The sequence below is a fragment of the Aegilops tauschii genome, chromosome 7 (genome assembly GCF_002575655.3).
Source record: "Aegilops tauschii subsp. strangulata cultivar AL8/78 chromosome 7, Aet v6.0, whole genome shotgun sequence".
NCBI lineage: Eukaryota > Viridiplantae > Streptophyta > Magnoliopsida > Poales > Poaceae > Aegilops > Aegilops tauschii.
Window position 1 is genome coordinate 121,704,921 of NC_053041.3, and position 72,089 is coordinate 121,777,009.

Here is a 72,089-nt window from a genome sequence, read left to right on the forward strand (position 1 = left end):
GCTGTGTGATGGATAAAGCAGACATGCGCTTCAATTTGTATTTTTTTTCTTTTCTTTTAGTGTCTAGGCGCATGTGCATACCCTTCTTTTTCTTTGAGCAATGTTTGAGTCATCAAGAATTTGTAACCAACCCTCCAATGGGAATGTTTAGTTCTAAGAATGAACTTAGTCATTTGATCTATTTGCTTCCATGTAATAATTATGGATGTTGCTCTTTTAGCTCCTATGGGGCAAATGTGAAACAATATATTATATATGCTTGAAATGTTTAATTTCCTGCAAGCAAAATCTTTATTATGCAATTTGCTATCCACCATTGCTAAATATTGATCTTGCCCAGATTTTATGCATTAGGAAGATTTATTTGTTATCTCCTTCTGGATTGGCTTTTCCATGTAAGCTACAGCTTATGCAGAGGGTATATTGAAGGCTTATTTTCCTTTATGAAACTTGCATGGTTTTTCCATTGATGGTATCAAACAGTCTGCAGCTTTACACACCCACTGGAGAATGTAGTTCAGTCGTGCTTCCAATTCTTGTTTTGTTTGAGATGTTCCCATAACCCTTTTGTTTCTGTTCATTGATTCTGGTTAGACTGTTGAATTTGGATTTTCTGGATCAACAACGGCAGGATGAGAACCAGCCCTCCTAGGGACGGTTCAGCTCCTAGACCTGCGGTAAAATTAAAAAGAACCTGGTTCAATCTTGCCAAACTGGAACAATCTTGGATATGGTTATCCTTGTTTATGCCGCACAGCAGCAGGTGGTATGTAGTCCTTGTTGAAATCTCTAAAAAGACTTATAGGAGTGTTGGTATGTAGTCCATATTGAAATCTCTAAAAAGACTTATAAGAGTATTTAGGAACGCGGGGAGTAGAACTGGGATGCATGGATTTTAACATTAACAGGTCAAAGTACTCAAATTCATCGAGTCGGCAAAATCCAACATGTTCTTAAAACAGCAGAATGCCAGTCGAAACTACTGAAATCTCCCGCATGCATGTTCTGGATACAATCGTAATGATCTGCCCTCTCTCTCTCTTTCTTTTCTCCAGTGCAAATTATTTATCCTGAACTAGTCCCTGGTTTACATTTTATCATGACTGGATCAAGTTTGTAATTATTCTTGAAATTACAATGAAATTAATAACAAATTGTCAAATTCCTCAAAAATACGTGATTCGGTTTTGTTAGGGAGTTTTTTTTTCTTTTGTGAGATTACTTCCAATCTAGCGACGACTAAAAGCACTGAAGCGAGCCGAAGGCGCGCCGCCGTTATCGGTCCTCCCTTCCTGGAGCCGGGCAAAACTTGATGTAGTAGACAGTCAGGAAGTCGCCGTGATAAGGCCCTATAGGACCAGCGCACCAGAACAGCAACCATCGCCGTTGAAGAGAAGCTTAGATCGGAAGGATCCAACCTGTAGACACACGAACACACACGGACAAAAACCGGATCCATGTGGATCCACCAAAGACAAACGCCACCCGAATCCCGCGAGATCCACCAGAGACAAATCTCCACACACCCTCCGATGACGCTAGAAGCACCATCGGGACGGGGGCTAGGCGGGAAGAACCTTATTCCATTTTCAGAGAGCCGTCGCCGACTCATCTCTCTGAATAGGACACAAACCCTAAGAAAGCTCAAAAAAGCATCAAAAAGCGAAGCCCTCCAGCCGGCAAGGGCCAAGATCCATCACGCCTCCATGGTCCTAAGACCAGAGGAGACGGGGTAGACCGGCGCCGGCACCGATGGGAGACAGGAGGAACCCTAGCGCGGCCGCTAGGTACCAGCATTATGGTCAGTAGTCGTTTCCAGTTTTGTTAGGGAGTTAACTATACTAAAAGGAGGGCTATGGGAAATTTGTTTCAAATCAGATAGTTTGGAGTGCTAAACATTACTTACCTCCGACCTAGGTCTCCTCCACACTGCTGCCTTGGCCTCCCTCCTCTACCCATCTACCGGCCTTGTCGACAGTCATACGAGCGGAGACACGTCCCTTTCGTGTTTCTTAGGGCATGTTCGGTAGTCGGCCAGCTTTCGGATTCACTAAATTTGCGTTGGAGCTGGGTCGAATGGCTCTGCTCCAGGAAGCTAGCTTCTTGAATCTAAGGAGCTACGTACAAAAAGCTAGAGCAGGGTTTCGAGCCGTCCTAGAAATAGCGAAACCGGGAGGTAGCCTGGTTGAATGCCACTGCCAACTGATTCGAGGAGTCACGTACCGGTTCGCTACTTCTCTTTCCCCTCTGCTCATGTGTCCTACTGGGCCTTAAGGCCACCTTACCTGTTGAGCCGGCTGGGCACCAGCCAGCCCAGGCAGGTTGTCCCGTGCGCGTACCAGAAGCTGGAGCGAGCGAGCCAAACTTTTTTTCCATAGATCGAAAATCCCTAGAAGAAGCTGGTATCGGGAAATAGAAGCGAGATTTGCGGATCGACCCAAGCTAGAGGACTAATGAACAGGCCCTTAGTATTAGACAAGCCACAATGGATAGTAACATCTATATCTGTACCAACTAATAAAGCAAGGTGCGTTTCTCCGTTTTTTTCATCCGTTCACCAATATTAAATTTTTCTAAGAATTGTTTTATCCGATGTGGTACTAATATTTTGTTTGCTAGAACAAAAATAATTTTGCGGGAGACAGCTGGGCCGAAACTGGTCCTATGCTCATTTTTTCGAGCTGGGCCGCGGTGGTACTAATCCACTTTGTGGCTTGTCAACCACGTGGGCCAAACTGGGCCTGATCCACACTTCTTTTAAAGATTATTAATTCTATGCCCCCGGTTCCTTAGTTGTGCTCACCTTTCCCCATTCGTTAACTTTTTCCTCACTTTTCCCCATGTGTCGAGTTTTCTGCTTTCACATTTTCCTCTCAAAAAGTTGCTCAAAAAGGACCCAAATTTCGCAAATGGGGAAAAGTGAGCACAACTAAGGAACCGGGGGCATATAATTAATAATCCCTTTAAAGAACGTCAATTGAAGTAGTAGCAAAAATATGTCTTGTGAGGGTTCGAACTCATGACCAGACCATCCATTCCAAAGGCTCCAGCCAACTGAGCTACTGTACCTGTGTTGTGAAAAAGGGTTCGATAATGTTTAAATAGTCCCACCTCGCTTATTTTCATTCAATCACATCAATTTATATACGTTAGCGACTTTCACAGGAATCAAGGAGCAACATTGATAATCAACAAATGGGGGGTTGACAATAAACAAAAGGCATCATAGACTTTATGGATGGTCGGTCCTATTAAATTAAATGGAAGGAAGAAGAATACGAAGAAAGGTCACGTGATGAAGGGAGAGACTCTATATATATATGGTGGTCTGATTAAAGGAATTCATTGAGACATAATGAGGGTAATTAAGGAGGGAAGAGAAATAGGAAGGCCACGTTGATGGGGGAGACATGATCGGCTAATTAAGGAGGGGAGGAAGAGGACTAGGAAGGCAAAAAAAATAGGAAGACCACCTTGACACGGAAGGACATACCGTGATCAATAATGAAGGGGAAAAAACCTTTAAAAGCCGTTAATAAAAATATGTTTTTGTCTTCATGCAAAACTTGCTACAAGTAATGCTAACTTCGAGCACCACTATGTTCAAAATAAATAAATTCGAGCACCACTATTACCTGCCCTTAAACCACAAATATTGTGGCAAAAGCCCCAACTGTCCAAGGAGGAGAGAGCCACTCCTCCTTATATACTGGTTGGCTAATTAACCTTCAATAGGGAGAGCTAATTAAAAGGATTCTTGCGACATGCATATACATAATTAAAGGAGGCACACACATGATGCTCATTTAAACGGGATAATAAAATTCCTTGATCGGGCATACGTGATTTTGTTTTTGCATCTTGATCAGTTCTCTTCAATCAACAAAGCTACGTATACATTGAATTGGACTTTAACTGGCCAGCCCTCATTTCGGTGTTCACTCATTAGTAAAGCACGGCTGAAATGTCAAACAATGGATACATTAATTACACTTTTTACAAAGATGGTTTACTTGAAAGAACAACAATTCTTCATGTTAGTTATGTGGGTCATAAATAAAATCATCACTTATATTTTAGGCCATACATTTGTTTAAGAGAAATCATAATTATTGGATTACGACTGCTGGAGTGTGATAAATTTTTCTCCCGTTGCAACGCACGGGCCATTTTCCTAGTAGACTAATAACATGCGTATGTTACTAGTCTATGTTACTACCTCTATAATGGGGAGTAACATATGTGTGGTAACATGCAACACTTCAATTATTAGGTTATAGACACATCTTGCCTTGATATGTGTGATGTTACTCATACTACTCCCTCCTTTCCGGTTTATAGGGCTCAATTCATAAATCTCACCAACCAAGATAGATGGTGAGTGGTGGAATACATTTTATAGTTTGTACAAGCACCCAATTAATGCTCTTGTTTTTCTCAAAAAATTATGTTTACTAATGCATTAATTGCAATGCATGAATGCATAAAGTACATGCATTGGTCATTTTTCTCTTAATACTTGCATGCAATGATTTAATGCACCTTGGAATCTAAACTTGTGATGTGGAACAATCAAATTGAGCCTTATAAAATGGAAAAACTAAAATTTTCAGATAAGCCCTATAAACCGGAAAGGAGGGAGTACTAGTAACTACTACCTCTGTCCGGATTTAAAAGCCCCCCCCCCCGGCCAAAACACTAGGATCAAGGCAAAATTTACTTTCCATCGATAATCGCATGAACCAATGGAAGAGGGAGCACCGCGCAGCTAAGGCTGGTCATAGTGGGAATAACTGTTGGAAATATGCCCTAGAGGCAATAATAAATAGGTTATTATTATATTTCCTTGTTCATGATAATCGTTTATTATCCATGCTAGAATTGTATTGATAGGAAACTCAGATACATGTGTGGATACATAGACAACACCATGTCCCTAGTAAGCCTCTAGTTGACTAGCTCGTTGATCAATAGATGGTTACGGTTTCCTGACCATGGACATTGGATGTCGTTGATAACGGGATTACATCATTAGGAGAATGATGTGATGGACAAGACCCAATCCTAAGCCTAGCACAAGATCGTGTAGTTCGTTTGCTAAGAGCTTTTCTAATGTCAAGTATCATTTCCTTATACCATGAGATTGTGCAACTCCCGGATACCGTAGGAATGCTTTGGGTGTACCAAACGTCACAACGTAACTGGGTGGCTATAAAGGTGCACTACAGGTATCTCCGAAAGTGTCTGTTGGGTTGGCACGAATCGAGACTGGGATTTGTCACTCCGTGTAAACGGAGAGGTATCTCTGGGCCCACTCGGTAGGACATCATCATAATGTGCACAATGTGACCAAGGAGTTGATCACGGGATGATGTGTTACGGAACGAGTAAATAGACTTGCCGGTAACGAGATTGAACAAGGTATCGGGATACCGACGATCGAATCTCGGGCAAGTAACATACCGATAGACAAAGGGAATTGTATACGGGATTGATTGAATCCTCGATATCGTGGTTCATCCGATGAGATCATCGAGGAGCATGTGGGAGCCAACATGGGTATCCAGATCCCGCTGTTGGTTATTGACCGGAGAGTCATCTCGGTCATGTCTGCGTGTCTCCCGAACCCGTAGGGTCTACACACTTAAGGTTCGGTGACGCTAGGGTTGTAGAGATATTAGTATGCGGTAACCCGAAAGTTGTTCGGAGTCCCGGATGAGATCCCGGATGTCACGAGGAGTTCCGGAATGGTCCGGAGGTACAGATTTATATATGGGAAGTCTTATTTTGGTCGCCGGAAAAGTTTCGCACTTTATCGGTATTGTACCGGGAGTGCCGAAAGGGGTCCGGGGGTCCACCAAGGGGTCCACCAGCCCCGGGGGGGGCACATGGGCTGTGGGGGGTGCGCCTTGGCCTATATGGGCCAAGGGAACCAGCCCCAAGAGGCCCATGCGCCAAGAGATAAGATAAACGGAGAGTCCTAAAGAGGGAAGGCACCTCCGAGGTGCCTTGGGGAGGAAGGACTCCTCCCTGGCCGCACCCTTCCTTGGAGGAAGGGCCAAGGCTGCGCCCCCCCTCTCCCTTGGCCCTATATATAGTGGGGGGAGGGAGGGCAGCAGCAACCTAAGCCCTGGCGCCTCCCTCTCCCTCCCGTGACACATCTCCCTCCTCCCGCAGCGCTTGGCGAAGCCCTGTTGGAATCCCGCTACTTCCACCACCACGCCGTCGTGCTGCTGGATCTCCATCAACCTCTCCTCCCCCCTTGCTGGATCAAGGAGGAGGAGACGTCGCTGCTCCGTACGTGTGTTGAACGCGGAGGTGCCGTCCGTTCGGCGCTAGGATCATCTGTGATTTGGATCACGACGAGTACGACTCCATCAACCCCGTTCTCTTGAACGCTTCCGCTCGCGATCTACAAGGGTATGTAGATGCACTCCTTCCCTCTCGTTGCTAGTAAACTCCATAGATTGATCTTGGTGATGCGTAAAAAAATTTGAATTTCTGCTACGTTCCCCAACAGTGGCATCATGAGCTAGGTCTATGCGTAGTTTCTATGCACGAGTAGAACACAAAGTAGTTGTGGCCGTCGATGTTGCCAATTCTTCTTGCCGCTACTAGTCTTATCTAGTTTCGGCGGCATTGTGGGATGAAGCGGCCCGGACCGACCTTACACGTACGCTTACGTGAGACAGGTTCCACTGACTGACATGCACTAGTTGCATAAGGTGGCTAGCGGGTGTCTGTCTCTCCCACTTTAGTCGGAACAGATTCGATGAAAAGGGTCCTTATGAAGGGTAAATAGAAATTGGCATATCACGTTGTGTTTTTACGTAGGTAAGAAACGTTCTTGCTAGAAACCTATACAAGCCACGTAAAAACTTGCAACAACAATTAGAGGACGTCTAACTTGTTTTTGCAGCATGTGCTATGTGATGTGATATGGCCAGAAGATGTGATGAATGATATATGTGATGTATGAGATTGATCATACTCTTGTAATAGGAATCACGACTTGCATGTCGATGAGTGTGACAACCGGCAGGAGCCATAGGAGTTGTCTTTATTTTTTGTATGACCTGCGTGTCATTGAATAACGCCATGTAAATTACTTTACTTTATTGCTAAGCACGTTAGCCATAGAAGTAGAAGTAATCGTTGGTGTGACAACTTCATGAAGACACAATGATGGAGATCATGGTGTCATGCCGGTGACAAAGATGATCATGGTGCCTCGAAGATGAAGATCAAAGGAGCAAAATGATATTGGCCATATCATGTCACTATTTGATTGCATGTGATGTTTATCATGTTATGCATCTTATTTGCTTAGAACGACGGTAGCATAAATAAGATGATCCCTCACTAAAATTTCAAGAGAAGTGGTCCCCCTAACTGTGCACCGTTGCGAAGGTTCGTTGTTTCGAAGCACCACGTGATGATCGGGTGTGATAGATTCTAACGTTCGGATACAATGGGTGTTGACGAGCCTAGCATGTACAGACTTGGCCTCGGAACACATGCGAAACACTTAGGTTGACTTGACGAGCCTAGCATGTACAGACATGGCCTCGGAACACAAGAGACCGAAAGGTCGAACATGAGTCGTATAGCAGATACGATCAACATGGAGATGTTCACCGATGATGACTAGTCCGTCTCACGTGATGATCGGACACGGCCTAGTTTGACTCGGATCATGTATCACTTAGATGACTAGAGGGATGTCTATCTGAGTGGGAGTTCTTTAAATAATCAGATGAACTTCATTATCATGAACATAGTCAAAAGGTCTTTGCAAATTATGTCATACGCTTTAGTTCTACTGTTTAAGATATGTTCCTAGAGAAAATTTAGTTGAAAGTTGGTAGTAGCAATTATGCGGACTGGGTCCGTAAACTGAGGACTGTCCTCATTGCTGCACAGAAGGCTTATGTCCTTAATGCACCGCTCGGTGTGCTGAACCTCGAGCGTCGTCTGTAGATGTTGCGGAACATCTGACATACACGTTTTGATAACTACGTGATAGTTCAGTGCGTAATGCTAACGGTTTAGAATTGTGGCACCAAAGACGGTTTTTGAAACGTCGCAGAACATATGAGATGTTCCGAAGACTGAAATTGGGATTTCAAACTAGTGCCCGCGTCAAGAGGTATGAGACCTCTGACAAGTTTCTTAAGCCTGAAGACTAAGGGAGAAAATCTCAATCGTTGAGCATGTACTCAGATTGTCTGAGTACTACAATCGCTTGAATCGAGTGGGAGTTAATCTTCCAGATGAGATAGTGATGATTCTCCATAATCACTGCCACCAAGCTATTAGAGCTTCGTGATGAACTATAAATATCAGGGATAGTTATGATGATCCTTGAGCTATTCACGATGTTTGACACCGCGAGAGTAGAAATCAAGAAGGAGCATCAATTGTTGATGGTTTGTAAAACCACTAGTTTCTAGAAGGGCAAGGGCAAAAGGGATACTTCATGAAACAGCAAATCATTTGCTGCTCTAGTGAAGAAACCCACGGTTGAACCCAAACCCGAGACTAAGTGCTTCTGTAATGAGGGGAACGGTCACTGAAGCAGTACTACCCTAGATACTTGGTAGATGAGAAGGCAGGCAAGGTCGACAGAAGTATATTGGATATACGTTATATGAATGTGTACTTTACTAGTACTCCCAGCAGCACCAGGGTATTAGATACCGGTTCGGTTGCTAAGTGTTAGTAACTCGAAATAAAAGCTGCGGAATAAACGGAGACTAGCTAAAGGTGAGATGACGATATGTGTTGGAAGTGTTTCCAAGGTTGATGTGATCAAGCATCGCATGCTCCCTCTACCATCGAGATTTGGTGTTTGCGTTAAGCATGATTGGATTATGTTTATCGCAATACGGTTATTCATTTAAGGAGAATAATGGTTACTCTGTTTATTTGAATAATACCTTCAATGGTCTTGCACCTAAAATGAATCTCGATCGTAGTGATACACATGTTCATGCCAAAAGGTATAAGATAGTAATGATAGTACCACATACTTGTGGCACTGCCACTTGAGTCATATTGGTATAGAAACGCATGAAGAAGCTCCATGTAGATGGATCTTTGGACTCACTCGTTTTTGAAAAGAATGAGACATGCGAACCATGTCTATTGGTATATATGCATGAAGAAACTCCATGCAGATGGATCGTTTGGACTCACTTGATTTTGAATCACTTGAGACATGCAAATCATACCACATGGGCAAGATGACTGAAAGGCCTCGTTTTCAGTAAGATGGAACAAGAGAGCAACTTGTTGGATGTAATACATTTTGATGTGTGCAGTCCAATGAGTGTTGAGGCATGCAGTGGATATCGTTAAGTTCTTACTTCACAGATGATTTGAGTAGATGCTGAGTGTATTTGATGAAACACAAGTCTGGATTATTGAAAGGTTCAAGTAATTTCAGAGTGAAGTTGAAGATCGTCGTGACAAGAGGATAAAATGTCTGTGATATGATCATAGAGATGAGTATCTGAGTTACGAGTTTGGCACACAATTAAGACATTGTGGAAAGTGTTTCACAATTAATACCGCCTGGAACACCATAGTGTGATGGTGTGTCCGAACATCATAACTGCACCCTATTGGATATGGTGCATACCATGATGTCTCTTATCGAATTACCACTATCGTTTATGGGTTAGGCATTAGAGACAACCGCATTCACTTTAAAAAGGGGCACCACGCAATTCCGTTGAGACGACACCGTTTAGAGAAACCTAAGTTGTCGTTTCTTAAAAGTTTGGGGCTGCGATGCTTATGTGAAAAAGTTTCAGGCTGATAAGCTCGAACCCAAAGCGGATAAATGCGTCTTCATAGAATACCCAAAAACAGTTGGGTATACCTCCTATTTCAGATCTGGAAGCAAAAGTAATTGCTTCTAGAAACAGGTCCTTTCTCGAGGAAAATTTTCTCTCGAAAGAATTGAGTGGGAGGATGGTGGAGACTTGATAAGGTTATTGAACCGTCACTTCAACTAGTGTGTAGCAGGGCACAGGAAGTTGTTCCTGTGGCACCTGTACCAATTGAAGTGGAAGCTTATGATAGTGATCATGAAACTTCGGATCAAGTCACCACCAAACCTCGTAGGACGACGAGGATGCGTGCTACTTCAGAGTGGTACGTGATCCTGTCTGAGATATCATGTTGTTGGACAATACTGAACCTACGAGCTATGGAGAAGCGATGGTGGGCCCATATCCCGACAAATGGTTAGAAGCCATGAAATCCGAGATAAATAGATCTTTGAGAAGAAGACGGACGTGGACGGTAATGTTACCGTCTATGAAGCTCGACTTGTGGCAAAGAGTATTTCCACAAGTTCAAGGAGTTGACTACGATGAGATTTTCTCATCCATAGCGATGCTTAAGTCCGTCGGAATCATGTTAGCATTATCTGCATTTATGAAATCTGGCAGATGGATGCCAAAACAAGTTTCCTTACCAGTTTTCGTAAGGAAAGGTTGTATGTGATACAATCAGAAAGGTTTTGTCGATCCTAAGGATGCTAAAAGGTATGCTAGCTCCAGCGATCCTTCCATGGATTAGAGCAAGCATCTCGGAGTCAGAATATACGCTTTGATGGAGTGATCAAAGTTTTTGGGTTTATACAAAGTTTGTTAGAAACTTGTATTTACAATAAAGTGAGTGGGAGCGCTACAACATTTCTGATAAGTATATGTGAATGACATATTGTTGATCCGAAATGATGTAAAATTTCTGGAAAGCATAAAGGGTTGTTTGAAAGGAGTTTTTCAAAGGAAGACCTGGATAAAGCTACTTACATAATGGGCATCAAGATCTATGGAGATAGATCAAGACGCCCGATGATACTTTCAAAGAACACACACCTTGACATGATTTTTGAAAGAGTTCAAAATAGATCAGCAAAGAAGGAGTTCTTGGCTGTGTTACAAGGTGTGAGTATTGAGTAAGACTCAAGACCTGACCACAGCAGAAGAGAGAGAAAGGACGAAGGTCGTCCCCTATGCTTTAGACGTAGGCTCTACAGTATGCTATGTTGTGTACCGCACATGAAGTGTGCCTTGCCATGAGTTGGTCAAGGGGTACAATAGTGATCCGGGAATGGATCACATGACAGTGGTCGAACTTATCCTTAGTATCTAGTGGACTAAGGAATTTTCTCGATTATGGAGGTGAAAAGGAGTTTGTCGTAAAGGGCTACGTCGATGCGAACTTTGACACTAATCCGGATGACTCTGAGTAGTAAACCGGATTCGTATAGTAGAGCAAGTATTTGAAATGGCTCCAAATAGCGCGTGGTAGCATCCACAAGATGACATAGATATTCGTAAAGCACACACGAATCTGAAAGGTTCAGACCCGTTGACTAATAACCTCTCTCACAAGCATAACATGATCAAACCAGAACTCATTGAGTGTTAATCACATAGAGATGTGAACTAGATTGTTGACTCTAGTAAACTCTTTGGATGTTGGTCACATGGTGATGTGACCTATGAGTGTTAATCACATGGTGATGTGGACTAGATTATTGACTCTAGTGCAAGTGGGAGACTGTTGGAAATATGCCCTAGAGGCAATAATAAATAGGTTATAATTATATTTCCTTGTTCATGATAATCGTTTATTATCCATGCTAGAATTGTATTGATAGGAAACTCAGATACATGTGTGGATACATAGACAACACCATGTCCCTAGTAAGCCTCTAGTTGACTAGCTCGTTGATCAATAGATGGTTACGGTTTCCTGACCATGGACATTGGATGTTGTTGATAACGGGATCACATCATTAGGAGAATGATGTGATGGACAAGACCCAATCCTAAGCCTAGCACAAGATCGTGTAGTTCGTTTGCTAAGAGCTTTTCTAATGTCAAGTATCATTTCCTTAGACCATGAGATTGTGCAACTCCCGGATACCGTAGGAATGCTTTGGGTGTACCAAACGTCACAACGTAACTGGGTGGCTATAAAGGTGCACTACAGGTATCTCCGAAAGTGTCTAATGGGTTGGCACGAATCGAGACTGGGATTTGTCACTCCGTGTAAACGGAGAGGTATCTCTGGGCCCACTCGGTAGGACATCATCATAATGTGCACAATGTGACCAAGGAGTTGATCACGGGATGATGTGTTACGGAACGAGTAAAGAGACTTGCCGGTAACGAGATTGAACAAGGTATCGGGATACCGACGATCGAATCTCGGGCAAGTAACATACCGATAGACAAAGGGAATTGTATACGGGATTGATTGAATCCTCGATATCGTGGTTCATCCGATGAGATCATCGAGGAGCATGTGGGAGCCAACATGGGTATCCAGATCCCGCTGTTGGTTATTGACCGGAGAGTCGTCTCGGTCATGTCTGCGTGTCTCCCGAACCCGTAGGGTCTACACACTTAAGGTTTGGTGACGCTAGGGTTGTAGAGATATTAGTATGCGGTAACCCGAAAGTTGTTCGGAGTCCCGTATGAGATCCCGAACGTCACGAGGAGTTCCGGAATGGTCCGGAGGTAAAGATTTATATATGGGAAGTCTTATTTTGGTCGCCGGAAAAGTTTCGCACTTTATCGGTATTGTACCGGGAGTGCCGAAAGGGGTCCGGGGGTCCACGAAGGGGTCCACCAGCCCCGGGGGGGCCACATGGGCTGTGGGGGGTGCGCCTTGGCCTATATGGGCCAAGGGAACCAGCCCCAAGAGGCCCATGCGCCAAGAGATAAGATAAACGGAGAGTCCTAAAGGGGGAAGGCACCTCCGAGGTGCCTTGGGGAGGAAGGACTCCTCCCTGGCCGCACCCTTCCTTGGAGGAAGGGCCAAGGCTGCGCCCCCCTCTCCCTTGGCCCTATATATAGTGGGGGGAGGGAGGGCAGCAGCAACCTAAGCCCTGGCGCCTCCCTCTCCCTCCCGTGACACATCTCCCTCCTCCCGCAGCGCTTGGCGAAGCCCTGTTGGAATCCCGCTACTTCCACCACCACGCCGTCGTGCTGCTAGATCTCCATCAACCTCTCCTCCCCCCTTGCTGGATCAAGGAGGAGGAGACGTCGCTGCTCCGTACGTGTGTTGAACGCGGAGGTGCCGTCCGTTCGGCGCTAGGATCATCGGTGATTTGGATCACGACGAGTACGACTCCATCAACCCCGTTCTCTTGAACGCTTCCGCTCGCGATCTACAAGGGTATGTAGATGCACTCCTTCTCTCTCGTTTGCTAGTAAACTCCATAGATTGATCTTGGTGATGCGTAGAAAATTTTGAATTTCTGCTACGTTCCCCAACAGTAACATAGGTAGTAACATACATGCCACATAAGCAAAAAATATGATGTGTCAGGTAATTAATTAAGAGGGAGGCAAATAGAGTAACATATTATGTTACCATCACATAGCGGTTTTCAATGCAAAATGAGTCTACAAAGTAATAAATGAGGTGATACATGACACTACACATATGTTACTACCTACTATAGAGGTAGTAACATACATGCCACATAAGCAAAAAATATGATGTGTCAGGTAATTACATGCAAATATGATGCCACATGTAACATATGCATGTTACTAGTCTAAGTTACTCCCCACTATGACCAGCCTAAATCGCGCATGCACAGGCTGCAGCATTAACTAGGCGCTTGCATGCAGTCTAAAAACTCGCGCCTGCATGCAGCTCCGTCTCTCCCACATCTTGCATGCAGTCAGCTTTTACTGCTCGGCCAATCAACTTTGAGCTAATATCACCGGAAGTCATAGAACTTGCGCTCCACGTTCAGTTTAGTGCTAAAACTTTGAAAATACGGAATTATGGTCATTCAACTTGTTCCCGCGTGCAAATACGGTCACTTCATCCATCTCTAGACACATATTGTGCTTACGTGGCATGCCAACGTTGCTATGGCCCACTATTAGTGACTGGAACAGCACGGTGCTACGTGTGCTGTGTGCATGTTCTTTTTACAGATACACCCCGCTCTTATTTAATTGTAGAAGCTCCTCATCAGCACGTTAGGCCTGCTTGTGAGGAATAAATCTCTCCTTTTTGCGGATATATATAAATCTCTCCTTGACATGGGGTCCACTTGTCACCGCGTGGTGGTATGAGAGGTATGAGAGGAATGGAACTCACGAGCTCATGTACCGGCATACCCTCTGCCAACCAGTACGCTAAGTAGATTGTCACGTTAAATAAGAGAGACAAATTAATTTATAGTAAAGTCGGGCTTTTTTCTTGATTTTGTTTTTTGCCAGGTGCGACCGAAAAAACCAGTTTTCAAAAAATCTCGGATTTTGAAACCATAAAGTTATAAATCAAATTCGAATTAAAAAACCGGTCCAAGATATAAGCAGATTTTTTTATTCGGTTCCGAGAAATCCCGGTGGCACTGAACCTTGTGCCAAAATTTCAAATGTATTTTTTGAATTGAAACACCCAGAACTATATCAAATAAGATTCGTATGCACATAATCATACAACGCAGTGCATAGTTCGGTGCCACAGCTTTTGCTGTATTACCCATGGTCACTTGATTGATTCCAATGGTCTCCATCATTAATTTTAGCTGATATTTACTTGAACTCCCAAGCAGTGGCGGAGACAGGGGGTGCCAGCACGGGCCCTGGCCCCCCCTAACATCATGAATTTACTACTAAATTACTGGTGAACAGTGCTGGATTAGAGATATTTTACAACTATAAACATCTATTTTCCTTTGGATTGGCCCTCCCCAACCTATTTCAATGGCACTTGGCCCCCCTAATCCAAATTTTCTGCCTCCGCCACTGCTCCCAAGCCGGGGACACCCAGCAGATGCGGGTTACTAACCGCTGGAATCGTGCATAAGATTTGTTCTTTTCTAGGTTCAGTTATATATATTTTAATGCTAAAAAATTGAATTGAAAATTTGTTTGAATACATTTGTGCGACTTTTTTGAAATTTCCGAGATTATCTAGAAACCAGTTTTTCTAGCCGTACTGAGAAAAAAAATCCTATCAAGAAAAAGAAATGTTGGATACGATTAGTCGTCGTTGCCAACATACAAAATTATGTGTTTCTCCTTAGACACATGAGCAAGTATGAATTTCGAAATGGCAACAAAATTCGCTCATCCTTAAAAACAAATCAACAATTTTTTTTTTGAATTCGAATCATTTTATGGTTGTCCCGGCAAAAAATATATTATTTATTGGGTTGACCAATATAATACAATATTCATCTCATTACTAGAAAGGCAAGGACGCCTTGTGTGGGTGGTTAGCACCCGTGACAAGACTGAATTTGGTTGCTGGTTCGAGAGCTCACATCACGATTATTTTGAATCATTTCTGCAAAAATAACGTCACACGTAGCACCTCTTTTCACTAAGGATGACGTCACACTAGCGCCTCCAGCACCAATAGTCACTGCCAGTGGGGCCATGCACGCATGTCACCCCCCACAAGCGGCGGATACGCCCGCATATGCACTTTGTGACTGTATTTGCACCACAATACAAGTTGAGTCACCACAAATCCGTATTTTTAAAGTTTTGGCACTAAACTGAACATGCATAGCAAGTTTTATGACTCCCGGTGATATTACCTCATCAACTTTCGTAATGCCAATCGATTGTAGCGATAAAGCAAGACCATAAATACAATCGGCCTTAAAATTTCGGACGCGCAATCGAGGCTGACGGGTCTTGTAAACCCAGACGAAGGGAGTAGGTATGTTATCACTTTCCTCTTTTTTTCATTTATTGCTTGCCACATCATCTTTTTTATCTAGATATGTGTGATGTTACTGCCTATGTTACTCCCAGTAGGCCATTATTTCGACGAGGTTGTGCCGGGAATGGCGTGTTCGAATAAGGTCTCTTTGGCCCCTCACTACCCTGACGATGTCCCGTCCGATGCCAACAAAGAGCATGTGAGGGTAGGTGTTGTCAAATCTGTTGGCTCTCTTCGGAACTTGGTAGTTGGTGTGTCACTTGATGTGGCGACTTCGATCTTTTCTTTTCTTTTGTTATGTGGCATGATCTGGTTTATTCAACCCTTTGGACTGGTGGTGAACAATTGGAAACTTGCGCTCCGTGGGTAATGCCCCAACTGATATTCCTTCAACAGTTACCAGATCTCATTTCTAGCGGCGACTGGGTATTGCAGTCTTCAAATCCCGATATGCCGAGGGCGTTTGTAGGTGTCTCTTTCTCTTATTGTCGGTTCATGTAATTTTGAAGCTTTCACACAGCATACAATCGAAGGAAGAAGACGACTAGTATGGTTTTCAGTGTAATTTTGTTGTTGTTGATCCTTTTATATCTTCTTTTCTTTTCCATCTTACCGGTTGTTGATGCTTTCATTGATAACTATCAGATATAATATTCCCTTTAGGTCTCTTTTGTAGAAGAAAAGGTTAATGAAGTTGTTTCTGTGTCATGAGATAAAAAAATATTAGGACGCACCTCCTCCGTGTGCGCCCGCGGCACCGGATGCGGTGCGGGTCAAGGTGACAGCCGTGCGGAGGTTAATATCCGGCCACGGCAACGGCTGGCGGTAATGCCAATGCCAGCACGCTTGGTACATCGGGATGTATAGCCGGTCCGTGGCCGGCAACCACTGGCCGCACGCAGCTCCATCTCGGATGCTGACGGGGCAACGGCGACAGAGGCGGGATGCGGGACGAGCTGGCGCAGGCGTCGAGCTTGCCCTTGCCGAAGAAACTCATGGCTAGGGTTTTGCTGTCGCCGGTAAGGGAAGCGAGCGTGGCCAGATTAGGTGGACGTGTTTAATACGACCGCGAGTGGTGGTTGAGCGGCGAACAGGTGGGGCCGCGGCGGACACCGAGCAAACGTACGGCGCGTCCGTCTCATGTCTGAAAATGCGTCAGACGATAATGAACGGACTGAAAGCGTTGGGCAGGTGTTTGGACGTGAACGGACACACGCGGACAGTTTGAGTCGCTCGCTTGAGTTGCCCTAATCGGCTCCCTCAGTCTCGCGAGTGGTTGCGTGTGCCATTGATGATTGATTAATCAACATAGTTCAAGGCTTCAAGCAGACTGCTCACAAAAAAAAAAAAGCAGACTGCTCACCTGCACTGATCGGTTCGATTCGGACTATGGCTATTTTCCACCGTGTTGCAGACGAACTACTGGACCACGACTGATTATTCTGACGGACGAGTGACCACACGAGTCTATCGCCAGAACAAGGAGGACAGGCAGGATGAGCCACCGGCGATCTTCCCGGAGGACGTTCTCATCGAGATCCTGTCGCAGGTGCCCTACATCTCGCTGTGCCGCTTCAAGTGCGTGTCCAAACAATGGCTCGCCCTCTGCTCCGACTCCAGCATCCGCAAGAGGTCGCCGCAGGCCATGTCCGGCTTCTTCTACAAAGATCACAGTTGGCGCTTCCACAATTTGTCCAGGAAAGGCCCTCTGTTATGCCAGGATAATTAAGCTACAGTAATCCTTCATTAATGGTGCCATGTCATCACATTAGTGTTGCTAATCCTCGCTTGATCCAAATCATAATTCAATTCAAATTCAAATTAAAGTTCAAAGTTCAAAATTTTAAAACATGCAAACAAAAATGTTCAAAGTGTGGCAAATATTCCATAACCAATTATGGTGCTGACCCAACACTTTTATAAAGTATTTAAATGCCCTTTTGTGAATATAACAGGGATAAAAACAATTATTAAATGCTTTTTAAATTATAAAAATGCTAAACTGTTTTATTTTAAACCTCAAACTAATTGTGGTAGTGGCATAATTACTAATACTAATTAAGGGGCTAAGTTTGTGTTTTATAAAACCTAAAAATAAATTAAAAACACAAAAAGAAAACAAAACAAAGAAATATGGGAAAAGGAAACCCCCTGGCTCCCCCGGGCCTCGGCCCACTCCCACCCAGCCAGCCCAATTCCTCCCGCACCGGTTGCCTTGACCTCCCCCTGCTTCCTGTTCCTCGGTCTCAGACCACAACAGGGGCGCGTCCCCGTCGAACCACCTCGCCGACGCCGTCCTGAGGGGATAAGGACGCCGACGCCGCGCCCCCTCGATCCCCTCTCCCTGGCGCTCCACCTCATCCACTCCCCCTTTCCCACACTCTTCTCTCCCCTACCCCAGATCCACCCCACGGCGCCCGTCATCGCCGTGCATCTTGCTTCGCCGCGGCGACCACCGCCCCGTCCCTCTCCGACGCGTCCTAGAGCGTCGTCGGCCTCGACCTCATCCTCTGCCTACGCCAGCTGGAGCCAGGGAGGCCCCACGTCGTCGGCATCGAGCTCGCCTCCCCGTCGGGCGTCGCCGTCCGCCGTGGTCGATCCGGCCACCCTGCTGCTACTAAGCTACCAGCGGGCCTCCGTGTGCCTCCGTGGTGAGCACCTCGTTCGATTCCCCCTATTTCCCCTTTGAATCCTTCGCCGTAGACGCCGTCCCATGTTCGCCGCCGCTGGAACTCGTCCGCGCATGCACGCTCACATGCTCCGACTGCTCGACCTATTGTTGCTGCTGCCGCGGCCCCGCACAGTCGCGTGCGTGCCCACCAACCACCGCGCCCACGCCCGGTGCCCGCTCGTCAGCCCCGCACTGGTGCCCGCCCTCGCTGCTCTGCACTGCTGCAGCTCATGCTGCTAACAGCCACCCCCCTACCTCGCCGGCTGCCGGCGCCCCGCCGTGCCCCGGCGACCTTCGTCCGCCCCGCCACACGCCCGTGCGTTCGGGCGGGCGCCCATGTCCGATAGCGCCGCGCCCGCTAAGCCCCCGGGCCACTGACATATGGGCCCCACTGCCCTGTTAAAAAGAAAATTAAAAAAAGCGAGTTAAAAAATATATAATTAATTAATTAGTAAGATAGTTAATTAACTTAATTAATTTTGCCTAATTAGTTAATTAGTTAGTCAGAGGACTCTGTGACAGTGGGCCCCACCCCTAGTTAGTTTAATTTAAACACCCATTTAAACTATGTGACACTAACAGATGGGCCCCATTGATCCTGTTGACTGGTCAACATTGACCCAGTCAACGCTGACTGTACTATTGACTGGGCACTGACCGGCCCAACACGTCAGGGTTGACTCTGGTCAACTCAATTGACTGCTGATGTAATCATGCTGATGCAATAACCCCATTTTAGAATTAATAATAATTTCAGAATAATGCTGAAACTTTAGAAAATCATAGAAAATAATCTGTAACTCGGACGAAAAAGTTTTATACATGAAAGTTGCTCAGAACGATGAGACGAATCCGAATACGCAGTCCGTTTGTTTGCCACACGTCCCTAGCATAGCTAACATGCAACCTTCCCCCTCCGGTTCGTTTGTCCGAAAATGCCTAACTTCGGGAAAACTTTCCGGATGTTATCACCCTTCGCCGGTATCGTGTAGCACCGCGTTAGAACACCCCTAGCCGTGCGTGTTATTGCCCTCATGCATCTGTGTTGTATCTGTTTGCATTATATTTACTGTTTCTTCCCCCTCTTCTCTCCGATAGACCCCGAGACCGCTGCTGATGTCTCTGTGATCGACTACGTCGATGACGAACCTTCTTCCCTTTCAGCGGAGCTTCCAGGCAAGCCCCCCCTTTGATCATCCTGATATCGCCCATTCCATTCACTTATGCTTGCATTAGATTTTGCTACTGTAATTGATTGCTCCTATTCTGATGCATAGCCTGCTTTTGTACCTGCTATTGTTACCTACCCGCTTATCCCAAACTGCTTAGTATAGGTTGGTTAGAGATCCATCAGTGACCACCACCTCGTCCTTGTTTCCCCTGCTTCATCATCGACGACTCGATCAACGTGATCGACGACCAGAGCCCGACACCTCACATCACATCACGCCCCTTTTTGTTGCTCGACTCTGCAGACTTACCATCGAGTGCCGAGGGTGGAACCTCATACATCACTCCTGATGAGATCTCTGTAATGTAGCTATTCGGTCATGGTCAATGAGGGTGATTTCCTCCTTCACCATTCCGATACGGCTCTGACGTGCAACACCTCAAGTGTGAACCTCGAGGGTGGTCCCTCTTACGTTCACCTTGATGATTACATTGAGTGGAATCCACCGGGGGTGATTCCTCGGGTTTTCCCCTTGATGTCTGGACACACAGTTACCTTGACATTACTTGAGGCCATTGTGAAAGCCGGGCAGGCCCGAAGAGCACCCGTGCGATGTGACGGTGGCAGCTGGCTGTTTAGCGGTATCACCCAGGAGGGGTGATTGAAGGAAATATGCCCTAGAGGCAATAATAAAGTTATTATTTATTTCCTTATATCATGATAAATGTTTATTATTCATGCTAGAATTGTATTAACCGGAAACATGATACATGTGTGAATACATAGACAAACAGAGTGTCACTAGTATGCCTCTACTTGACTAGCTCGTTGATCAAAGATGGTTATGTTTCCTAGCCATTGACATGAGTTGTCATTTGATTAACGAGATCACATCATTAGGAGAATGATGTGATTGACTTGACCCATTTCGTTAGCTTAGCACTCGATCATTCAGTATGTTGCTATTGCTTTCTTCATGACTTATACATGTTCCTATGACTATGAGATTATGCAACTCCCGTTTACCGGAGGAACACTTTGTGTCCTACCAAACGTCACAACGTAACTGGGTGATTATAAAGGTGCTCTACAGGTGTCTCCGAAGGTACTTGTTGGGTTGGCGTATTTCGAGATTAGGATTTGTCACTCCGATTGTCGGAGAGGTATCTCTAGGCCCACTCGGTAATGCACATCACTTAAGCCTTGCAAGCATTGCAACTAATGAGTTAGTTGCGGGATGATGTATTACGGAACGAGTAAAGAGACTTGCCGGTAACGAGATTGAACTAGGTATTGAGATACCGACAATCGAATCTCGGGAAAGTAAACATACCGATGACAAAGGGAACAACGTATGTTGTTATGCGGTCTGACCGATAAAGATCTTTGTAGAATATGTGGGAGCCAATATGAGCATCCAGGTTCCGCTATTGGTTATTGACCGGAGACGTGTCTCGGTCATGTCTACATAGTTCTCGAACTCGTAGGGTCCGCACGCTTAACGTTTCGATGACAGTTATATTATGAGTTTATATTTTTTGATGTACCGAAGGTTGTTCGGAGTCCCAGATGTGATCACGGACATGACGAGGAGTCTCGAAATGGTCGAGACATGAAGATTGATATATTGGAAGCCTATATTTGGATATCGGAAGTGTTCCGGGTGAAATCGGGGTTTTACCGGAGTACCGGAGGGGTTACCGGAACCCCCTGGGGGTTAATGGGCCATAGTGGGCCTTAGTGGAGAAGAGGAGAGGCGGCCAGGGCAGGGCCGCGCGCCCCTCCCCCCTAGTCTGAATAGGACAAGGAGAGGGGGGCGGCGCCCCCCCCCCCCTTTCCTTCTCCTCCTCCACCTCTTTCCCCCTTTCTCCTATTCCAACAAGGAAGGGAGGGAGTCCTACTCCCGGTGGGAGTTGGACTCCTCCTGGCGCGCCTCCTCCCTGGCCGGCCGCACCTCCCCCTTGCTCCTTTATATACGGGGGCGGGGGGCACCCCAAAGACACAACAATTGATCGTTTGATCTTTTAGCCGTGTGCGGTGCCCCCCTCCACCATAGTCCACCTCGATAATACTGTAGCGGTGCTTAGGCGAAGCCCTGCGTCGGTAGAACATCATCATCGTCACCACGCCGTCGTGCTGACGAAACTCTCCCTCAACACTCGGCTGGATCGGAGTTCGAGGTACCCAAAGGAGACTGTTGGGTACACCTTCTATCACAGATCCGAAGGCAAGACTTTTGTTGCTAAATTCGGAATCTTTCTGGAGAAGGAGTTTCTCTCGAAAGAAGTGAGTGGGAGGAAAGTAGAACTTGATGAGGTAACTGTACCTGCTCCCTTATTGGAAAGTAGTTCATCGCAGAAACCGGTTTCTGCGACACCTACACCAATTAGTGAGGAAGTTAATGAAACTTCAGATCAAGATATTACTGAACCTCGTAGGTCAACCAGAGTAAGATCCGCACCAGAGTGGTACGGTAATCCTGTTCTGGAAGTTATGTTACTAGACCAGGACGAACCTACGAACTATGAAGAAGCAATGGTGAGCCCAGATTCCGCGAAATGGCCTGACGCCATGAAATCTGAGATGGGATCCATGTATGAGAACAAAGTGTGGACTTTGGTTGACTTGCCCGATGATCGGCAAGCAATTGAGAATAAATGGATCTTCAAGAAGAAGACTGGCGCTGACGGTAATGTTACTGTCTATAAAGCTCGACTTGTTGCAAAAGGTTTTCGACAAGTTCAAGGGATTGACTACGATGAGACCTTCTCACCCGTAGCGATGCTTAAGTCTGTCCGAATCATGTTAGCAATTGCCGCATTTTATGATTATGAAATTTGGCATATGGATGTCAAAACAGCATTCCTGAATGGATTTCTGGAAGAAGAGTTGTATATGATGCAACCGGAAGGTTTTGTCGATCCAAAGGGAGCTGACAAAGCGTGCAAGCTCCAGCGATCCATTTATGGACTGGTGCAAGCCTCTCGGAGTTGGAATAAACGCTTTGATAGTGTGATCAAAGCATTTGGTTTTGTACAGACTTTTGGAGAAGCCTGTATTTACAAGAAAGTGAGTGGGAGCTCTGTAGCATTTCTAATATTATATGTGGATGACACATTGCTGATTGGAGATGATATAGAATTTCTGAATAGCATAAAGGGATACTTGAATAAGAGTTTTTCAATGAAAGACCTCTGTGAAGCTGCGTATATATTGGGCATCAAGATCTATAGAGATAGATCAAGACGCTTAATTGGACTTTCACAAAGCACATACCTTGACAAAGTTTCGAAGAAGTTCAAAATGGATCAAGCAAAGAAAGGGTTCTTGCCTGTGTTACAAGGTGTGAAGTTGAGTAAGACTCAATGCCCGACCACTGCAGAAGATAGAGAGAAAATGAAAGATGTTCCCTATGCTTCAGCCATAGGCTCTATCATGTATGCAATGATGTGTACCAAACCTGATGTGTGCCTTGCTATAAGTCTAGCAGGGAGGTACCAAAGTAATCCAGGAGTGGATCACTGGACAGCGGTCAAGAACATCCTGAAATACCTGAAAAGGACTAAGGATATGTTTCCCGTTTATGGAGGTGACAAAGAGCTCATCATAAATGGTTACGTTGATGCAAGCTTTGACACTGATCCGGATGATTCTAAATCGCAAACCGGATACGTGTTTACATTGAACGATGGAGCTGTCAGTTGGTGCAGTTCTAAACAAAGCGTCGTGGCGGGATCTACGTGTGAAGCGGAATACATAGCTGCTTCGGAAGCAGCAAATGAAGGAGTCTGGATGAAGGAGTTCATATCCGACCTAGGTGTCATACCTAGTGCATCGGGTCCAATGAAAATCTTTTGTGACAATACTAGTGCAATTGCCTTGGCGAAGGAATCCAGATTTCACAAGAGAACCAAGCACATCAAGAGACGCTTCAATTCCATCCGGGATTTAGTCCAGGTGGGAGACATAGAAATTTGCAAGATACATACGGATCTGAATGTTGCAGACCCGTTGACTAAGCCCCTTCCATGAGCAAACCATGATCACACCAAGGCTCCATGGGTGTTAGAATCATTACTGTGTAATCTAGATTATTGACTCTAGTGCAAGTGGGAGACTGAAGGAAATATGCCCTAGAGGCAATAATAAAGTTATTATTTATTTCCTTATATCATGATAAATGTTTATTATTCATGCTAGAATTGTATTAACCGGAAACATGATACATGTGTGAATACATAGACAAACAGAGTGTCACTAGTATGCCTCTACTTGACTAGCTCGTTGATCAAAGATGGTTATGTTTCCTAGCCATTGACATGATTTGTCATTTGATTAACGGGATCACATCATTAGGAGAATGATGTGATTGACTTGACCCATTCCGTTAGCTTAGCACTCGATCGTTTAGTATGTTGCTATTGCTTTCTTCATGACTTATACATGTTCCTATGACTATGAGATTATGCAACTCCCATTTACCCGAGGAACACTTTGTGTGCTACCAAACGTCACAACGTAACTGGGTGATTATAAAGGTGCTCTACAGGTGTCTCCGAAGGTACTTGTTGGGTTGGCGTATTTCGAGATTAGGATTTGTCACTCCGATTGTCGGAGAGGTATCTCTGGGCCCACTCGGTAATGCACATCACTTAAGCCTTGCAAGCATTGCAACTAATGAGTTAGTTGCGGGATGATGTATTACGGAACGAGTAAAGAGACTTGCCGGTAACGAGATTGAACTAGGTATTGAGATACCGACAATCGAATCTCGGGCAAGTAAACATACCGATGACAAAGGGAACAACGTATGTTGTTATGCGGTCTGACCAATAAAGATCTTTGTAGAATATGTGGGAGCCAATATGAGCATCCAGGTTCCGCTATTGGTTATTGACCGGAGACGTGTCTCGGTCATGTCTACATAGTTCTCGAACCCGTAGGGTCCGCACGCTTAACGTTTCGATGACAGTTATATTATGAGTTTATATGTTTTGATGTACCGAAGGTTGTTCGGAGTCCCGGATGTGATCACGGACATGACGAGGAGTCTCGAAATGGTCGAGACATGAAGATTGATATATTGGAAGCCTATATTTGGATATCGGAAGTGTTCCGGGTGAAATCGGGATTTTACCGGAGTACCGGAGGGGTTACCGGAACCCCCCGGGGGTTAATGGGCCATAGTGGGCCTTAGTGGAGAAGAGGAGAGGCGGCCAAGGCAGGGCCGCGCGCCCCTCCCCCCTAGTCTGAATAGGACAAGGAGAGGGGGGCGGCGCCCCCCCCCCTTTCCTTCTCCTCCTCCACCTCTTTCCCCCTTTCTCCTATTCCAACAAGGAAGGGAGGGAGTCCTACTCCCGGTGGGAGTAGGACTCCTCCTGGCGCGCCTCCTCCCTGGCCGGCCGCACCTCCCCCTTGCTCCTTTATATACGGGGGCAGGGGGCACCCCAAAGACACAACAATTGATCGTTTGATCTTTTAGCCGTGTGCGGTGCCCCCCTCCACCATAGTCCACCTCGATAATACTGTAGCGGTGCTTAGGCGAAGCCCTGCGTCGGTAGAACATCATCATCGTCACCACGCCGTCGTGCTGACGAAACTCTCCCTCAACACTCGGCTGGATCGGAGTTCGAGGTACCCAAAGGAGACTGTTGGGTACACCTTCTATCACAGATCCGAAGGCAAGACTTTTGTTGCTAAATTCGGAATCTTTCTGGAGAAGGAGTTTCTCTCGAAAGAAGTGAGTGGGAGGAAAGTAGAACTTGATGAGGTAACTGTACCTGCTCCCTTATTGGAAAGTAGTTCATCGCAGAAACCGGTTTCTGCGACACCTACACCAATTAGTGAGGAAGTTAATGAAACTTCAGATCAAGATATTACTGAACCTCGTAGGTCAACCAGAGTAAGATCCGCACCAGAGTGGTACGGTAATCCTGTTCTGGAAGTTATGTTACTAGACCAGGACGAACCTACGAACTATGAAGAAGCAATGGTGAGCCCAGATTCCGCGAAATGGCCTGACGCCATGAAATCTGAGATGGGATCCATGTATGAGAACAAAGTGTGGACTTTGGTTGACTTGCCCGATGATCGGCAAGCAATTGAGAATAAATGGATCTTCAAGAAGAAGACTGGCGCTGACGGTAATGTTACTGTCTATAAAGCTCGACTTGTTGCAAAAGGTTTTCGACAAGTTCAAGGGATTGACTACGATGAGACCTTCTCACCCGTAGCGATGCTTAAGTCTGTCCGAATCATGTTAGCAATTGCCGCATTTTATGATTATGAAATTTGGCATATGGATGTCAAAACAGCATTCCTGAATGGATTTCTGGAAGAAGAGTTGTATATGATGCAACCGGAAGGTTTTGTCGATCCAAAGGGAGCTGACAAAGCGTGCAAGCTCCAGTGATCCATTTATGGACTGGTGCAAGCCTCTCGGAGTTGGAATAAACGCTTTGATAGTGTGATCAAAGCATTTGGTTTTGTACAGACTTTTGGAGAAGCCTGTATTTACAAGAAAGTGAGTGGGAGCTCTGTAGCATTTCTAATATTATATGTGGATGACACATTGCTGATTGGAGATGATATAGAATTTCTGAATAGCATAAAGGGATACTTGAATAAGAGTTTTTCAATGAAAGACCTCTGTGAAGCTGCGTATATATTGGGCATCAAGATCTATAGAGATAGATCAAGACGCTTAATTGGACTTTCACAAAGCACATACCTTGACAAAGTTTCGAAGAAGTTCAAAATGGATCAAGCAAAGAAAGGGTTCTTGCCTGTGTTACAAGGTGTGAAGTTGAGTAAGACTCAATGCCCGACCACTGCAGAAGATAGAGAGAAAATGAAAGATGTTCCCTATGCTTCAGCCATAGGCTCTATCATGTATGCAATGATGTGTACCAAACCTGATGTGTGCCTTGCTATAAGTCTAGCAGGGAGGTACCAAAGTAATCCAGGAGTGGATCACTGGACAGCGGTCAAGAACATCCTGAAATACCTGAAAAGGACTAAGGATATGTTTCCCGTTTATGGAGGTGACAAAGAGCTCATCATAAATGGTTACGTTGATGCAAGCTTTGACACTGATCTGGATGATTCTAAATCGCAAACCGGATACGTGTTTACATTGAACGATGGAGCTGTCAGTTGGTGCAGTTCTAAACAAAGCGTCGTGGCGGGATCTACGTGTGAAGCGGAATACATAGCTGCTTCGGAAGCAGCAAATGAAGGAGTCTGGATGAAGGAGTTCATATCCGACCTAGGTGTCATACCTAGTGCATCGGGTCCAATGAAAATCTTTTGTGACAATACTAGTGCAATTGCCTTGGCGAAGGAATCCAGATTTCACAAGAGAACCAAGCACATCAAGAGACGCTTCAATTCCATCCGGGATTTAGTCCAGGTGGGAGACATAGAAATTTGCAAGATACATACGGATCTGAATGTTGCAGACCCGTTGACTAAGCCCCTTCCATGAGCAAACCATGATCACACCAAGGCTCCATGGGTGTTAGAATCATTACTGTGTAATCTAGATTATTGACTCTAGTGCAAGTGGGAGACTGAAGGAAATATGCCCTAGAGGCAATAATAAAGTTATTATTTATTTCCTTATATCATGATAAATGTTTATTATTCATGCTAGAATTGTATTAACCGGAAACATGATACATGTGTGAATACATAGACAAACAGAGTGTCACTAGTATGCCTCTACTTGACTAGCTCGTTGATCAAAGATGGTTATGTTTCCTAGCCATTGACATGATTTGTCATTTGATTAACGGGATCACATCATTAGGAGAATGATGTGATTGACTTGACCCATTCCGTTAGCTTAGCACTCGATCGTTTAGTATGTTGCTATTGCTTTCTTCATGACTTATACATGTTCCTATGACTATGAGATTATGCAACTCCCATTTACCCGAGGAACACTTTGTGTGCTACCAAACGTCACAACGTAACTGGGTGATTATAAAGGTGCTCTACAGGTGTCTCCGAAGGTACTTGTTGGGTTGGCGTATTTCGAGATTAGGATTTGTCACTCCGATTGTCGGAGAGGTATCTCTGGGCCCACTCGGTAATGCACATCACTTAAGCCTTGCAAGCATTGCAACTAATGAGTTAGTTGCGGGATGATGTATTACGGAACGAGTAAAGAGACTTGCCGGTAACGAGATTGAACTAGGTATTGAGATACCGACAATCGAATCTCGGGCAAGTAAACATACCGATGACAAAGGGAACAACGTATGTTGTTATGCGGTCTGACCAATAAAGATCTTTGTAGAATATGTGGGAGCCAATATGAGCATCCAGGTTCCGCTATTGGTTATTGACCGGAGACGTGTCTCGGTCATGTCTACATAGTTCTCGAACCCGTAGGGTCCGCACGCTTAACGTTTCGATGACAGTTATATTATGAGTTTATATGTTTTGATGTACCGAAGGTTGTTCGGAGTCCCGGATGTGATCACGGACATGACGAGGAGTCTCGAAATGGTCGAGACATGAAGATTGATATATTGGAAGCCTATATTTGGATATCGGAAGTGTTCCGGGTGAAATCGGGATTTTACCGGAGTACCGGAGGGGTTACCGGAACCCCCCGGGGGTTAATGGGCCATAGTGGGCCTTAGTGGAGAAGAGGAGAGGCGGCCAGGGCAGGTCCGCGCGCCACTCCCCCTAGTCCGAATAGGACAAGGAGAGGGGGGCGCCCCCCCCCCCCTTCCTTCTCCTCCTCCACCTCTTTCCCCCCTTCTCCTATTCCAACAAGGAAGGGAGGGAGTCCTACTCCCGGTGGGAGTAGGACTCCTCCTGGCGCGCCTCCTCCCTGGCCGGCCGCACCTCCCCCCTTGCTCCTTTATATACGGGGGCAGGGGGCACCCCAAAGACACAACAATTGATCGTTTGATCTTTTAGTCGTGTGCGGTGCCCCCCTCCACCATAGTCCACCTCGATAATACTGTAGCGGTGCTTAGGCGAAGCCCTGCGTCGGTACAACATCATCATCGTCACCACGCCGTCGTGCTGATGAAACTCTCCCTCAACACTCGGTTGGATCGGAGTTCGAGGGACGTCATCGGGCTGAACGTGTGCTGAACTCGGAGGTGTCGTGCGTTCGGTACTTGGTCGGTCGGATCGTGAAGATGTATGACTACATCAATCGCGTTGTGCTAACGCTTCCGCTTTCGGTCTACGAGGGTACGTGGACAACACTCTCCCCTCTCGTTGCTATGCATCACCATGATCTTGCGTGTGCATAGGAAATTTTTTAAAATTACTACGTTCCCCAACAGTGATAGCTCCGGACTTGTCCCGACAGCCGTCACTTCTTTTAATAATGCACTAACAGGTTTGGGTATTTTTCTGAATTGGCCTTTGGCCTTTACGCACTAACCACCACGCAAGAATAGTTATGGGCCTCGACGTCGCAGTATCAGCCGAAGCTTTGTCAGACGTCCAGTTCAGCATTGCGGCACGGACGGATTGTGCTGGCCATCCGAGGCGGTGCTGGTATCCACCCTGCTCGCAACGACCCAGAGTGCAACGGGCGATGGGCCCAAGACCCCGGGGTGCTTAGGATGTAGACCGGCGGGGACCTCTCTGCTGAGCCTAGGTAGGGTTGCGACGTGTTGATCTTCCGAGGCCGGGCATTGACCCCAGAAAGGTGTGTCCGGCCAGAGTGATCAGGCGTGTTGGGTAACGTGGTGCACCCCTGCAAGGAAGATATATATTCGAATACCGTGTCCACGGTAATGGACGTTCAGACTTGTATCCTGATCTTATACAACTAGAAATGGATACTTGATATGTGATGGATATGTGGCTCCGAGATTGCTTTCTCGCAGGGAGTCGAGGAAGGATCTCTGGGCGTTATTGTTACAACATGCTTGTTAATTATAAACTGCCATTCTTTACTCTTCTACATGCTGCAAGACGCTTGGAGCTGCTTGAAGATGCTAGTCTTCGATAGGCTAGGCCTTCCCCCCTATTCTGGCATTCTGCAGTTCAGTCCACAGACACAACCCTTCCATTTGATACCATTGCATACTTAGTTTAGATCTGATGCTTGCGAGTACTTTGGATGAGTACTCACGGTTGCTTTGCTCCCCTTTTTCCCCCTTCCTTCTTCTTTCCGGTTGATGCAACCAGATGGTGGATCCCTGGAGCCAGATGCCACCGCCGACGGATACTACTACGTGGAGCCCGCCGATGACCAGGAGTAGTTAGGAGGTCTCAGGCAGGAGGCCTTGCCTCTTCATCGTTGTTGTTTTTGTGCTTGCCTTCTTAAGGCATCCTTGTTACTAATGTCTGTACTCAGATATTGTTGCTTCCGCTGACGCTTGTTGATGTCTACACAACCTTCTTCTTGTAGACGTTGTTGGGCCTCCAAGTGCAGAGGTTTGTAGGACAGTAGCAAATTTCCCTCAAGTGGATGACCTAAGGTTTATCAATCCGTGGGAGGCGTAGGATGAAGATGGTCTCTCTCAAGCAACCCTGCAACCAAATAACAAAGAGTCTCTTGTGTCCCCAACACACCCAATACAATGGTAAATTGTATAGGTGCACTAGTTCGGCGAAGAGATGGTGATACAAGTGCAATATGGATGGTAGATATAGGTTTTTGTAATCTGAAAATATAAAAACAGCAAGGTAACTAATGATAAAAGTGAGCACAAACGGTATTGCAATGCGTTGAAACAAGGCCTAGGGTTCATACTTTCACTAGTGCAAGTTCTCTCATAACATAATTGGATCATATAACTATCCCTCAACATGCAACAAAGAGTCACTCCAAAGTCACTAATAGCGGAGAACAAACGAAGAGATTATTGTAGGGTACGAAACCACCTCAAAGTTATTCTTTCGGATCGATCTATTCAAGAGTTCGTACTAGAATAACACCTTAAGACACATATCAACCAAAACCCTAATGTCACCTAGATACTCCAATGTCACCTCAAGTATCCGTGGGCATGATTATACGATATGCATCACACAATCTCAGATTCATCTATTCAACCAACACATAGAACCTCAAAGAGTGCCCCAAAGTTTCTACCGGAGAGTCAAGATGAAAACGTGTGCCAACCCCTATGCATAGGTTCATGGGCGGAACCCGCAAGTTGATCACCAAAACATACATCAAGTGAATCAATAGAATAACCCATTGTCACCATGGTTATCCCACGCAAGACATACATCAAGTGTTCTCAAATCATTAAAGACTCAATTCGATAAGATAACTTCAAAGGAAAAACTCAATCCATTACAAGAGAGTAGAGGGGGAGAAACATCATAAGATCCAACTATAATAGCAAAGCTCGCGATACATCAAGATCGTATCACCTCAAGAACACGAGAGAGAGAGAGAGAGAGAGAGAGAGATCAAACACATAGCTACTGGTACATACCCTCAGCCCCGAGGGTGAACTACTCCCTCCTCGTCATGGAGAGTGCCGGGATGATGAAGATGGCCACCGGTGAGGGTTCCCCCTCCGGCAGGGTGCCGGAACAGGGTCCCGATTGGTTTTTTGTGGCTACACAGGCTTGCGGCGGCGGAACTCCCGATCTATTCTGTTTTCTGGAGGTTTCAGTATTTATAGGATTTTTGGCGTAGGTCCCACGTCAGGGGGGTCTCCGGGTTGTCCACGAGGCAGGGGGCCACGCCTAGAGGGGTGGGCGCGCCCCCCACCCTCGTGGGCAGCCCGGGACTCTCCTGGCCCAACTCTTTTACTCCGGGGGCTTCTTTTGGTCCAGAAAAAATCATCAAAAATTGGCACGTTAATTGGACTCCGTTTGGTTTTCCTTTTCTGCAAAACTTAAAACAAGGAAAAAAACAGAAACTGGCACTGGGCTCTAGGTTAATAGGTTAGTCCCAAAAATCATATAAAATAGCATATAAATGCATATAAAACATCCTAGAAGGATAATATAATAGCATGAATACTTCATAAATTATAGATACGTTGGAGATGTATCAGCATCCCCAAGCTTAATTCCTGCTCGTCCTCGAGTAGGTAAATGATAAAAAAAATATGAAGTGTGAATGCTAGCAAGTGCATAAGTTTGATCAATGATAGTTCCAATCACTTTTTCTAGCATCATTATATATCATAACAGTTGCTCATATCTTAAAGCTTCTCATGATCAAGTAACAAACCATTCACATGTTAAAGTATAGATCATAAACTTTCTTGAAAACTAACAAACCGTGTTATTAGTCATCAAACAATTACAATTCATCTTATTTTCAGGAAGAGTCTATGTCAGAGCTTTGATTTAGCAAATCCCACATACTCAACTATCATATAGTCTTCCATGATTGCTACCACTCAAAGCATATTTTTAGAACAAATAGTATTCATCGAACACAGAGAAAGATAGGGGCTTAATGTTTCGCCTCCCAACCTTTTACCTCAAGGGTAATGTCAACAATAATAATTCATGCTCAAATATATTTGAATGGCCATATATGCTTAGATCTTTCCATCACATGATGCTTGCCAACTAAAGAGTGGGTTGGAATGAGAAGGAATACTACTGACTCTTGCATAAAAGTAAAAGATAGGCCCTTCGCAGAGGGAAGCAGGGATTTGCAGAGGTGCCAGAGCTCGAAGCTAAAACAGAGATGAAAATAATTTTGAGAGGTATGCTTTCATTGTCAACATAACGACCAAGAGTTCCCAATATCTTCCATACTAGATACATTATAGGCGGTTCCCACGCGGAAAGGTAAAGTTTTTACTCCCCCTCCACCAACATTCACACTCCACGGCTTGTCCGAAACAACGGGTGCCGTCCAACTATCAACATTCCTTGGGGAGTTTTGTTTAAATTATTTGCGATTTTGTTTTTGATCTTTTGATCATAGGACTGGGCATCCCAGTTACCAGCCATTTTCTCGTGAATGATGAGCGGAGTCCACTCATCGTGAGAATAACCCACCTAGCATGGAAGATACTGACAGCCCCTTGTCGCTACATGAGCGATTCGGGCATACAAAACAGATTATTATTTGAAGGTTTAGAGTTTGGCACATGCAAATTTACTTGGAACAGCAAGTAAATACCGCATATAGGTAGATATGGTGGACACTCATGGAATAAACTTGGTTCAAGGAATTTGGATGCACAAGCAGTATTCCCGCTTAGTACAGATATTTTGGCTAGCAAAGGATTCTAAATAGCAAGCACCACATGTTAGAGGATCCATAACAATATAACTTATACAAATATACCCAAGCATAACTCATTATGTTGTCTTCCTTGTCCGACTTCAACTAATTTGCTCAGGTTTGAAAATAATTAATGGGGCTCACAATCATAGAAGATGTCCAAGATAGTATATTTATATGTGAAATCTCTCTTCCTTCAATATTCTTTCATGAATTGTTCAAGTGACCAATACAATGTTTGCTAACCTTCAAAAAATTTACCACCTCTACTTCTTATATGTGAAGGCATTACTCCCCATGGGAAAGGCATATGAAACATATATAATTTCAGATTTATGACATTCAAATCATTCAACCATTTACTCATAGGATATAAGTGAAGCACACGAGTAAATGACAAACTACTCTAAAAAGATATGAGTGAAGATCAATGAGTAGTTAAATAATTATGTAGCTATGTGAAGACTCTCAAGAATTTCAGATCTTGGGATATTATTCAAACAGCAAGCAAAACAAAATAAAATGACATTTCAAGGATAGCACTCATCATGTGAAGAAGCAAAAACTTAGGCTCAACCGATAATAACCGATAATTGTTGAAGAAGAAAGGTGGGATGCCTACCGGGGCATCCCCAAGCTTAGATGCTTGAGACCTCTTGAAATATTATCTTGGGGTGCCTTGGGAATCCCCAAGCTTGAGCTTTTGTATCTCCTTAATTCCTCTCATATCACGGTTTCCTAAATCTCGAAAGCTTCATCCACACCAAACTCAACAAGAACTCGTGAGATAAGTTAGTATAAACCAATGCAAAAACCTTATCATTTTCTACTGTAACAAATCACTAAAATCATTATTCAACATTGCATACTAAATGTCTCTGCATATTTAATACTCCTATCCTCAAATAGAATCATTAAACAAGCAAACATATGTAAACAATGCAAACATAACAGCAATCTGCCAAAACAGTACAGTATGTAAAGAATGCAAGATTCATCATACTTCCCTAACTCCAAACATTATGAAAGAAAATTCCCACTGTAGTAAATTTATCAGAGCTTATTATGCAAAAGGTTTCAACATTTTATCACATTCTGACTTTTCTAGGGAATTTTTGCAACAGCGGTAAACTTTCTGTTTTGAAACAGCAACATGTATACTTGCAAAATAAGCATGGTAAAATCTATCCTTGACATTTTTATTGAAAATAGATATGCAAAACATTATTCTAAGTAACAGCAAGCAAATACTAACAAAATAAAATGACGCTCCAAGCAAAACACATATCATGTGGTGAATAAAAATATAGCTCCAAGTAAAGTTACCAATGAATGAAGACGGTAGAGGGGATGCCATCCGGGGCATCCCCAAGCTTAGGCTCTTGGTTGTCCTTGAATATTACCTTGGGGTGTCTTGGTCATCCCCAAGCTTAGGCTCTTTCCACTCCTTATTCCATAGTCCATCGAATCTTTACCCAAAACATGAAAACTTCACAACACAAAACTTAACAGAAAACTCATAAGCTCCGTTAGTATAAGAAAATAAAACCACCACTTAGGTACTGTTGTGAACTCATTCTAAATTCATATTGGTGTAATATCTACTGTATTCCAACTTCTCTATGGTTCATACCCTCCAATACTACTCATAGATTCATCAAAATAAGCAAACAACACATCGAAAACAGAATCTGTCAAAAACAGAACAGTCTGTAGTAATCTGTAACTAACGCAAACTTCTGGAACTCCAAAATTTTTAAAATAAATTGGTGGACCTGAGTAATTTGTCTAGTAATCATCTGAAAAAATAATCAACTAAATATCACTATCCAGTAAAAAGTTTTAGCTAATCTCGTGAGCGCTAAAGTTTCTGTTTTTTTACAGCATGATCATAAAGACTTCACCCAAGTCTTCCCAAAGGTTCTACTTGGCACAAACACTAATTAAAACACAAAACCACATCTAAACAGAAGCTAGATGGATTATTTATTTCTAAACAGAACCAAAATGCAAGAAACTAAAATAAAAATTGGGTTGCCACCCAACAAGCGCTAACGTTTAACGCCCCTAGCTAGACATGATGATTTCAATGATGCTCGCATAAAAGATAAGAATTGAAACATAAAGAGAGCATCATGAAGAATATGACTAGCACATTTAAGTCTAATCCACTTCCTATGCATAGGGATTTTGTGAGCAAACAACTTATGGGAACAAGAATCAACTTGCATAGGAAGGTAAAACAAGCATAACTTCAAGATTTTAAGCACATAAAGAGGAAACTTGATATTATTGCAATTCCTACATGCATATATTCCTCCCTCATAATAATTTTCAGTAGCATCATGAATGAATTCAACAATATAGCCAGCACCTAAAGCATTCTTTTCATGATCTACTTGCATAGAAATTTTACTACTCTCCACATAAGCAAAATTCTTCTCTTCAATAGTAGTGGGAGCAAACTCAACAAAATAACTATCATATGATTGAAAATTAAGATCAAGATGACAAGTTTCATGGTTATCATTGTTCTTTAGAGCATACGTGTCATCACAATAATCATCATAGATAGGAGGCATGCTTTCATCATAGTAAATTTGCTCATCAAAGCTTGGAGGACAAAAAATATCATCTTCATCAAATATAGCTTCTCCAAGCTTGTGGCTTTGCATATCATTAGCATCATGGATATTCAAGGAATTCATACTAACAACATTGCCATCATGCTCATCGTTCAAATATTTAGTGCCAAACATTTTATAGACTTCTTCTTCTAGCACTTTGGCACAATTTTCCTTTCCATCATACTCACGAAAGATATTAAAAAGATGAAGCGTATGAGGTAAACTCAATTCCATTTTTTTGTACTTTTCTTTTATAGACTAAACTAGTGATAAAACAAGAAAATAAAAGATTCGATTGCAAGATCTAAAGATATACCTTCAAGCACTCACCTCCCCGGCAACGGCGCCAGAAACTGCTTGATGTCTACTACACAACCTTCTTCTTGTAGACGTTGTTGGGCCTCCAAGTGTAGAGGTTTGTAGGACAGTAGCAAATTTCCCTCAAGTGGATGACCTAAGATTTATCAATCCGTGGGAGGCATAGGATGAAGATGGTCTCTCTCAAGCAACCCTGCAACCAAATAACAAAGAGTCTCTTGTGTCCCCAACACACCCAATACAATGGTAAATTGTATAGGTGCTGTCGGGGATATACCCCGCGGTATGACCCGGCCGGAATTGGCGACTCACTGGTGACCCGCCCGGAGCTTGGCGATTCACAGATAACCTGCCCGATCTTGGCGACTCATTAGTAACCCGGCGGGCGGGTCAGATGGACAACAAGGCCTAAAGCCCAGAAGGCCGGCTCACGTTATGATGGGCCGGATTAAAAGGAAAGGGATGACGAATATTTCCTTTACGAGGAAGCAAGACCCGGACTTGTAATTAACTTGTAAGAGAAGATAGACTAGTCCTAGTCCTACTAGGACTCCACATGTAGCCAGCCCCTCTAACTTATATAAGGAGGGGCAGGGCACCCCAAAGAAGGACAGGCAACAAGAAACGATCTCTAGGGCTAGACACCGAGAGCCGGTTCCCGGCGACTCTCCCGTGATCATAATGAGACCTAGCCTCAAACAGCATGTAGGGTTGTTACCGGATGATGTTTCCCGGGGCCCGAAGCTGTCTAAATCCATGTCTTGTGTTGCGTCTCTCGATTCCGCTCAACCCCTCTCAAGCTACCACATAGATGCGTTGGCCTCGCGACTAAGTCCTGACACTAAGGACATCTGCCGTGACAATTCCACGACAGTTGGCGCCCACCGTGGGGCCTGCGCACGGTGGTGATGAGTTCTTGAAGGGATCTCTCCTAGGGATCGAAAGCTCGCGATGTGATCAGATGAAGAAGAGCCGGTATGAAACAATCGCGCAAGAAGTCTACCGTCGGACGGATTAATTAATTCCACTCATTAATTTTGGAAGGATGAATACAAGATTGAGATCGGGAATTAGGGCTGCGTCTGTACGCGGCCGCAAGTCGCCGAGATCAACCGGAGTTTTTTACCGCAAGTATACGTCAACTGGTCCTATTTAGTGACCTGGTCTGATTGCTACCCTCTGGCGTGAAGATTGAAGCCTGCTGCAAGTTGATTGACACATGCTTTTACATTTCTGTTTGTTACGCAGAGAAGCAAACCCCTCAAGGGCATAGATTCCTAGGCCAATCATTACCTTGCAATTGATCTCACAAAAAGCTTTCCAAGTGGTTGCTCACATGAGTTTCCGATTTTCAAGTACTGTACCTGGCTTTTAAGGAGTCGAGTTTCCAACTGGGTTTGATGTGTCGATCTATTACTCAAGAGTTGCTGCTGTGGTTTCCTGTGTACGCAGCTACTGCTACCTCAAAAAAAATGCCATGACCGAGATGCGGATACAGCTGTGACCCGGTTTCACCACAGTGGTTTTCCTTAAACCGGCCCGCCTTCTGTTTTGACATGCTTGGGAATATTAAACGGTGGCCACTCTGGACTGCGGTCGCGTCAGCAGTCAGCTCCGTCAGTGTGCGCTGCCATTACTGGCAATACTTTGTTACTACTATTTATCTGTCCGGCTCAAGATGGACATCAGAAGGCTACACGAAACTATGGTGCAAAAATACGTGTCTGGAGATTTAAAAAAACGGACGAAGTTAAAAAATGCGCAACATTGAGCCCCTCTGCTGTATTAATTCACCGGGGCCGCATTGAGCCGCCACTGCTATGATAAGCCGCCGGGCTATTTTGGGTTGCCGGTCTACCTGAGCTGTTTTCTGTTGCGTTGAATGGATCATCGGTCATCCGAACAAATCAGGTGATATCCATCTAAGATTATTTTATTAGCGCATATTGTTTTTTGTCAAAAAACAATCACTTTGGTATGTGCAGGACAATGATTCATCATAAAGATGGTGTAATGCCGTATCCATGGAGTGTGCGGTAGCATCATCATGTAACGGCATCTGCGGCCGCTTACTGTTCAACAGGTGGGCGCAAGCCGCCACCCCTGCAGTCCGGTCTACATCAACGCGCCAGCCGACTCGCCCATCCGCGCCGCCTTACAATGCCATGGACGACCTGCCCGTCCACCCTCGCGGCCGGCTCACACGTCTGCGACCAGCTTACAATGTGACGGACAACTTACCCGTCCGCCCCCGCGGCCGACTCGGCGTCCGCGTCGCTTACCGCTCCTGCGATTGACTCGCCCGACCGCACCGGCTTACAACGCCGTGGCCGGCTCATCTGTCTGCTCCTGCGGCCGACTCGGCCGTGATTGGTTTCAGCTTCACCGTGATGATCATCAACTCCGCGGTGGATAATTTCTGGCCTGACATATCAGGTGAAATCAATCCAGTAAATTTTTATATATTATATATTGTTTTCTTTAAAAAGAGCAATTACCCTGGCTTGCGAGGTTTTTGATACAGGACAATTGTTCACTACATCAACACAACGTGGTTGACTCGCCCATCCGCGCGGCTTACCGCGCCGGCGATCGATTCGCCCGTCCGGACCGACTTACAACACCACGGCCGGCTCATCTGTCTGTGCCGCCTCTGATGCAACGGTCGTCTTTACCATCCATCTCTCGCGGGTTGGTCTATATAAACACACTGGGCCGCACCTGTATGCATGAGCTGTTTATTGAATATGAGCGAGTCACTGCTTGGGAAGCCCGGTTTTTCTTCCAACAAATTGGAGGCCAATTATCATGTATTATCAGCCGCCGTCTGCACTGGATGGTTCAATGGGCAGGCGCACAAGTCGCCGCCACTACAGTTTGGTTAACTTCAAAACATCCAGTTGGAAGGAACCATTGGCCGAGTTGCTGACACGGCTCATACGGGGTCATTTATAACCCACCGCAGTCACTTCAACCTTCTGTGGATTCACATCGCGCTATCAACACCAATGATATACACCTTATGCTATGGTCAATATGGAGAATCTCAAAGCCAACTCCTCGAGTCGTCTTGAGACTCGGGGGCTACAATGATATGACTCGGCAGCATTGGTCGGTTTCAATGCATTCAAGAACTCCGGGTCATTGGAGGGAAAAATAACCCGGTCCCGGAGGCTACCGCCATATTGGTAAAAGGTTTAGAGGCCGTCAGAAAATTTCTGGCTTAAAAAGAAGGATTCCGGTTTAGATCCGGCTTAAGAGACTTGACATCTCCCACAAAGCACTGAAGCTCTTAAATATCCGGTTTAAAATCCGGTTCAAGGGAAATTTATCTACCACAAAGTTTTGAAGCTCTCAAATCTGGTTCAAAATCCGGTTTAAGGTAAATTTGTTTATCACAAAGCTTTGAAACTCTCAATATCTTGTTTTTCCGGTTCAAAAAGAATTTATCTCTCACAAAAGTTCGAGTTTTCAGGAAAAATTAAAGGGACCAAAAGGAGTCTGTTACAAAGCACAACCCAAACATAAGTACCCTGCTTTAATGACCATTGGGAGCTGATCATAATCGAATTTAGATTAACCCTTTAGGTGTGACCCTGATCGTATTCGAATCAGAGTCGTTAAATATTCTCATGATCACTAGGGGGCTTCCTATTCAAACATAGGTCGTATTCGAACCAAAGAGAACATAGCTGTTGGTACTCTCTTGATCGGCACACTGCCGAGCTCACTAGGGGGATTCTTGATCATATTCGAATCATAGCTCAACCCCTTTTGGGAACCGACGTGGATCGTATTCGAATCGGCGTCGTTAAACAACTCTCAAGGTCATTTGGGGGCTTCCTGTTCAAACATAGGTCGTATTCGAACCAAAGAGAACATAGCTGTCGGTACCCTCTTGATCGGCAACGCCAAAGCCACTGGGGGCTATATGATCGTATTCGAATCTTAGCTTAACCCCTTTGGGAAGGTTTTCTGATCGTATTCGAATCAGAAGCCTCAAATTTTTTGAAGTCTCTTTTTGCAAACAATTTTTGGATTTTATTTGAAGCTCTTTTGATCATATCTAAAGTGTATATGAGTGGTTGCTATTTAACCCGGTTTGACTTTGGATGATAAGTCGCCATCATATGACAATCATAAGCATTTGGAAGTCTTGATTTCTAAAGATTGGGTTATCACCCTTACTGCACAGGTCACATAAACCGGCAGTGAAAATTCAATATCACAGGCATAATATTATTATTATAGTTGTGTTTCAAAGTTAGATTCATAATAGGCTTATCTGTGACTCCTTGTTACACATCAATGGTTATATGTGAGATATTATGACCCGCCCTGCGGTAAACCGCCAAGGGATCTTGTGATCTAATTATGTGCAGGATAAGACTACATTTGGATGGTTACCCGCCCTGGTTTTTGACGTTAAGTCGCTAGGGCATATGTTGTTTAAATTCTGCAGGATTTACAGAGCTATGACTTACATAAATGATTAAATTCAAGCCCATCATCATAGATTGAAATTAGTGTCTCAAAAGGGTTATCAATTCTTGATTTTCTCAAAGGCTATAAGCCGCCGGGTTGTACAAATTCCGGCTTACAATGGAGGCGTATTAAATCGCCATCGGCCAAGAGCCGCCGGGTATTTAAACTCCGGATTGACTTATCAGCAGATGAGGTATTCAAAGTCGCTTTGGCGCAATGGCTATTATTTTATCAATGGATATGATTTATTCTATAATGGAAAGAATAGTCCCGAGTCGCTGCAGGCTTACGACCCGGCACTTGGGGGCTACATTATTTAAATTGAGATTACATCAAATATGCAAGTCCCATGTCACTGCCAGCATGCACCATGGCACTTGGGGGCTAATGCAAAGTCATTTTTTGCTCAACTTATTGAAGACCCGACTCATCATATTCTAAATGAGCCGGCCCTTGGGGACTACCAATTGCTCCTGTCAAAAATTCAAGGTACACAAGCCTTAATCCATTATATTAAAGGGTCCACTGCTCAGTTGGTAAAGCACAAAGCTCTTAACCTTGTGGACGTGGGTTCAAGCCCCATGATGGGGGTTACATCATATGATGTTCTTTTCAAAGAAGTATATATAAAGTCCCAGCTCAATATTATCTTACTGAGCCGGCCCTTGGAGGCTACACGTTGCTGCTCAAAGTTTACATGATCATATTTACAAAGTCCCTGCTCATTATTGCATAATGAACCGGCCCTTGGGGGCTACACTGGTTGAAATTTTATGAGCATAAGGCAATTACAAGTCCCAGGTTGCTGCAAACATGACAACCCGACACTTAGGGGCTACAGGTGATATACATATAAGGGGGGGATATTCAAATTCTTAGTTTTGAGCAGATCAGATTGACCCGGTGTTTGCAACAATCATGATCTGGTGTCACTAATAATTATGACCCGGCGTCGGCAACAGTTATGACCCGGTGCTATCAATATTTACAAGCCGGCAATTTTGGTTATGATAAACCGGCAAGTTTTACCTCTTCAAGCCGACTGAAAGTCAGATGAGTATTTCAAGACCAATATGTTTTAAGCCGGCGCTTTGGAAGCCGATTCAAGTGGATTATTTCTTACAATATTTCTCTACAAGAGATTAATGCGAGTAAATTGACTCTGAAGCTGGCCTATTGACCCGGATTTTTCAAAAGAAGTATCTGGATTTTTTGCATTCACAAAGTTTGAACATATCTACTAAAGGAGATTTGCTATGAGTTCATGGGCATGTATCAAGAAGGAAATGACAAGGATTTAAAGATGATCAGGTGCCGGCTTACAAAAATTTAACCCGGAGCACAACCTATCAAGTTTGTTCTTGTGTTTATTTTACAGGATCAGTTTAACATGGATAAATCAAAATTAAACCGGGGGCTAATGTCGGGGATATACCCCGCGGTATGACCCGGCCGGAATTGGCGACTCACTGGTGACCCGCCCGGAGCTTGGCGATTCACAGATAACCTGCCCGATCTTGGCGACTCATTAGTAACCCGGCGGGCGGGTCAGATGGACAACAAGGCCTAAAGCCCAGAAGGCCGGCTCACGTTATGATGGGCCGGATTAAAAGGAAAGGGATGACGAATATTTCCTTTACGAGGAAGCAAGACCCGGACTTGTAATTAACTTGTAAGAGAAGATAGACTAGTCCTAGTCCTACTAGGACTCCACATGTAACCCGCCCCTCTAACTTATATAAGGAGGGGCAGGGCACCCCAAAGAGGGACAGGCAACAAGAAACGATCTCTAGGGCTAGACACCGAGAGCCGGTTCCCGGCGACTCTCCCGTGATCATAATGAGACCTAGCCTCAAACAGCATATAGGGTTGTTACCGGATGATGTTTCCTGGGGCCCGAAGCTGTCTAAATCCTTGTCTTGTGTTGCGTCTCTCGATTCCGCTCAACCCCTCTCAAGCTACCACATAGATGCGTTGGCCTTGCGACTAAGTCCTGACACTAAGGACATCTGTCGTGACAATTCCACGACAGGTGCACTAGTTCGGCGAAGAGATGGTGATACAAGTGCAATATGGATGGTAGATATAGGTTTTTGTAATCTGAAAATATAAAAACAGCAAGGTAACTAATGATAAAAGTGAGCACAAACGGTATTGCAATGCGTTAAAACAAGGCCTAGGATTCATACTTTCACTAGTGCAAGTTCTCTCAACAATAATAACATAATTTGATCATATAACTATCCCTCAACATGCAACAAAGAGTCACTCCAAAGTCACTAATAGCGGAGAACAAACGAAGAGATTATTGTAGGGTACGAAACCACCTCAAAGTTATTCTTTCGGATCGATCTATTCAAGAGTTCGTACTAGAATAACACCTTAAGACACATATCAACCAAAACCCTAATGTCACCTAGATACTCCAATGTCACCTCAAGTATCCGTGGGCATGATTATACGATATGCATCACACAATCTCAGATTCATCTATTCAACCAACACATAGAACCTCAAAGAGTGCCCCAAAGTTTCTACCGGAGAGTCAAGATGAAAACGTGTGCCAACCCCTATGCATAGGTTCATGGGCGGAACCCGCAAGTTGATCACCAAAACATACATCAAGTGAATCTATAGAATAACCCATTGTCACCACGGTTATCCCACGCAAGACATACATCAAGTGTTCTCAAATCATTAAAGACTCAATCCGATAAGATAACTTCAAAGGAAAAACTCAATCCATTACAAGAGAGTAGAGGGGGAGAAACATCATAAGATCCAACTATAATAGCAAAGCTCGCGATACATCAAGATCGTATCACCTCAAGAACACGAGAGAGATAGAGAGATCAAACACATAGCTACTGGTACATACCCTCAGCCCCGAGGGTGAACTACTCCCTCCTCGTCATGGAGAGCGCTGGGATGATGAATATGGCCACCGGTGAGGGTTCCCCCCTCCAGCAGGGTGCCGGAACAGGGTCCCGATTGATTTTTCGTGGCTACAGAGGCTTGCGGCGGCGGAACTCCCGATCTATTCTGTTTTCTGGAGGTTTCAGTATTTATAGGATTTTTTGGCGTAGGTCTCACGTTAGGGGGGTCTCCGGGTTGTCCACGAGGCAGGGGCCCACGCCCAGGGGGGTGGGCGCGCCCCCCACCCTCGTGGGCAGCCCGGGACTCTCCTGGCCCAACTCTTTTACTCCGGGGGCTTATTTTGGTCCAGAAAAAATCATCAAAAATTGGCACGTCAATTGGACTCCGTTTGGTTTTCCTTTTCTGCAAAACTTAAAAACAAGGAAAAAACAGCAACTGGCACTGGGCTCTAGGTTAATAGGTTAGTCCCAAAAATCATATAAAATAGCATATAAATGCATATAAAACATCCTAGAAGGATAATATAATAGCATGAATACTTCATAAATTATAGATACGTTGGAGACGTATCACTTGTGTTTCGAGCTTCTGTATTCGAGCCATCGAGGCCCCTGGCTTGTAATATGAAGCTTGTATTATTTTAATTTGTGTCTAGAGTTGTGTTGTGATATCTTACCGTGAGTCCCTGATCTTGATCGTACACATTTGCGTGTATGATTAGTGTACGGTCGAATCGGGGGCATCACACCCTCCCATGGTCGACCCTGACCTCCCCTTCTTACGCAACAGTTATCAACATTTCAGCGTCACGCAGTGCAGCACCGGCCTTCTCCTCTGCAAATGCTGGAATCCTCCCTATCCTAAGGAATACCGTTGGAATTTTTGTCCGAATCCAGGACCCGGACAATGTTTCAAATGTGGTGAGGCTAAGGAATTTGATTATGTTGTCTGCAATCCTGCTACCCATTAGTGGACTGTGTTGCCTCGTATAGAATTCCCTCCTATGGAATTGCACGACCGCCTGAAAAAGGTTGCCCCTCAAAACCAAGACTTCCAAATCCTGAAATACCTTCGTTTGCGTTCTCGCCTAGGCAATCACTTTTTGGGTTTTGACCCGGCCATTCCTTCCCGCTTTGTGGTGTTTGTGCACCTGGGCGCATTTCGTGGCCTGTCCACGGAAATGACCTACTCATCGGAAACTGGAGGATGGACTTCGATGCAGAGTCGGTGCTTTAATGTCAGTGTAAAATCGTTTAGTAATTTAGAAAGCAGTCAAAGCACCTTCTTGAGTGGCAGTATGCATTTCTTTACTTGTTATTCTACAATAGTCATACTGGACATGGAAAGGAATGCTTGGGGGGAAATTATAATGCCACCTGGCATGACAAACAACGGTGGCGATGCTTCCATTGGGCAGTCTCAGGGACGATTGTATGCTTGGCATATAGAGAATCAAGATGATTGTCAACTCTCTGTTTGGGTTCTTGAGGACTATGATAGTGGACAGTGGACGCTGAAGTGTACCGTCAATTGTTTTGAACTGTTTGGAAAGGATTGTCGTGAAAACGGCAAGTCCTACTCGATGTTTGCAATTCATCCAGAACATAATTTGATTTACCTTACTGACGGTAAGGAGAAGGTATTATCATACGAAATGGATGATCAGAAAGTGCATGTTATATGCACTTCTGGAGAATTCTTGGAAGGTCTGCCTTACACTCCATGTTTCGCGGAATGGACATCAAATGGTCAGTAAAGGCTTACATACTTAGCATGCCTCCTGTGTCCTAGTAAACATCAGTTGTTGGATATATGCCAAATCTTCTGGTTGGAGATGTCTGTTGGATACATGCACTCATGGGTGCATGTCGTTCTGTTGCTTTGAGCAATGCTGGTTAGCCATGAAGAATTTGTATCTGATCCTCTGATGGGAATGTTTCATTATATTAGAATGAACCTAGTTAGCCATGAAGAATCTGTAACTGATCCTCTGATATGAATGTTTAGTTATAGGAATGAACCTTGTCGCTTGATATATTTGTTTCATGTAATAATTATTGATGTCACTCTTTTAGCTCCTCATCTGGGGCAAATGTGAGATAATATATTATCTGTGTTTGAATGTTTAATTTCCTGCAAGCATATCTTTTGGTATGCATTTTGCTATCCACCAATATTTAATATTGATCTTGCCTTGCTTTTATGCATCAGGAACATATGTTATCTCCTTCTGGCTTGGCTTTTCCATTTATGTTACAGCATATACAGTGGGTATAAAAGAAAGATCTGTTTCCTTTTATGAAACTTGCATGGTCTTTGGTTGATGGTATCATACAATCTGCAGCTCTACAAACCTACTAGAGAACATGGTTTGCTTGTTCATGTGTTTGTAGTTGACACTGAGGTCGTACCCTTCAAATTGGTAGCTCGTCATTTTAACTCGTGCTCCTCTATTATCTTTTCAATTCTTGTTCTGATTGAGCTGTGTCCATAACAATTTTGTTTCTGTTCCTTAATTCTGGCTGGGCTGTTGAATTTGGGTTCTCCGGATCAACAATGGCAGGCTGACAAGCAGTCCTAGGGACGGTCCGGCTCCTAGAGCCGACGTAAAAAAAAAGGTGGCTCATTCTTTGATCTGGTTGTCCCCGTATGGCTGACAGAGCAGTATGTGGTAACTATTGCTTAGCATGGTTCCACTTTTGTACACTGACAGCAGTTTCCTAAACAAACTTTACAATGAAGTCTTCAGATGTCTTCAAGTCTTGGTAACAAAGGTTTTTCATTGAAACTCTCGTATGTGTGCTTTGGAACAGAAGGTAAGGAACCGCAGGAACTTATAGTGCGTGTCTCTTTGATCCCTGAGCTTGAGGTCGCTGCGTTGGCTTGGTCGCGGATGTATTGATCAGCAGGTTTTGCGTGTTTTTTACCCTTTCTGTTTTGGTTGTGCATATACATAAATTATTGTTCTTTTACACTTTAATGAAATCGGGATCCAGCCTTGAATAATTGTTTGCGGGAGCTGTACACAAATATTTAGTTGTGTTGTGAAGAGGAAATCTGTGTTAAAAGACGTTAATATTGTGTAATGTTGCCTTGTACTGCTACACCACTCGGTTGCCTATACAAGATGATGTCAATACATTCCCCGCAAAAAAAGATGATGTCAATACACAAGATGGATCATGCATTTTCATGAATAATTGTTTGCGGGAGCCGTACACAAATATTTAGTTGTGTTGTAAAGTAGGAATCTGTGTTAAAAGACATTAATATTGTGTAATATTGCCTTGTAGTAGCCTATACAAGATGATGTCAGTACACAAGATATGAGAAAGCTAGGCATGATAAATTACTAGGTTCTTAATTCCACTCTTTTTTAGTGAAAGGGATTTTTCTGCTCTCATGTGCATGCACCGCATGAGTTGCTTAAGCAACCACGAGTGTTCATTTGCAGCTCTCTCAAGAGATGTACACAACAGAACTTCCTGGCAACTTGAGAAACAAAATAAAACAAACAGGTGAAAGCATGCAACATGTTTGTCTCAAATTTCACCGAGTCTGCAAAATCCCAGTCTTGTTATAACCGCAGAATGCCGACTGGAACTGAGGAGATTTCCCACGCTTCAGGTGTGACATTCGCCGCAGTCCATCTCGCAAGCACTCCAGAGAACATCATGAATAAGCACGGCAGAAGGGGAATGGAATGTGAATTGAATGGATCTATGTATAATTTTACACTGTATTCTGTTTTGTCAGGCTATTCTCCTGCTGGCTCCTTTTAATATACAACTACCAAGAACTTAAGAGTGCTCCAACAGCGCACCTTTTTAGTTTTTCTCCTGCATCTCTTTCTCCTCTTTTTTTGTGGGTTGCTTTTCTCTGTGGTGCTTACCTAAGAGATGATGTTAGTACACGGCGACACGAAGCAGGCCGGGCTGAGGTTGCGTGTAATGGAGCCCTTCGTCCAGAAGGAACTGCTCGACGGCGATGGGCAGCCTCGCGGTGCGAGAGCCCTTGGTGTGGTGGCCTGTTCCGACGCATACCATGACTTGCATCCTTTCGCCTGAAGCCCTCGCCATGCCCCTCAGGGAGCCGAGCTCGACCTTCAGGATATGGATTGCTTCGCTCACGTGGAGGCCGTGTAGATCAATCAGACGATCACTCCCCCGTTGCAAAGAACCAGGGTTCCTGGACAATGAAACAACAATTCAGGATGAAACAGAAGTGCTTGTAAATATGTCGCCGGCATTCCACAGAAGCAGCGTATACATAGCTTGTAAAAAAAGGGGAGAAAGCAACCTCTGTCGATAAATAGCTTCTCTAGCTTTCTCATGAGCTGCTTTCATTTGCGAGTTATAGGCCTGACCTTTGATGCTTAGTTCCTTGGCCAGAGCTTTGTTGCCAATTAGGTAAGCTTGTCTAGCCTGCCAAGTACATCTTTCCATCAACATTCCAACTAACAAAATTAATGAGTCAAATATGCAGGACATAGCAACTCATGATATCCTGGATGAAATTTATATGATACTAGTAGCTATGGGGCCAGATTTACCGTTCCCTAAAGTAAGTCGCACAAATACATCATTTTGTATGGCTTGCAAACTTGCATATGAATAGTGAAAAATTTATACAAAAACATGAATATCCTCTGCCCTTCTTTTTTTTACATGGTCTGCCCTTCTATTTAGGAAGGAAAGGAACAAGACAATGTTAATGTCATTGATGGTTCAAAAAAGATGAACTTTCATAGACGTGTAGTCAGAACGAAGTTAAAATGGGAGACATTATGATTATTCTTGACTGCAGTTAAAAAAATAAGCACATGACAATGATACACACCTACATTACATACAGCAAGACGGCAACAACCAATTTTAAAAATGCCAAAATTCAACAAAAACCGATTAACAATGCCAAATTTGATGCGTAGGCCAAACCCTCAACAAATTCCTACTATGGTTCTGCCAGTGTATTTTTTAATATTGCTTATGAAAAGATACCTAAACAAGAAATGCAAATGCAAACATGTAACATGTACATTGGTTTAGAAGAATAGATACATATACAACCAAGAATCTGGAGACAACAATTAAGCTGCTCACCTGCTCAAAACATGCATTTCGGACACGGGCAAAATCACGAGCTTCTTCCCTCGATTCTGAATACATGTTTGCTGTTGGGCCACGTACAAAAATGAATCCATCAGTCTATAATTGCATCTATCTAGAAGACATAAAAATACACCAATATGCTTCAAATTATGCACACCCAACTATAATTTGCTTCCTGAGATCTATCCATGATCCACATCATTCTGGTTCAACCCATACATTGTAAAGCACAATGTACCAATCCTAACTTGCCTATTCTAAGATAACAACAATACAATGTGCAAAACCATCAAATTGTGCAATTTGCACCAGAAATAACTTATAGTATTCAGATGAGTATTACCGACTGCGTCGCCAGTATCAAGCCATGGAGTTGCAGTTGCACGTGCACTACTAACATTTTGATACTTGTTCCCAGAAGATGTTTTAGAACCAAAACTGTACTGCTTGGGTACAGAAACGGTAGAAACACCATTGCCGTAATCAGGACCCTTTTTGAACTTGTTATGGCCAGAATTCTGTGATGCAAGTTTCCGAACAGCTGAAACAAAATCACCAGTGCCACTAGATATGGTGGAAGAATTGCGCCCACTGAAGAAGCCAAGGATATCCATATCTCCCTTGGAGAAACCGTTTTGATCTTCTGCTGTTGGCAGGGCAGGAAAGTCCCCCGTACTAAAGTTTGGTGAGCTGGGGGTCAAATTCATTGTCTGATTGGAAGTAGGATCCACTTGCATCTGAAAAATCAAAAGAAAAAATAACCCTTGGAGATGCTACTGAATGTTGCAATTGTAACATAACTGCTTGAAGCAATGTACATTACCAAATAAAGTGGAAAGAGATTTTAATATTGTCTTTCAAAGGATACATTTAATACTGGTGCCTTGAGCAGAAAGAAAAATCATTAAAGTTTCAGCCATATACGTCAAGAAGAGTCAGCTATGTTAAGCAATGCTCTGATTGGACGTCTAGAGGAGTTAGTGTGAAAATTACAGATAGAAAGAGATTACCTCTAGCTGGGTGAGAATTTCAATAGTATGATTGAAGTCACATCCATTTGCATAGTACAGCTCCGCAAGACTCTCTGCTGAAAATCCAGGAAACTGAGACGCTAAATACTCTAGGGGGTCAAAAAGGCCATCTGATGCTGCAACGTACTCACAAGCAAAACTCTCAGTAAAGCCCGTGGTAGGATCATACTGAAGGTCCTGATTTTCATTAGCAAAGTGGAGGTCACCCACGTAATTTTGCTCCCAGTTGCTTGAACCAACAGTTGAAAAGGTTGCCTGTGAATTATCCTCGTAAAATAAATTGGTATGCCCAAGTTCCAGGTTGCTAGCTGAAGAAGACAACTCTTGGTGTTCTCTTGACAAGCGGCTAGCTTTTGTCCCATAGAACGGAGGTGCATTCAAGGATAATCCAGCAAGGGACAGTTCTTCAGGTTCATGTTCGATTTTCTCGAAAGAAGTGAAGTCTGGAATAATATCATCTGGGAGCTGCTTACGCCAGAACTGGTGTGCCTCATCGTCTGAGTTATTAGACTTGGACGACTCAGACCTATCTAGAATTTTTTTTCCAGGGGACCCCCTAAGTTCAGACTTACTTGCATCTGAAGCTGTGCTATTACCATAGGATGGTCTAATAACACATGAAGGGACAAACTCTGCTGCATTGGGATTTAATGAAGTGACTTTATTTGGTAACATTGACCTTGCATCACCGTTATTTGGAACAACTTTATTCAGTGAAGTCATCTTTTAACAGAAATTACATGTACAGGAAAACTCTTCCAATAAGATTTACCCAAACCCTGAAAAGGTGATAAACATCAAGGTTAGTATTAGTATAGTTTAGCACATTTACAAGAATTACATTTCCTATGAATAACTGAAATAGAAAAGCCATGTATCCTGTAATGGCAAGAAGCTATTTGCTAATCTGCAAAACTGTTCAGCTACTTCCATAATTTTCTGTGAGGTAGCTATAAATAATAAATTTATGCCAGATTACTGAGAATCGATTTTATTTCCAAGGAAAAAACAATTTCATGCTTATCAAAAACAGCACGGGCAAATAAAAAATAATCCAATAAGTATGGCTCCAATTATTTGAGTAATTCTTAGAGCACACCAAATGTGAACTCTAAACTAGGTATGCCATTTATTAATTTACATGATATATATGGATGAACTAATCGACATCGATTCAGCTAGAAAAGTTCTCTTAGAATTGCCAAACTAGTCAGTCCATTAAATCGTACAGTTCGGCTCCAAAAAAGTTTGTTTTTGTTACTATCAGACAGAGATGGCAATAGTATTATCACCATTACTTGTAATAGAAGTTTCCAAATTTACACAAGGCCTACTTGTAATAGAAGTTTCCAAATTTACACAAGGCCTACTTGTAATAGAAGTTTCCAAATTTACACAAGGCCTAAAAGCCGGTAGGTATCTTTCCGAAAAAGGGCGTTAGAGTAGGGCGTCACCCATTTGCACACAAAATGGCGTGCCCTTTCTTGGCTCAGATATAACTGCCTGAGCTACTACCACAACCGCCCGCGTCACGAGAGCTGCATATCCCGATGCAGTTTCTACACGCCAAATTCACCGGGTAGACGTTGAAATATCTAACGCTTCGCTGGTACGCATTGGCCAATAACTTCGCCTTGCCGCTAAATCAGTAAATTCCCATGAACGGCTAACGTAACGTAGCAGTAAAAAGGGAAAGAACAACAGAATAAGGAAGGTAGGCTTAGGGCTACGCCACCCAGAATCGGAATCATACACAGCTCCAGCTCTAGCAGAAGCTTGAAAATCAAATCATGCGCCCGGAGAAGGCAAACGAGATTGAGCAAACGGTGCACCTGGCTGGCTCTCCAGGCCACCCGCGCACGCGCTAGCTACGGACGGAGAGACGCCCGGGGAGGAGAGGAGAGAACCCACTGGGCCAACCCCGACGCCGCGCCGAGATCCGGTCGGGATCTACACGAGGCGAGCGTCCGCGGCAGATCTGGAGAGCTCACGCCAACGCGAGCCGATGCCCTTCCGCCGGTCGACGAGCTGGTAGTAATATATAGCTGGCGACCGGCCCATATGGGGCGGGAAGGATAAAAAGCCTCGGCCGCCCCTCCCCGACTCGGGGCAGGGTACGGGTCGTCACCGGCTCACCGCCCACGACACGGACACGGAGACGGAGACGGAGCCGGCGCGGACACGGATGGGATTCGGAGGCGCGGCGGAGGTGGTGGTTTCCGAGGCGGGGTGGGTCGCCAGGATTTGTGGCGCGGTGGAGGCGGCCGTGGGGAGGGGAGGGGAGGGGAGGAGGGGCGGACGGATGGGTGGGGGGAGGCGGAGGAGGATAGGCGAGGGATGGTGGAGTTTGACCCGACGCGGCGGGTGGTGGGGCCGGGAGGGGGATGGGGTGGTGGCGTGGAGGGGAAGGATGGGTGGGTGGTGGCCTGGCCTTGGGATCGGTGGCGGGATGAGGGCAGGGCCGCGTGCGCCTGCCTGCTACCTGTCTCCGCTCCCGCGGTGCGACGCGAATATGCGGCTCGGTGGTTCGACCCAGGGGAGGGGGGAATATCGGCGGGGCTCCCGCCGGTGCTTCCGTGCTCTGCCTCCGCCCGTCTGCTTCACAGCGTTTCGTGGTTCCTGTTTGCCATCATCCATGATCCACGCCACCCCCCCCCCACACACACACCCCCACCCCACCAACCAACCGGCCGGCATGGTCGATTGCTTTGACCTAATTATTCGGCGCCAATGGACCTTCTGGACTGGCCTCGTCTACACCCATCAGGGCGAGTGAGTCGTCTCCACTCTCCACCCGGCGTCACCGCCCCCACCTCCGCCGCCCACACCGCCGCTGCCTCCAAGTCCCTGGTCGTCGCTTCTGAAGTCCTCGATCGATGTCGCAGTCGTCCTCGGCCGCAGTCGCCACCACCTCCAAAGTCCATGTACGTCAATGTCTATGATGACCAGCAAACGCATAGGCTCGCCGTCTCCCCAAATGCGAAGCGACGACCCCATAGCCTTGCCCTCATCTCGAACCCCGATTCAGAAGTATTTTCTCTTCCCTTGTTGCTACCAATTGGGTAAGCAAATTATTCATGGCTAGGGCAAAATCGTGTGTTAGCTAGGTTTTCTTGATTTGGAAGGGTGTGTGTTCTTGATCTGGAAGGAACTAGTGCTTGATTTGGAAGGTGGGTATATATGTTGCTTGAGTTGTCTATCATATTGTGTAGACCAATTCTAGTTTGTTCATATGTTTCAATGCAAATGAGCAATCAATAAGTGCATTACCTTCTCCTGCTAAAGCATTCTTATTTCAATCAAAGAGGGGGATCTCCCGTAGTTTCTATGGTGATAAAGTAGTAACTCTCTTGACACCTACTTCCAACTTCCAAAGAGCTTTGGTTGAAATAAGTTTACATGTATTATAGCAGGGAATGTTTATGATAATGAAATTTATCATTTTCCCAGATGGCTGGTATATCTAATTTCCATACTGCCTTCTCGTTACTCGAGTCAATGCTCCTAGCAAGTTACCATTTTATTGCTAGTTGGTTGTTAACCGCATGTATGATCCATATATTTTTTGATTCTTATTTCACTATGTGCATGTATTATTGTTCCAGATAGTTGCCTCGCTTTTGCAAGAAAGGGGTGGAGATAGAGCTCAGTTGAGGTCTCAGATCAGGTCTATAGCAACAATAATCCAAACTCTGACAGTAACAACATCCCCAGCGACACCAACTACGCTTGTCATCGATTCCTATGATGACAAGTTTTACCTTTTCTTGCAACTGTATAAATCTTTCATGTATGGTGCTAGTTGTAGACGTGCATCCAGTTTCATTCAGTGTTAGTCGTATGATTACTAGCTTGATTTCCTTGCCGGCGGGTCTTATCCATGAAGCTAAATTGTTTGATGAGGATATCCATGTAACTGAATTGTTTGATGAGGATTATGATGAAGAAGAAGGCGAAGGGTGGGTGATGGTGTCTGATGGCTCGAGAATTTATCACTTTTTATAAATAGTTTTGACTTGGTTTTCACCGTGTTTTTGTTATTTCTCAGTTATTTCTAAACCTAGTCCTCCGAGAAAGAAGAAAAGTCATTTTCCTATTGTTTTGTAGTCTTTCACGACTTACATGTTGATGAGGCCATGTTTGGTTCATAAGTCCTAGGACTTTTTTTAGTCCCAACTAAAAAGTCGTTAGTCCCTAAAAAGTCCCTACTTGTTTGGTTCCTAGGACTAAACATGGACTAAAAGACCATGTTACAACTGAAAGTCCCAAAAAGACTCTCCCTGAGGATCTTCTTTCATAAGTCTCAAATGCCCACTTTAAGTCCCTATAAGTCCCTCCTGTTTGGTTTAGATGGGACTAAAGGGGACTTTTTTAAGTCCTACACCAATAAGTCCCTGTAAACAAACACCTCCTGAGTACAGCAATCGGCAGGAGCCATAAGGTTGTGTTAATAGTATTGTATGACATGTGTGTCAATGTTTAAACGTCATGTAATTGCTTTAGTTTATCGCTATGAATTAGCAATAGTTGCAGAAGCAATAGTTGGTGGAGACAATTATAAAATGGCAGGGAGGACCTAGGTGCCATGCTGGTGGTGATGGAGATCATATCGGTGCTTTGAATATGGTAATCAAAGGTACAAGAAGAAAATGTCATATCATGTCACATTATACTTGCATGTGATGTTTGTCTTTTTATGCATCTTATTTGGCTTAGATGGCGACGGTAGCATTATAAGATGATCTCTCACACTTAATATCAAGATAAAAGTGTTCTCCCTTAGTATGTACCATTACGAAAGTTCGTCGTTTTGAAGCCCTTGTGATGATCGGGTGTGATAAACTCTACGCTCACATACAACGGGTGTAAGCCAGTTTTACACATGCGAAAATACTTTGGTTAACTTGATGAGCCTGGCATACATAGACATGGTCTCGGAACACATCGAACCAAAAGGTTAAACATGAGTCATGTGGATGATATGATCAATATGTTGATGTTCACCATTGAAACTATTCCATCTCACGTGATGATCAGACTTGTGTTAGTGAATTTGGATCATGTATCACTAAACAACTTGAGGGATGTTGTTTTAAGTGGGAGTTCATTAGTAATTTGATTAATTTGAACTAATTATCATGAGCATGGTCTAAATGTCTTTGCAAATATGTTGTAGATCAATGACTCGCACTGTAGTTTACTCAATTTCAAAATAATGGAAGCAACTTTGCGGACCGGCTCCGTAATATGAGGATTATCCTCGCTGTTTTACACAGAAAGCTTAAGTTCTTGATGCACCGCTCGGTGCATCACCCCCTCCTGGGACGTGTGCAGATGTTGTGAATGCCTGGTAGACACGTGCTGAAGACTACTTCAGTGCGCCATTTTGTACGGCTTAGAATCAAGGCTCCAAAAAAATTTTGAGCATCACGAGGCATATGAGATGATTGCGGAATTGAAAATGATATTTCAGGCTCACACCCATGTAGAGAGGTATGATGCCTCGGACAAATTCTTTAGCTGTAAGATGGAAGAGAACAACTTCGTTAGCGAACACGTACTCAAAATATCTGGGTACGCTAATCGTTTGAATCAGCTGGGTGTTAATATTCCTGGTGAAGTAGCGATTGACAGGATTCTCCAGTCACTGCCACCAAGCTACAAGGGCGCTTTGTGATGAACTATAACATACAAGGGATGAATAAGACACTCCCTGAGCTTTTGGAGATGCTTAAAACCATGAAAGTAAAAATCAAGAAAGAACATTAAGTATTGATGGTAAAAAATACCACCAGTTTTAAAAAGGCTAAGGGAAAGAAGGGGAATTTCAACAAGAATGGCAAGCAAGTTGCTACTCCAGTGAAGAAGCCCAAAACTGACCTAAACCTGACACTGAGTGTTTCTACTACAAGGGGGATGGCCACTAGAAGCCTAATTGCCTCAAGTACTTGGCAGATAAGAAGGTTGGCAACGACAATAAAGGTATATTTGATATACATGTTATTGATGTGTATCTTAACAGTGCTCATAGTAGCTGAAGGAAATATGCCCTAGAGGCAATAATAAAGTTGTTATTTTATATTTCCTTATATCATGATAAATATTTATTATTCATGCTAGAATTGTATTAACCGGAAACTTGATACATGTGTGGATACATAGACAAAACACTGTGTCCCTAGTAATCCTCTACTAGACTAGCTCGTTAATCAAAGATGGTTAAGTTTCCTAACCATAGACATGTGTTGTCATTTGATGAACGGGATCACATCATTACGAGAATGATGTGATAGACAGTACCCATCTGTTAGCTTAGCATATTGATCGTTCAGTTTTATTGCTATTGCTTTCTTCATGTCATATACATATTCCTTTGACTATGAGATTATGCAACTCCCGGATACCGGAGGAATACCTTGTGTGCTATCAAACGTCACAACGTAACTGGGTGATTATAAAGATGCTCTACAGCTATCTCCGAAGGTGTTTGTTGGGTTGGCATAGATCGAGATTAGGATTTGTCACTCCGAATATCGGAGAGGTATCTCTGGGCCCTCTCGGTAATGCACATCATAATAAGCCTTGCAAGCAATGTGACTAATAAGTTAGTTGCAGGATGATGTATTACGGAACAAGTAAAGAGACTTGCCGGTAATGAGATCGGACTAGGTATGAAGATACTGACAATCGAATCTCGGGCAAGTAACATACCGATGACAAAGGGAATAACGTATGTTGTCATTACATACGACCGATAAAGATCTTCATAGAATATGTGGGAAACAATATGAGCATCCAGGTTCCGCTGTTGGTTATTGACCGGAGAGGTTTCTCGGTCATGTCTACATAGTTCTCGAACCCGTAGGGTCCGCGTGCTTAACGTTTAATGACGATTTTCTATTATATGAGTTATGTGATTTGGTGACCGAATGTTGTTCGGAGTCCCGGATGAGATCATGGACATGACGAGGAGTCTCGAAATGGTCGAGAAGTAAAGATTCATATATAGGACGATCATATTCGGACACCGGAAGTGTTCTGGGGGTACCGGGTACATATCAGGTCACCGGAGGGGGTTCCGGGCATCCCCCGGCAACTACATGGGCCTAATGGGCCAAGAAGGGGACAGACCAACCCTTAGGGGGCTGGTGCGCCCCATGTAGGCCATAAGGATGAAGGAAAGAGGGGAAGAGACAAAGGAAGGGGAGCAATTCGGCCTCCCCCTTCCTTCTCTCCTCCCTCCTCATTCCTTCCCCCTCCGGATGAATATGAAGGGGGGAGGCTGAATTGGGAGGCGCCCAAGTAGGATTCCTCCTACTTGGGGCGCCCCCTTGGCTACCTCTCCTCCCCTCCAACCTATATATATGAGGGGGGCACCGCTAGAACACACAACATTGATTCCTAGCCGTGTGCGGCGCCCCTCTTCACAGTTTATGCCTCCGGTCATATTCACGTAGTGCTTAGGCGAAGCCCTGCGTGGATTACTTCACCATCACCGTCACCACGCCGTCGTGCTGACCGAACTCTCCCTCGACACTTTGCTGGATCAAGAGTTCGAGGGACGTCATCGAGCTGAACATGTGCAGAACTTGGAGGTGTCGTACGTTTGGTGCTTGACCGGTCCGAACGAGAAGAAGTTTGACTACATCAAACGCATTGTCAAACGCTTCCGCTTTCGGTCTACGAGGGTACCACTACTAGGAAAAGGGCTATAGATGGAATGGCCACTAATGGCGCACTAGAAATGTGGTGCGCCATTGCTATATAGCAATGGCGCACCATGTGCTGGTGCGCCATTAGTGTGAAAGACACTAATGGCGCACCAGACAAACGGTGCGCCATTAGTAACAAATTTTTTTTATTTTGCCAGACATACTAATGGCGCATAGTAATGGCGCACCAGCAACATAGTGCGCCACTAAAATATTTTTTTTATTTTTTACTTTTTTGCAAAACTACTAATGGCGCACCTGGTGCAGTGCGCCATTACTAGTTTAAGCTAGTAATGGCGCACTGCTCCCCGTGCGCCATTAGTGTATATTTCATGGACACTTGATCTCGATCCCCCTTCCATCTCGATCGCTATCCCACCTCGCCAGATCCGGTCCCCCTCGCCGCCGAGCACCCCCTACACCCTCTACCCCGCTCCACCGGGCGCCGCCGCCGACCCCCCGCACCCTCCCCCGCTCCACCGCCGCCGACGACCCACCGCACCCTTCCCTGCTCCACCGCCGCCGCCGACGACCCACCGCACCCTCCCCCGCTCCACCGCCGCCGACGACCCACCGCACCCTAGCTCCCCTGCTCCACCGCCGCCGATGACCCACCGCCCCCTCCCCGGCCCGCTCCACCGCCGCCGACGACCCCCTGCACCCTCTCCGGCCTGCTCCACCGTCACAAATGAATGCTATAGCTAATTCCTCCCTCTCCCTCGCCAGTTCCCCTTCGTCCCTCTCCCCCGCGCCAGTTCCTCTCCGTCCGCTCCCAATCCGCGCCCCCGCCGCCTCCCTCTCCCCATCCTCCCCTCTGACCCCACCCCACTCTCGTCGGAGCAGCACCGCAGGGCCGACACCAACCTCGCCCTCGCCCGCGCGCGCCGCAACCTCCGCCTCGCATTCAACAGCTACACATTCTACACCGAGGACAAGGACATGAAGAGCGATGGTTATCAGAACTCCGGGGTAACGATGGAATCCTACACCGGTAACGACAAGGACAGAGCACCCCCCACAACCCCCGACGACCCACCGCACCCTCCCCCGCTCCACCGCCGCCGAGCACCCCCCGCACCCTCTCCCCCGCACCCTGTTTTTATAAAAAATATTACTGTTATGATTTAAACAAGTTTGAACATATTTAAACACAAATAAATATCAAACAGCATTTTAAATGCATTTTTTTATAAAAATTATTACTGTTTTTATAAAAAAATAATTTACTGTTATGATTTAAACAAGTTTGAACATATTTAAACACAAATAAATATCAAACAGCATTTTAAATGCATAAAAAAATTGGGAGCCTGGGAATCGAACCCAGGACCTCCTAGTGTGTGTGCTGCGTGCTGACCAGTCGGGCTAGTGGGCGTGTTCCGATGGAGATAGGGTTAGGTGGGATATAACCTGACCAGTCGGGCTGTAAGTAAAATAAAATTCTAATGGCGCACCAGGGGGAGGTGCGCCATTAGAATCGACGTACTTATGGCGCACCAGGGGGAGGTGCGCCATTAGAATTTTTATACTTGTTCCCCTCGCACTGTCGCCTCCCTCCCTCCCTCGCTCGCCAGATCCCCCACTCCTCGACCCCAACCGTACGCCGCCGCCCCCTTGCTCCGCCCCCTCCGTCCGCCGCGCCTGCACGCCGTCGGCGACGCCGCCGCTGTGGTCTTGCGCTGCCTCGACGCCGCCGCCCCGACCCCCGCGGGACTCCACCCCCGCGCCCCCCGAACGGGATCGGCCGAGCGCGCGCCGCCCGCTCCTTTCCTCTCCTCCTCCCTCCGACGAGCGAGGGCCTCCTCCAGCCCCTGCAGCAGCCGGCGAGCGCGGCCCCGACGCGCCCATCCCGCCTTTCAAGTTCAAGTTCAGCACTTTCATATGGTATCTCCAGTTCTGAAAAGTAGATTCATATTGTATCTCAAGCAAGTCTCATTTCTCATTATCATAAGGAGTATAGGCAATATTTACAGAGCTTCGCTTGGTCCAAATCAGAACCTATAATGCCCACATCAATTTGTTAGTTTATGTTCCAGCTTGACAGTTTGTTTGTTGAAAGCAGTGATGTTGTTAGTTTAAAGGGAGCAAGCTTTGCTGCCCATGAAATCTGTTACTCTTTAGGTCCTGGCCATGTTTGGCATGAATAACCTCCAGATAATTAATTATTGTTTGAGTAATAATAAAAAGTAGAAGTGTGATTTAGAGACGAAACCTTCGAGGAGTGAAAAACCCTTCGAGGTCCCTGCCAAGACCTGCCAAGACACTCAGCAACATAGCATTTAACACCAGACAAAACCTTCGAGGAGTGATAAACATGGCTTGCACTGTTGCACAAGGTGGCAAACACCACTTACTAAAAATATATCAAGCAGAAAACAGATTCATTTAAACAAGACCCTCACTCAAAAATATATCAAGCAGAAAACACCAGACAAAATTCATGTAGCTCCATTCAAACAAGACCCTCACTCAAAAAAGTTTCAAATGCAGCCTCTCAGATTTGCTGCATTTGTGGCATCGGTTTGGGACACTTCGTGGAGTTGTGCTGCACAATTAACTTCATGGAGAACATTAGAATTTGTGTTTAGTGAAGTAGTTAGTGTACTGTACTTGCAATAGTTTGCTTGGTCTTTCTTTGGTTTAAGTTAAGTTATTGTCAGATTTTCCTCTCCATTGCTCTGAGTGGTGCTTGTGTTTCTACTTGCAGAAATGTACCATGAGTGGTACAATCTAATTTACTACTGCTGCTATATACATCAATGCTTTACTACTAGCCCTTGAGTGGTGCTTGTGCTTCTACTTGCAGAAATGTACTACTTGGGAATTTTGTCAACTTGTGATGCTGCTGCTGTACCCTGAGAGGCCCTTGAGTTTGCCGAAATGTCGATTGACTTCCGTTCCGGCAAATTCGGGTACTCCATATGTCCTATTTTCAGCAAAGGTCATGCTGAAATTTTTCGTGAATTTTAGCATGACTTTGCTAAAAATAGGACATATGGGGCACTTGCGACTAATGCATGGGCCGGGGTGTCTTAGTACGTAATTAAGTAGGATCAACTGCCCCTTTATTCTTGCTGCATTAAACCATAGGTGGCAATAGAGCCAAGTGATTAGGCCCAACTTAGAATTCTCCTTCCCTTTTCTTGATAGGGTGTATTATTAGAAGATACCCATATATATCAGTCAACCTAGGGTCCCTCGGCATCGATAAACCCTAAATGATGAAAACTTAACTTAGCATTTAGGGTGCCTCAGCGTCGACAAACCCTAAAGGATAAAACCTTGGCTTTTAGGGTGCCTCGGTGTCGATAAAAACCTAAATTATGAAAGCTTAGGCTTTTAGGGTGCCTCAGCGTCGACAAACCCCAACATATTCTATTTGGATGGCCCTGCTAACCCTTGACCATAAATACTTGAGATGGATGTAGCAGGCTTAAAGAAAGAAATGTTTTTAGGCCAACTCCACTGGGCCTGGCTGAAAATGCACAAGTGTGCATGACTAACAATATTCTATTGTAAAGCTAAACAGGAAAGAGGAACCACTCATCCTAACCATTAGCTCTCAAAATTACCACTTCACTTCTTACTACTGAAAATCATAGACCATCTCCATTCACCAATTGCTCAAACCAGTTCGAAGGGCGTGTTTTCACCACACTGTGGATTATCTTATTGGACCCAACAGAGATGATGTAGTTTTGAATTATGAACATAGGAAATGTCGTCATCGGACGACGAAAGTCTCTCGGGGGAGTGCGACTGGTGCCACGACGGTCGAGGTCTGTGCGACAGGCCTCACCTGGACGATGATCGGCGCTTCAGCATTAAGCTCGAGGAGACCTTCGAAGTTGAAACGGTACGCAACGACGACAAGTGTTTTTTTCATAATTAAGCATGACTTCAACTATTCCAACGTGTAATTTCATCTTTTACAATTCGAGTATAGTTTATCCCATGCCATGCAAGACGCTATGTCTTGGAGAGGATGGATTTTGAAGATCATGAAAATTATGAAACGAAGAAAATTCACCTAAGGACACATCATGATGTGGATTTTGAAGTAAATCTGTATAATGCTGAGAGCGTAACCCATTTTGGTTGCAAAAATTGGGAAGCATTTTGCAAGATGTATGGTTTTGATGAGGGTATGCTTGTCACCATGGATCTTGGTGATCCTGGCATCGACCAAGACAATATGGACATTTGGGTCCTTGTTGATACGCCTCCAGTTCTACTGCTATGTGAGTTTCTCAAACATAGTTAATTATTAACTAATTTATGTTGTTCATTTCAAAATAGTTGACAGCTTATTTTCATTGACAGCTTATTTTGATTGTTCAAACAATGTGCGGAACATGGTAGACAGAACCTACTACACCGATGGCTCTGAGTTAACTTATAAGGAGAAAACTCATCTGGTCGGATTTTGTACTGATATTGAGAATTACAATATCTACAATCAAACTCCTCATCATTATGGTCCTCAATACGTGCCACTAGTGCACGTGTTGAACTACGGTAACTACTATGGAGATACCCTGGTAAGATTTCTTACTATTACGACATCCGTGCATATTTTGCATAGTTCTAAAACTAGTACATTATCATTGCTAACTATGAAGTTATTACTATGTTTTTCAACAGATAATCCCAGAGGATTGTGTGCCTCATTTGATGTATCAGAATGGTAGGCTTGATGTTTTGAATATACAACCAGGTCATCCTACGAATCTCAACTGTCCATACCGGATTTCTAAAAGAAGTGGAGACATGCAAATCAAAGAATGGAAAAAATGTATGGACAGTCGCAAGGAGCTTCTTGGAAGCAAAAGGAAGCGAGGCGCAAGAATTGGAGACAGGATGATCTCCATTCTCCATAATGGAGAGTCAGGATCTATATTGTTTTATGCTATTTTACCTTAAAGAGGGTATTTCGGTCCTACCTAATACTGATGATCATGTGCTAAGAACAATTAAGTAGGGTTGGTTCGATGACTGTGAGGATGATGATCGTATGACTTGTTATTAATAACGAGTAGAAGTTGTATGATGATGATTAGTAGGACTTGTTAGGATTAGTATTAATTTCGACAAACTCGCTACTCGCGGTCTCGAGACTTGTAATGTTCTATCTTTGTTCGGTCTTTTGATTTCGGAGACTAATATGATGAATTGTATTCGGAGACTAATCTTCTATTGTATTCGATGAATCTGCTGTTGCTGTGTGGTGCTGTTTATATTTTGTCCAATAATATATTTTGTAATCTGTGCAAATATCAGAAAAGAAAAAAATCCCTAATATACATACTAATGGCGCATCACCCAGACGTGCGCCATTAGTATGCCAAAGGATACTAATGGCGCATCGCCCACCAGTGCGCCATTAGTATGGTAAAGCACATGCCCACTGGGAGGCATACTAATGGCGCACCGGGGCCTATACTAATGGCGCACTGCCTGGTGCGCCATTAGAGTACCAGATACTAATGGCGCACCAGCGGTGCGCCATTAGTAAAAATTACTAGTGGCGTGATGCTAGTGGCGCACCAGTGGTGCGCCATTAGTAGGCAAAACTGGTGCGCCACTAGTAAGCCTTTTTCTAGTAGTGTACGTGGACACAACTCCCCCCCTCTCGTTGCTATGAATCTCCTAGATAGATCTTGCGTGAGCGTAGGAATTTTTTTGAAATTGCATGCTACGTTTCCCAACAGTGGCATCCGAGCCAGGTCTATGCGTAGATGATATGCACGAGTAGAACACAAAGAGTTGCGGGCGGTGATCGTCATACTGCTTACCACCAATGTCTTATTTTGATTCGGCGGTATTGTTGGATGAAGCGGCCCGGACCAACCTTACATGACCACGTTCATGAGACCGGTTCCACCGACAGACATGCAACTAGTTTTGCATAAAGGTGGCTGGCGGGTGTCTGTTTCTCCAACTTTAGTTGAATCAAATTCTACTGCGGCCGATCCTTGTTGAAGGTTAAAATAGCAAACTTGATAAATCATCGTTGTGGTTTTGATACATAGGTAAGAACAGTTCTTGCTAGAAGCCCGTAGCAGCCATGTAAAACTTGCAATAACAAAGTAGAGGACGTCTAACTTGTTTTTGCAGGGCATGTTGTGATGTGATATGGTCAAGACATGATGTGATATACATTATTGTATGAGATGATCATGTTTTGTAAAAGTTATCGGCAACTAGCAGGAGCCTTATGGTTGTCGCTTTATTGTATGAAATGCAAACGCCATGTAATTGCTTTACTTTATCACTATGCGTTAGCGATAGTTGTAGAAGCAATAGTTGGCGAGACGACCACGACGCTACGTTGGAAATCAAGGTGTGAATCCAGTGACAATGGAGATCATGACGGTGCTTTGCATATGGAGATCAAATGCACAAGATGATGATGGCCATATCATGTCACATATTTTGATTGCATGTGATGTTTATCTATTATGCATCTTATTTTGCTTAGTACGGCGGTAGCATTATAAGATGATCCCTTACTAAAATTTCAAGGTATAAGTGGTCTCCCTGAGTATGCACCGTTGCGACAGTTCATCGTGCTGAGACACCACGTGATGATCGGGTGTGATAAGCTCTACGTTCACATAAAATGGGTGCAAGACAGTTTTGCACATGCGAAATACTCGGGTTAAACTTGATGAGCCTAGCATGTACAGACATGGCCCTGGAACACTGGAGACCGAAAGGTCGAATGTGAATCATATAGTAGATATGATCAACATAGAGATGTTCACCATTGAAGGCTACTCCATCTCACGTGATGATCGGACATGGTTTAGTTGATTTGGATCACGTAATCATTTAGATGACTCGAGGGATGTCTATCTAAGTGGGAGTTCTTAAGTAATATGATTAATTAAACTTAATTTATCATGAACTTAGTCCTGATAGTATTTGCATATCTATGTTGTAGATCAATAGCTCGCGTATAGCTCCCCTGTTTTATTTTTGATATGTTCCTAGAGAAAACTAAGTTGAAAGATGATAGTAGCAATGATGCGGACTGGGTCCGTGATCTGAGGATTATCCTCATTGTTGCACAGAAGAATTATGTCCTTGATGCACCGCTAGGTGACAGACCTATTGCAGGAGCAGATGCAGATGTTATGAACGTTTGACAAGCTCGGTATGATGACTACTTGATAGTTTAGTGCACCATGCTTTACGGCTTAGAACCGGGACTTCAAAAATGTTTTGAACGCCATGGAGCATATAAGATGTTCCAAGAGCTGAAAATGATATTTCAGACTCATGCCCGTGTTAAGAGGTATGAGACCTCTGACAAATACTTTGCCTACAAGATGGAGGAGAATAACTCAGCTAGTGAGCATGTGCTCATAATGTCTGGGTACTACAATCACTTGAATCAAGTGGGAGTTAATCTTCCAGATAAGATAGTGATTGACAGAGTTCTCTAGTCACTATCACCAAGTTACTAGAACTTCGTGATGAATTATAATATGCAAGGGATGACAAAAATGATTCCCAAGCTCTTCGCGATGCTGAAATCGACGAAGGTAGAAATCAAGAAATAGCATCAAGTGTTGATGGTTAACAAGACCACTAGTTTCAAGAAAAAGGGCAAGCGAAAGAAAGGGAACTTCAAGTAGAATGGCAATTGAGTTGCCACTCCCATGAAGAAGCCCAAAGCTAGACCTAAGCCTGAAACTAAGTGCGTCTACTGCAAAGGGAATGGTCACTGGAAGCGGAACTACCCCAAATACTTGGGGGATAAGAAGGATGGCGAAGTGAACAAAGGTATATTTGATATACATGTTATTGATGTGTGCTTTACTAGTGTTCATAGCAAACCCGGGGTATTTGATACCGGTTCAGTTGCTAAGATTAGTAACTTGAAACAGGAGTTGCAAAACAAACAGAGACTAGTTAAGGGCAGGGTGACGATGTGTGTTGGAAGTGATTCCAAGGTTGATACGATCACCATCACACGCTTCCTCTACCTTCAGGATTAGTGTTGAACCTAAAATAAATGTTATTTGGTGTTTGTGTTAAGCATGAATATGATTAGATCATGTTTATTGCAATACGTTTATTCATTTAAGTCAAAGAATAATTGTTGTTCTTTTTACATGAATAAAACCTTCTATGGTCATACACCCAAGGTGAATGGTTTATTGAATCTTGATCGTAGTAATACACATATTCATAATATTGATGCGAAAAGATGCAAAGTTGATAACGATAGTGCAACATACTTATGGCACTGCCGTTTAGGTCATATTGGTGTAAAACACATGAAGAAACTCCATGCAGATGGACTTTTGGAATCATTTGATACTTGCGAACCATGCCTCATGGGCAAGATGACTAAAACTCCGTTCTCTGGAACAATGGAGCGAGCTAATGACTTATTAGAAATAATACATACCGATGTATGCGGTCCGATGAGTGTTGAGGCTCGCGGCGGGTATCATTTTTTTCTGACCTTCACAGATGATTTGAGCAGATATGGGTATATCTACTTAATGAAACACAAAGTCTAAAACATTTGAAAAGTTCAAAGAATTTCAGAGTGAAGTGGAGAATCATCGTAACAAGAAAAATAAAGTTTCTACGATCTGATCGCGGAGGCGAATAGTTGAGTTACGAGTTTGGCATTCCTTTAAAACAATGTGGAATAGTTTCACAACTCACGCCACCTGGAGCACCACAGCGTAATGGTGTGTCCGAATGTTGTAGCCATACTTTATTAGATATGGTGCGATCTATGATGTCTCTTGCCGATTTAACACTATCGTTTTGGGGTTATGCATTAGAGATAGCTACATTCACGTTAAATAGGGCACCGTCTAAATCCGTTGAGATGACACCGTATGGACTGTGGTTTGGCTAGAAACCTAAGCTGTCGTTTCTTAAAGTTTGGGGATGCGACGCTTATGTCCAAAGGCTTCAGCTTGATAAGCTCGAACCTAAATCGGAGAAGTGCGTCTTCACAGGATATACCCTAAGGAAACAATTGGGTACACCTTCTACCACAGATCCGAAGGCAATATCTTTATTGCTGAGAATGGGTCCTTTCTAGAGAAGGAGTTTCTCTCGAAAGAAGTGAGTGGGAGGAAAGTAGAACTTGATGAGGTAATCGTACCTTCTCTCGAATTAGAAAGTAGCTCATCACAGAAATCAGTTCCAGTGATGCCTACACCAACTAGAGAGGAAGCTAATGATGATGATCATGAAACTTCAGATCAAGTTACAACCGAACCTCATAGGTCAACCATAGCACGTTCCGCACCAGAGTGGTACGGTAATCCTGTTCTGGAAGTCATGTTACTAGACCATGATGAACCTACGAACTATGAAGAAGCTATGATGAGCCCAGATTCTGCAAAATGGCTTGAGGCCATGAAATCTGAGATAGGATCTATGTATGAGAACAAAGTATGGACTTTGGTTGACTTGCCCGATGATCGGCGAGCCATAGAGAATAAATGGATCTTCAAGAGGAAGACAGACACTGATGGTAGTGTTACTATCTAAAAAGCTCGACTTCTCGCAAAAGGTTTTCAACAAGTTCAAGGTGTTGACTACAATGAGATTTTCTCACTCGTAGCGACGCTTAAGTCTGTCCGAATCATGTTAGCAATTGCCGCATTTTATGAAATCTGGCAAATGGATGTCAAAACTGCATTCCTTAATGGATTTCTTAAAGAAGAGTTGTATATGATGCAACCAAAAGGTTTTGTCGATCCTAAAGGTGCTAACAAAGTGTGCAAACTCCAGCGATCCATCTATGGATTGGTGCAAGCATCTCGGAGTTGGAATATATGCTTTCATAAGGTGATCAAAGCATATGGTTTTATACAGACTTATGGTGAAGCCTGTATTTACAAGAAAGTGAGTGGGAGCTCTGTAGCATTTTTGATATTATATGTGGATGACATATTATTGATTGGATATTATATAGAATTTCTTGATTGCATAAAAGGATACTTGAATAAATAATTTTTCAATGAAAGACCTCGGTGAAGCTACTTATATATATTGGGCATCAAGATCTATAGGGATAGATCGAGACGCTTAATAGGACTTTCACAAAGCACATACCTTGACAAGATTTTGAAGAAGTTCAAAATGGATCAGTCAAAGAAGGAGTTCTTGCCTGTATTGTAAGCTGTGAAGTTGAGTAAGACTCAAAGCCCGACCATGGCATAAGATAGAGAGAGAATGAAAGTCGTTCCCTATGCTTCAGCCATAGGTTCTATAAAGTATGCCATGCTGTGTACCAGACCTATTGAGTACCTTGCCATGAGTTTGGCAAGGGGGTACAATAGTGATCCAGGAGTAGATCACTGACAACGGTCAAAATTATCCTTAGAGGACTAAGGAAATATTTCTCAGTTATGGAGGTGATAAAGAGTTCATCATAAAGAGTTACGTCGATGCAAGCTTTGACACCAATCTGGATGACTCCGAGTCTCGATCTCGATACATATTGAAAGTGGGAGCAATTAGCTGGAGTAGCTCCATGCAGAGCATTGTGGACATATAAATTTGCAAAATACATACGGATCTGAATGTGGCAGACCCGTTCACTAAAAATTCTCTCACAAGCAAAACATGATCACACCTTATTACTCTTTGGGTGTTAATCACATGACGATGTGAACTAGATTATTGACTCTAGTAAACCCTTTGGGTGTTGGCCACATGGCGATGTGAACTATAGGTGTTAATCACATGGCGATGTGAACTATAGGTGTTATTCACATGGCGATGTGAACTAGATTATTGACTCTAGTGCAAGTGGGAGACTGAAGGAAATATGCCCTAGAGGTAATAATAAAGTTGTTATTTTATATTTCCTTATATCATGATAAATGTTTATTATTCATGCTAGAATTGTATTAAGTGGAAACTTGATACATGTGTGGATACATAGACAAAAGACCGTGTCCCTAGTAAGCCTCTACTAGACTAGCTCGTTAATCAAACATGGTTAAGTTTCCTAACCATAGACATGTATTGTCATTTGATGAACGGGATCACATCATTAGGAGAATGATGTGATGGACAAGACCCATCCGTTAGCTTAGCATATTGATCGTTCAGTTTTATTGCTATTGCTTTCTTCATGTCATGTACATATTCCTTTGACTATGAGATTATGCAACTCCCAGATACCGGAGGAATACCTTGTGTGCTATCAAACGTCACAATGTAACTGGGTGATTATAAAGATGCTCTACAGCTATCTCCGAAGGTGTTTGTTGGGTTGGCATAGATCGAGATTAGGATTTGTCACTCCGAGTATCGGAGAGGTATCTCTGGGCCCTCTCGGTAATGCACATCATAATAAGCCTTGCAAGCAATGTGACTAATAAGTTAGTTGCGGGATGATGTATTACGGAAGGAGTAAAGAGACTTGCCGGTAATGAGATTGAACTAGGTATGAAGATACCGACGATCGAATCTCGGGCAAGTAACATACCGATGACAAAGGGAATAACGTATCTTGTCATTACGGTACGACCGATAAAGATCTTCATAGAATATGTGGGAACCAATATGAGCATCCAGGTTCCGTTGTTGGTTATTGACCGGAGAGGTGTCTCGGTCATGTCTACATAGTTCTCGAACCCGTAGGGTCCGCACACTTAATGTTCGATGACGATTTTGTATTATATGAGTTATGTGATTTGGTGACCGAATGTTGTTCGCAGTCCCGGATGAGATCATGGACATGACGAGGAGTCTCGAAATGGTCGAGAGGTAAAGATTCATATATAGGATGATGATATTCGGACACCGGAAGTGTTCTGGGGGTACCGGGTACATATCGGGTCACCGGAAGGGGTTCCGGGCATCCCCCTGGCAACTACATGGGCCTAATGGGCCAAGAAGGGGACAGACCAGCCCCTAGGGAGCTGGTGCACCCCATGTAGGCCAAATAAAGGAGGAAGGAAAGAGGGGAAGAGAGAAAGGAAGGGGAGCAATTCGGCCTCCCCCTTCCTTCTCTCCTCTCTCCTCCTTCCTTCCCCCTCCGGATGAATATGGAAGGGGGGAAGCTGAATTGGGAGCCTCCTACTTGGGGCGCCCCCTTGGCTGCCTCTCCTCCCCTCCAACCTACATATATGAGGGGGGGGGGGCACCGCTAGAACACACAACATTGATTCCTAGCCGTGTGCGGTGCCCCTCTCCACAGTTTACGCCTCCGGTCATATTCACGTAGTGCTTAGGTGAAGCCTTGAGCGGATTACTTCACCATCACCGTCACCACGCCGTCGTGCTGACGGAACTCTCCCTCGACACTTTGCTAGATCAAGAGTTCGAGGGACGTCATCAAGGTGAATATGTGCAGAACTCGGAGGTGCCGTACGTTCGGTGCTTGATCGGTCGGAACGAGAAGAAGTTCGACTACATCAACCGCGTTGTCAAACACTTCCGCTTTTGGTCTACGAGGCTACGTGGACGCACTCTCCCCCTCTCGTTGCTATGAATCTCCTAGATAGATCTTGCGTGAGCGTAGGATTTTTTTTGAAATTGCATGCTACGTTTCCCAATAGTAGCACCTATGTATTTGATTACTGGTTCAGTTGCTAATATTTGTAACTCAAAATAGGAGCTCCAAGATAAACGAAGACTAGCTAAGGACGAGGTGACCATGCGCGTTGCAAATGGCTCCAAGGTTGTTTTGATCGTTGTCGGCACGCTCCCTCTACCTCTAACTTCGGGATTAGTTTTAAACCTACATAATTTTTATTTGGTACCTGCGTTAAGCATGAACATTTTATCCGGATCTTGTTTATTGTGAGAGAGTTATTCATTTAAATCTGAGAATAATGGTTGTTCTATTTATATGAGTGACATCTTTTATGGTCATGCACCCAATGTGAATGGTTTATTTTTGTTGAATCTCGATAGTAGTAATACACATGTTCATAATATTAATGTCAAAAGATGCAAAGTGAATAATGATAGTACCACACACTTGTGGCACTACCGCTTTTTGTTGATACATGGCCCACATCCCTCCCTCACAAAGTGTCTAGGAGTGCGTGCTACATGCGGCGGATGGGGGGAGGAGGATAGGCGAGGGATGGTGAAGTTTGACCCGACACGGCGGGTGGTGGGGCGGGGGCGGAGCGGTGGCCTGGAGGGAAAGGATTGGTGGGTGGTGGCCCGGCCTTGGGATCGGTGGCGGGATGATGGCAGGGCCACGTGCGCCTGCCTGCTACCTGTCTCCACTCCCGTGGTGCGACGCGAATATGCGGCTTGGTGATTCGACCCAGGGAGAAATATCGACGGGGCTCCCGACGGTGGTTCCGTGGCCTGGCTCCGCCCGTCTGCTTCACATCGTTTCGTGGTTCCTGTTTTCCATCATCCATGAATCATGATCCACTCCCCCTTCCATCAAGTTGGGAATGGACCGGCATTACCCGTTGGTCGACTGGTCTGACCTAATTTTTGGCGCCAGTGGACCTTCTGGATTGGCCTCATCTAGACCCATCGAAATGAGTGGGCCGTCTTCACTCCCCACACGGCGTCACCGCCCCCGCCTCGAGCACCTCCCATCGCTGCTGCCTCCAAGTCCTTGGCCATCGCTTCCAAAGTCCCCGGTTGATGTCGCCGTCTTCCCCGTCTACAGTCGCCATCACCTCCAAAGTCCATGTATGTCTATGTCTATGATAACAAGCAGACCCGCCGACTTGCCGTCTCCCCAAATGCGAACCGAACGACCCCATAGCCTCGCCCTCGTCTCGTATCCCGATTCGGAATTAATTTCCCTTCCCTTGTTGCTACTAATTGTTTATGCGGATTATTCATGGCTAGGGCAAAATTATGTGTTAGCTAGTTTTTCTTGATTTGGAATTGTAGCGATCCGACCTCAGACGGTCAAATCTCTGTGTTCAGTGTCATCCCTGGATCGGTAATGCTGACACACACAGTACTTGAATGGATTTATAACAGAGTAGAAATCACACACTTATTACATCGATAGTCTCAAGAGAGAACTTATTCCAATAAATATGGCTTAAGGCCATCTAATTAAGATAACAACGGAAGGCTTGGAAGATAAAGTGAGTCCATCAACTCCAACGGCATAGCTGAGTGCACGACAACGAACTAGCGCACCTTACTCTTCGTCTGAAATGTCTGCAACATGATATGTTGCAGCCTGAAACGGTTCAGCACATGGAATATGCTGGCAATATAACACAGTAGAGCAATGAACAGAATAAATGCTAACACTACATGCATATATGGCTGGTGGAGGCTCTATGGTTATATTGTTTTGCGGAAAGCCAATTTTTCCCTACTACAAAGGAATATATTTTACTTAACTATCATGGTGGTTGAAACATTAAGAATGGTACCCCCATCTCAATCCCAATTAAAAGTAATCATTAACAACCCAACAAATTAATTTAGAGTGATGAGATCAAATCAATAATTCAAGTACCAGATACTCAAGATGTCCATAACCGGGGACACGGCTAACCATGATTAGTTTGTACACTCTGCAAAGGTTTGCGCACTTTTCCCCACAAGACTCGATCTCCTCCGTTGGATTTCTCGCACTACATGGTGTTTGAGAAACGGATGACCGAGACACAGTCTTTCAGAAGCATTAACTCTAACCCCGGGTAGACAGTACCAACCTACATCTCCTACATCTGCTAGCCTACCACTGGAAGAGGTCATGCAACTTACTCAACTATGCTAGAGCCCATAATAGCTTGTGGCTGCACACGGAAGTTTCTAGTATGAATAATCTTATGATCCCTTTGAGCCTGGGTGGCGGACCATAGGAGGATCACATGGTATAACCCCAGGATCTCCTAGGACAACACTGGTATAACCCCAGGTGCCCAAACCAATAATCCACCCAGATGTGAATTAAAGTTGCCACCTTAAGTTGAACCATTAATTAAACACTCACATCTGTCATGGATCTCTCAAACCAAACCACGTCTACGAGCATAGCATGGCAATGATAGCATCACGTAAAAGTAACTCCCAAGGGTTTAGTAATAAACAGGGCAATAGGTTCTACCTCATCATCTACGTCCCAATACCCACAAGTTAACAATCCTACTCATGCAATGTTTGAGGGTTGCAACTAGTGCATAAAAACTGGGTTTGAAAAGAGTATGATCAATGTGTTACTTG

General features: G+C 44.4%; 1 protein-coding gene and 1 pseudogene across 2 annotated transcripts; one reads left to right on the forward strand and one right to left on the reverse strand.

Moving 5' to 3' along the window:
• The first annotated feature begins 16,673 nt into the window (after window positions 1-16,673).
• LOC109766893 (F-box protein At5g07610-like) lies at window positions 16,674-44,826 on the forward strand (annotated as a pseudogene).
• Window positions 44,827-46,760: 1,934 nt separating this feature from the next.
• LOC109766897 (polyadenylate-binding protein-interacting protein 7) lies at window positions 46,761-51,746 on the reverse strand. Of its 2 annotated transcripts, XM_020325655.4 has the most exons (6): window positions 51,045-51,746; window positions 49,192-49,991; window positions 48,525-48,918; window positions 48,173-48,243; window positions 47,370-47,494; window positions 46,761-47,258 (listed from the first exon to the last, which is right to left on the reverse strand). In XM_020325655.4, exons 2-6 carry the CDS (start codon window positions 49,933-49,935, stop codon window positions 46,976-46,978), a joined length of 1,617 nt encoding a protein of 538 aa, XP_020181244.1. In that variant the 5' UTR covers window positions 49,936-49,991; window positions 51,045-51,746; the 3' UTR covers window positions 46,761-46,975. The 2 variants fall into 2 exon arrangements, with proteins under 2 accessions (XP_020181244.1, XP_073359536.1); XM_073503435.1 differs by lacking the exon at window positions 51,045-51,746 and having other exon boundaries at window positions 49,192-50,299.
• Between the last annotated feature and the right edge of the window lie 20,343 nt (window positions 51,747-72,089).

Coding starts and splice junctions, on each gene's coding strand:
- LOC109766897 (XM_020325655.4), bottom strand. CDS start 49,935: ATGACTTCACTGAATAAAGTTGTTCCAAATAACGGTGATGCAAGGTCA. Junction 48,919..49,191: donor AAATTCTCACCCAGCTAGAG/GTAATCTCTTTC, acceptor TTGATTTTTCAG/ATGCAAGTGGATCCTACTTC. Junction 48,244..48,524: donor TGATACTGGCGACGCAGTCG/GTAATACTCATC, acceptor GTGGCCCAACAG/CAAACATGTATTCAGAATCG.